This window comes from Schistocerca cancellata, unplaced genomic scaffold (assembly GCF_023864275.1).
Source record: "Schistocerca cancellata isolate TAMUIC-IGC-003103 unplaced genomic scaffold, iqSchCanc2.1 HiC_scaffold_1092, whole genome shotgun sequence".
In the NCBI taxonomy this organism is placed as follows: Eukaryota; Metazoa; Arthropoda; class Insecta; order Orthoptera; family Acrididae; genus Schistocerca; species Schistocerca cancellata.
In genome coordinates this window covers 385,582-457,670 of record NW_026047091.1, presented here as the reverse complement: position 1 = coordinate 457,670, position 72,089 = coordinate 385,582, and the positions used below count along the sequence as shown (strand labels likewise).

The following is a 72,089-nucleotide window of genomic DNA, read 5'->3' as shown; positions in this document are numbered from 1 at the left end:
CATCTTCAGTCTCCGGCAGCTCACTGAGAAACTAGGTGAAGATGGTAAAGATTTGCATATTTTATTCGTTGATTGTAAGAAGGCCTATGATTGCATACATCGCAAGAGTCTGCTCAACTGTTTAAGGGAGTTTGGCATAGCAGAGAAACTCATCAATCGGATAAAGATCTGTCTGAACGAAACACATGCAAAGGTGAAGATGGGAAATCGCTTAACTGAGAAATTTGAAATTGTGACAGGACTCAGGCAAGGAGATGGGTTGTCCCCTATCCTGTTCAACTTTGCCCTCGAGAAGATCGTACGCGAGACCTTCCAAGAGGACGAAGGGATTGAAATCGAAGGAAAGAGACTGGCGTACTTAACCTACGCAGACGACATCTGTTTACTCTCTAGGTCGGAAGAGGAGTTGGAGCAAATGACCAAAGCACTAAAGGAGGCTGCCAGAAAATTTGGGCTAAACATAAACGAAGCCAAGACAGAGTACCTCGTTATGACGCATGGTCATTGTCAGACTGCTGATCATCTACAATCACTGTAGGTTGGGGACCATTCCTACAAGAGAGTGCAAGAATTTAAATACCTAGGGGCACTTTTCACTGAGAACTCATCATGTGAAGCAGAGATCAACGCCAGAATACAAGCAGGAAACCGATCTTACCAGAGCCTAGCACAACTGCTTCGGTCCAGATATCTCTCCAGACAGTTCAAGATTCGACTGTACAAAACCCTGATCCAGCCTGTTGTTCTATATGGCTGTGAGACATGGAGTATCCGGAAACAGGACTTCCATAAGCTCCTTGTTTTTGAGAGAAAAGTGCTTCGGAAGATCTTCGGTCCGGTTCTGGATGCAGATACAGGGGAATGGAGAATCAGATACAAACAAGAGCTTGAGAAACTATACCAGCATCCCAACATAGCAGGAACTGTCAAAGCCAAACGAATGCAATGGGCCGGCCACGTGGCCCGGATGGAGGATCACAGATGGCCTCGGAAGCTCCTGGATTTCACACCTACGGGAAAGAGACCGCCAGGGAGAGCCAAGAAGCGTTGGAGGGATGGACTCCATGAAGATTTAAACCAAGTGTTAATAGATGTGGACGAATGGCGGATAGCAGCAATGGACAGAATACAGTACAGGAGGAAACTTGTAGATGCGTGCGGTCCACTGGGCCTGATCACGTAGTAGTAGTAAATTTAAATTATCAGTATTTTCAGTTAAGCATCAGATCATCATTTTCTCCACAGAAAACACATTGAACGATGACAGCATAACACATTATTGAATCATTACGTAATAGAATATTTGTTGTAAAGCTTACTGCATAACACTTACTTTTGTTCTTTTTCATTTATCAGAAAGCACATTGGTGCAAGGCTACTGGCCATGACATTCAAAGTTAAGAAGGAAATTGTATTGGTTTTATGAAAAAGAATTTAACGTATATTAGGTAATGGATATTATTGTTACTTTATTTAGAACGTGAAAGTGGTCAAGCTTTGATTATTTAAATATGTTAAAATGGAAAATAATGTAGAATAAACTGTAGCCAATCAGATGGTCGGCTTCAGGAAAGGGAAGTGCCCTACTCAGTTAAGTGAGAATATTCGGCGTGCGGGAAACGCGTCCGGGGACGGGCAGAGAGGGACAGTTCGGATGGACACGGGAAAGCGAAGAGTCGGTCTTTAGGCAGCTAGGAAGTGAAACAACTTAGAAAATTTCGCATTGTGTGACCTCTGAGCGGTAAGCAGCAGCGCACCTGGTGTGAACTCTAACGTTTCGTGTCAATATCGAGGTGGAGTACTGGACTTGTGTTTCGCGATGAGATTGTGAATGATCGAACTGTGTCAGATGGATATGCGCTCGAGTGTAATAGTAATTCTAAATACGACCACTTTCGGTATTAATTTTCTTTATGAATAAACGTTATTCTAACCAAATCGCAACTGTGTGGCCTACATCATTTATCGGTTGTTAATTTACTTCCCGATATTATTATTACTGTTATTATATGTTACATCAAATTTGCTTCATGCAATTTCGCAAACTTGACATCATCCAGACAATTTAACCAAAGGGTCACAAGTGTCTAATTTAGGGAGTGTAAAGCGACACGTGCGGTTCAACTCCTAGACGAGTTTGAGCCAAGACATTTCAACCAAGAGGAACCACATGTGAGCCCGAAGATCTTTGGGATGTATACCTGTCACAATCCGCGAGGTCTGGGGCATTGTGGGTGGGAGAAACGCCTTTTGCTAAATCTACCCTTGCACGTACGTCAAAATGCACGTGTCATTTTGAGAGGCGTCTTTCATGCGATATATCACTGTGCAAGTGGGAAGTCACTTGCATGATGCAAAGACTATTTTGTCTATACTTCGTCTGCCAGCACAGTGTAATCATTCGTTGTGCAGCGTATCCATAAGCAATATTTTGAATGCAGAGCGTTGTTTGCAAGTCAATTCGCTGCGCATTTAGATTCGAGTTATTTTGGCCCTTGCATAGGAGGACAAAGCACGCTTGCCACTTCCTCCTTCCTCATTACACACTGAGCTGGAGACACTATTTGAATTCCGCTGCACGCCAACGACATAGTAAGAATTCAGGTATATTGCGTTTTCAGTGATTTGGTTAAAATGGCTCTGAGCACTATGGGACTTAACTTCTGAGGTCATCAGTCGCCTAGAAGTACTTAAACCTAACTAACCTAAGGACATAACACACATCCATGCCCGAGGCAAGATTCGAACCTGCGACCGTAGCGGTCGCGCGTTTCCAGACTGTAGCGCCTAGAATAGCTCGGTCACCCCGGCCGACGCCTTTTCAGTGATTTGAGATGGCCATTACTCGGATATAGCTTCCAGGAATTTTGGTGATAATGCTTCATGCTCGCGCTGCGTTGGCATGATTACATATCGGCCTCAGCGGCGCTTGTAACGCCGGAAATGCATATGCTCCTATTTCCATCTGCTGCACTATAAATTTTTTCCCTTGTTTTGTTACCTGAAGATATGACATTTCTGTGTCTTTATATATTGTAATTGTTTTACTGTTTATATATATATATATGTTGTTGTGGTCTTCAATCCTGAGACTGGTTTGATGCAGCTCTCCATGCTACTCTATCCTGTGCAAGCTTCTTCATCTCCCAGTACCAACTGCAACCTACATCCTTCTGAATCTGTTTAGTGTATTCATCTCTTGGTCTCCCCCTACCATTTTTACCCTCCACGCTGCCCTCTAATACTAAATTGGTGATCCCTTGATGCCTCAGAATATGTCCTACCAACCGATCCCTTCTTCTGGTCAAGTTGTGCCACAAATTTCTCTTCTCCCCAATCCTATTCAATACTTCCTCATTAGTTATGTGATCTACCCATCTAATCTTCAGCATTCTTCTGTAGGACCACATTTCGAAAGCTTCTATTCTCTTCTTGTCCAAACTATTTACCGTCCATGTTTCACTTCCATACATGGCTACACTCCATACAAATACTTTCAGAAATGACTTCCTGACACTTAAATCTATACTCGATGTTAACAAATTTATCTTCTTCAGAAACGCTTTCCTTGCCATTGCCAGTCTACATTTTATATCCTCTCTACTTCGACCATCATCAGTTACTTTGCTCCCCAAATAGCAAAACTCCTTTACTACTTTAAGTGTCTCATTTCCTAATCTAATTCCCTCAGCATCACCCGACTTAATTCGACTACATTCCATTATCCTCGTTTTGCTTTTGTTGATGTTCATCTTATATCCTCCTTTCAAGACGATATCCATTCCATTCAACTGCTCTTCCAAGTCCTTTGCTGTCTCTGACAGAATTACAATGTCATCGGCAAACCTCAAGGTTTTTATTTCTTCTCCATGGATTTTAATACCTACTCCGAATTTTTCTTTTGTTTCCTTTACTGCTTGCTCAATATACAGATTGAATAACATCGGGGAGAGGCTACAACCCTGTCTTACTCCTTTCCCAACCACTGCTTCCCTTTCATGTCCTTCGACTCTGCCATCTGGTTTCTGTACAAATTGTAAATAGCCTTTCGCTCCCTGTATTTTACCCCTGCCACCTTTAGAATTTGAAAGAGAGTATTCCAGTCAACATTGTCAAAAGCTTTCTCTAAGTCTACAAATGCTAGAAATGTAGGTATGCCTTTCCTTAATCTTTCTTCTAAGATAAGTCGTAAGGTCAGTATTGCCTCACGTGTTCCAGTATTTCTACGGAATCCAAATTGATCTTCCCAGAGGTCGGCTTCTACTAGTTTTTCCATTCGTCTGTAAAGAATTCGTGTTAGTATTTTGCAGCTGTGGCTTATTAAACTGATTGTTCGGTAATTTTCACATCTGTCAACACCTGCTTTCTTTGGGATTGGAATTATTATATTCTTCTTGAAGTCTGAGGGTATTTCGCCTGTTTCATACATCTTGCTCACCAGGTGGTAGAGTTTTGTCAGGACTGGCTCTCCCAAGGCCGTCAGTAGTTCCAATGGAATGTTGTCTACTCCGGGGGCCTTGTTTCGACTCAGGTCTTTCAGTGCTCTGTCAAACTCTTCACGCAGTATCGTATCTCCCATTTCATCTTCTTCTACATCCTCTTCCATTTCCATAATATTGTCCTCAAGTACATCGCCCTTGTACAGACCCTCTATATACTCCTTCCACCTTTCTGCTTTCCCTTCTTTGCTCAGAACTGGGTTTCCATCTGAGCTCTTGATTTTCATACAACTGGTTCTCTTATCTCCAAAGGTCTCTTTAATTTTCCTGTAGGCAGTATCTATCTTACCCCTAGTAAGATACGCCGCTACATCCTTACATTTGTCCTCTAGCCATCCCTTCTTAGCCATTTTGCACTTCCTGTCGATATCATTTTTGAGACGTTTGTATTCCTTTTTGCCTGCTTCATTAACGGCATTTTTATATTTCCTCCTTTCATCAAGTAAATTCAATATTTCTTCTGTTACCCAAGGATTTCTAAGAGCAATGGTCTTTTTAGCTACTTGATCCTCTGCTGCCTTCACTACTTCATCCCTCAAAGCTACCCATTCTTTTTCTACTGTATTTCTTTCCCCCATTCCTGTCAATTGTTCCCTTATGCTCTCCCTAAAACTCTGTACAAACTCTGGTTCTTTCAGTTTATCCAGGTCCCATCTCCTTAAGTTCCCACCTTTTTGCAGTTTCTTCAGTTTTAATCTACAGGTCATAACCAATAGATTGTGTCAGAGTCCACATCTGCCCCTGGAAATGTCTTACAATTTAAAACCTGGTTCCTAAATCTCTGTCTTACCATTATATAATCTATCTGATACCTTTTAGTATCTCCAGGGTTCTTCCATGTATACAACCTTCTATCATGATTCTTAAACCAAGTGTTAGCTATAATTAAGTTGTGCTCTGTGCAAAATTCTACCAGGCGGCTTCCTCTTTCATTTCTTAGCCCCAATCCATATTCACCTACTACGTTTCCTTCTCTTCCTTTTCCTACACTCGAATTCCAGTCACCCATGACTATTAAATTTTCGTCTCCCTTCACTATCTGAATAATTTCTTTTATATCATCATACATTTCTTCAATTTCTTCGTCATCTGCAGAGCTAGTTGGCATATAAACTTGTACTACTGTAGTAGGCATGGGATTCGTGTCTATCTTGGCCACAAAAATGCGTTCACTATGCTGTTTGTAGTAGCTTACCCGCATTCCTATTTTCCTATTCATTATTAAACCTACTCCTGCATTACCCCTATTTGACTTTGTGTTTATAACCCTGTAGTCACCTGACCAAAAGTCTTGTTCCTCCTGCCACCGAACTTCACTAATTCCCACTATATCTAACTTTAACCTATCCATTTCCCTTTTTAAATTTTCTAACCTACCTGCCCGATTAATGGATCTGACATTCCACGCTCCGATCCGTAGGATGCCAGTTTTCTTTCTCCTGATAACGACATCCTCTTGAGTAGTCCCCACCCGGAGATCCGAATGGGAGACTATTTTACCTCCGGAATATTTTACCCAAGAGGACGCCATCATCATTTAATCATACAGTAAAGCTGCATGCCCTCGGGAAAAATTACGGCCGTAGTTTCCCCTTGCTTTCAGCCGTTCGCAGTACCAGCACAGCAATGCCGTTTTGGTTATTGTTACAAGGCCAGATCAGTCAATCATCCAGACTGTTGCCCTTGCAACTACTGAAAAGGCTGCTGCCCCTCTTCAGGAACCACACGTTTGTCTGGCCTCTCAACAGATACCCCTCCGTTGTGGTTGTACCTACGGTACGGCCATCTGTATCGCTGAGGCACGCAAGCCTCCCCACCAACGGCAAGGTCCATGGTTCATGGGGGATATATATATATATATATATATATATATATATATATATATATATATGGTAGTGTTAACTCTGTCTCGTGGAGCGCGAGCAGAGAGAGTCTGGCTGGGGTGGTGCAGTGGAGCAGGTGTGTTGTGTGACGTTCTCGCGAGTTGCCGCGCTTTCGGGGTTGGGCAGCATGTAATTGCGCTCGACTTGCTATGATAGTTTCTGACACGGTGTCGCGGACGGGAAGCATTAGCTGGCGCACCTCAAGAACCCGTTTCGCCTGGCGACCGTGTCGAGAAGAATGCGCGCCAACATCCAGCTTCTGCGACAGCGACGGCCGACAGTGAGTGACTGTCGCCACCTCCTCGATCGACGGCTTCAAACCTTCAATTAACCAACAAGGAAGACTGGAAGCACGTGAAGTTTTAGAACTGTATGGCAGACCTCAGCCTTTCAAACTGATCAATTTTCATAACTAAACCAACAGCAACGTAGCATGAACCTTTGTTGCTCATTGTCCCAATTGCATTACCAAGCAGTGTACTTTCCTTTTCCGGAATGAACCCGAGTGTCGTTTACATTCAAACGCCAGCATCATTCGATTTCACTGCTTTAATTTCAAAGTTCAGTTAAGGTATTCATAGCTGGCTACAATATTTGGATTACACAGTCACAGATTAAGAGTGCGAGTTTTGTTACCATATTTTAGCTTACCTGTGACTGCAGCTCAGCTTGGTACGTACTAAATTTTACTATTGTTAATTGTTCAGAATCATTTAATTCAAGATCAAAGTTAAATCTCTTACTTCTAAATTGCGTAGATTCAAGTAGCTTTTGAAATTGTTGAGGTAGTCCAAGACTAACCGTATCTTACTGAATTTCGATGTGCTTCAGAAAGAAAGCTCACTATTAACTTCAGTCACTAAATTAACTTTCGATTTTCCGGTTTTATTAATTCTTTTGCTAAATTAAGTCAGAGTGTAGCGAAATTTATTACTTCTGACAAACTTTCAGTTTTCACACTACACGTGTCAACCTTCAGTTGCCACTCTTCTAGTACTAATTATATGTGTAATAACCTTTCCTTTTCAGTTACTATAGTAATTGTCCATAGGACTGGCGACCGTAATTTCCCCCAAATCTCAAATATCTAATTACCGCTAGTTAATTGTTAACGTAACGGCCGCACATTTACTTTCTTTATTAACTTTACCCCTTTTCAAAATTAATTTCCACCAGTTTCACTGGCATTTTTCCTGTCATTTAGATGTAACCCTTTCCTCCCTCTTTAACGACAGATTAACTTCGGTGACGATTGCTTTTCCCAAATTTCCACTAGGTACACGCGGTTTAATTTTTCACTGTCATTAAGGTCGATAAGTGAGGGGGAGGTTACACGCTTCACACAGCAAGATGTCGACACATGCGGAAAAAGAGAGCAAAGCTCAGAAGGTCATATGAAGTGGAAGGTGGATCAAATGATGTCACACTGGCACCAAACTTCACCACAATTCTTCCCAGCGCCGGGCGTCACAAAATGGGAAGGTCGTCGCACCCCCACTTACCCACAATTTATCCCTTCTTTTGAAGCCTCCGCAATGAAGGTCAGAACCACGACGCCCGGCGCTGCTTACTAGTGGGTGGCCGAGGAAAACGTTTCAAACAGACCGCCGCTGAGAATCAACCCGGAAACGCATGTTGGGGTAGCATGAAAGCGCCAATGAAGCCCCTTTTGGCGATGATTCCCACACATCTCACGCTCGATGAGTACAGTTCGCAGAGCGATGAGCAGCAGGACGAGTTCTCGGCAACTTTTAACATTGCTGACGCCCCCTGGACGCTTCAAATCTCCTCTACAGACCTCATGGGGCAGCAAACTCAATGAACGAGATCGCACCGCTTCTAAAGTGCAGTGCGACCTCAGTTTGTGCTCTGGTGTACAGGGTGGGACCAGTAGGGAGCGTTCAACACCACTTGACGAAATTTTAACCTGAGCCGAAGGTAGCAGATGGAGCTTATGCTTTCTCACCCCTCTTGTTTCTCGAACTCCTGTGATGTGATCATGGGGTGGTGCGACTTGACAAAAGCGTGAACAGAACGGCGAAGACCAACCAGTTAGACTACACCCTCATTTGCTGAGCATATTAAAAATGTACCTGTATAGATACAATTCCTAGGCACGTGCAGACAACTCTATGCTGCTGCTCTAGCGCCTGTTAATAGGCATGCCGAAACGAAGGGATGGCACTTGCCTGTCTGCTAGCGTCCAAGACTCCGTCATAGGCCGTCTGCATACAGGTGCATTTTTAAAGCTCGCTACAGAGGCGGCAGGTTGGCACTGAGACTGTTGCTGAGAGGTCTTAGAGAGACCATCTGCCCGTCTGTTCACGCACGAGTCAATGCCACACCCCTCTGTGATCACGTCAGAGTAGGGTGCAAAAGAGGAGCATTGAAAAAGCATAAGCACCCTTTCCTGCTTCAGATGACCTTCAAATTTCGCCAGATGGTTTCGAACGGCCCTGGTGGTCTCGTCATGTACACCTGAGCAAAAATGGTGGTCGCACTGCGCTGCTTAGGGGTGCGATCGCGTTCAGTAATGCTGCTGGTCCACGATGTCTTTAGAGAAGCGTTGAATCGTCCGAGAAGTGGGATCAGTGTCAAATGTTAAGAACATCGCCTTGTTGCTCACCATACTGTCAACTAGCGTTCTCGATCGTGTAGTGAGTAGCAGTCAACTCGCCAAGGATAGACACGGTTTCACTGACGCTTCTTATGCCAGGTGCAAAGGCCTTTCCGTGTCGATTCTTAGTGGCGGTGTGTGTGAAATGTTTTCCTCGAACCCCCCTAAGAAATCCGAGGAGCTGCAACGCTGGACTTTGCGGTTCTGACCTCCATCGTGGAGGCGTCGGAAAAAGGGGATGAAATGTGGGTAAGTGGGGTTGAGACGACTTTCCCACCGTATGACAAGTCCACGGTGGCGTTGAGCGTAATTTTGGTGAAATTTTGTGCCAATTTCGCATCAGTAATCCATTTTCACCTCACAAGCGATCGCAGGTAATGAAAACATCGCAACTCCATTTTGTTCAATTTTGCGGGTGACGCAATAAAGATGATTTAAAGTGAGTCAGAAAGTTGCTACATGTGTAACGGTCTAGTAGAAGCGTAGGTATTGACAGCTTACAGAAACCCATGTACTTTCAAATCTCTCTTTGATTACGGAGTTACTGGTTACTGCGATTAAGTGTTTTCACAGACAGCTGGAGTTACGAGGTTTTGATTGCCTACCATCGAATATGATCTGAGCTCCGGCCTTTTTTCCGCACGTGTCGACACTTTGCCGCCTGGAGCGTCGCCGAACCCGAGGGTGACCTCGCAGAGCACCACGCTTTTGCTCCACTACGGGGAAGACCGTAGGCACTTTGAGCCGAATTTCAATCTTTCACATTGCAATGGGAGACAATTAAGGTGATTTGAAAAACTTAACCTTTAATCGTGTTACGAAGTGTACATTGTGTTATTTCCTCTGATGAATTCTTCTCGGCTTATCAGCCGAGTGGTGGCGTCGTCTTGTCGCAACGTTTCAATCAGTTTCGCACCCATCACCTTGTGGCGAAGTGTCGGGATGCTGTGTTCTGCATATCTGTATGGCTGCTTGGCCATCGCCCGCTACTGTAGGCCGGCCGATCACGTTCTTCCGGAAGGGGGCACCACGTCGGTAGTGGTGGTGGGCAGCCGTATGGGATTCGCGCACAGGATTGCCTCGGTGCGATGTCTATGGCTGGTCTTCGTGTTTTACGTCGCGGTTGGAGCAGATCTCCACCTTGGCTCCTCCGGAGACCCAAACTTATTTTAGATTTGACTAATTTTAAGAAAGCTGGCACAGCCGATTTTACGTTCCAATCTCTGTTTTTTAACATTTTAGATGTGCATCACGGTTTCACTGTCGTTTGTACTGATGGCTCCAAACAGGAGACTTTCCTTGGCTGTTCTCTGGTGTTCCCTGATCATGTTACCCGGATTCGCCTCCCTGCTGAATATACCGTTTTCGCAGCGGAGCTCCACGCGATCCTGAAGGCACTGGAGCAGATGCATCGTGTTCGGGGCGATCGATTTCTTCTCTGCTCCGATTCTCTTAGTGCCTTACAGACACTGCAGAACCTGTACCCGACTGAAGAGATGGTCCAGCTGATACATGACCAACTGTACTTGCTCCAACGGCGGGGTAAAGAGGTATCCCTCTGCTGGGTGCCTGGTCATGTCGGCATATGGGGCAATGAACAGGCTGATCGGGCTGCCAAGGAGGCCTGCAGAGAGCCCTATGTGGTCCAGTGTCCTATCCCCTTGCAGTCAGTCATCGCTGCACTGCACAGGAAGTGCATGGAGTTGTGGGAGGACGAATGGCTGGCGGTGACGGCCAATAAACTGCGGTCGGTAAAGTCGACCACTCGGCCGTGGCGTTCCTCCTGCCGGCTGCTCAGGTGGGAAGAGGTGGCGCTCACACGTCTTCGGATCGGGCACTGTCCTCTGAAACATAGCTATTTATTATGGCGGGAGGATCCTCCGTTTTGTGATGCTTGTGGTGTGCACATCTCTGTCCGGCACATTTTAACAGACTGCGTTTTATACCGTGATGCAAGGGCAGAAGCACAAGTTGATGGTGATCTGCCCTGTGTTTTAGCTAACGATGAGACGTGTGTGTCTAGGGTTTTTAAGTTTTGTGATGTGTCTGGACTCTGGCCTAAACTTTTAGACTGGCGGTTTTAGTGTATCGCAGAGTGGCTGACTCCTCCCTTTTTTCCTTGCGGTCAGCCAGCCACTTCCATCTGCTCCATTGTTTTAGCTCCCTCTACCTTATTCTTCCTGTGTTGTCCATGTTTTACTGCTGACGCCCTGCTTCATCCCACGCTTCGGTGTGGCTGAGCACATATTTTTCCATGATTGTTCCCTGTGTTTTATGTTCCGTTTGATGTAAATGTTCTGAGTTTTTTTTCTTGACACCCGTCTCACTGTGATACTGAACGGGTGCTGAAGACCTTGCTGTCGTGCGCCCACAAAACCCTTCTACCCCCTACCCTACCCTAGCGGTGGTGGGGGGGGAGGGGGGCACGACCCGGCGTCGAGACCCGGTGGCTGTCCAATCTGTCTGCGGACGCTGCTGCCTTCAGATCGGAGCATTCCCGGCGTATTTTGTCAACTGTGGCATTCCACGCTGCACTGAGCTGAAAACCGCTATTCCTCTTTACTAAATTGTAGTGCAGACGTATGTACACGGCCTCTTTGAAGATCGAGTCCCAGAAACGGTTGGCGCTGCACAGCTTCTTCGTTTTTTCTAATGCTGTGTTCTGCTACCACAGACTTGTCTTTCTGTCCTGGTCGTGCGTTCCTGATGTGTTCAGCACAGCGCTGGGAGACACATCGTTGTGTCTGTCCGACATATTCCATCCCACACTCGCACTCAAAACTGCAAGTGCCCGGCGTCTGCAACCCCAGCTGGTCTTTGGCTGAGCCAGGTATATCTTTGACTTTTTCGGTGCCCAAAAGTGGTCGTTATTTCGTGCTTCTTTAATATTCTTGTGATCTTGGCTGTTGGCGGTCCAGCAAACGGTAGAAACGCCACACGTTTTGCTTCGTCTTCCTCTGGTTTCTCCTCCCGCCTGTTGACGACGGCCAAGCAGCTATATAGATATGCAGAACACAGCATCCCGACACTTCGCCAGAACATGACGCCACCACTCGGCTGATAACCCGAGAAGAATTCATCTGGGGAATACGCCGGGTTATTTCCTGTTTTGTGAAATTTTGGTATTTGTACATGCACGTGGTCCGATTGTGGAATTTTCATGTTTATTTTCAATAATAACTGAAATTAACTTAACAACCTTTAATGCTTTATCTTCTCCTCAAGTCACTCTTTAACATTACGTGTTGTTGGAGTCAGCAGTCAGCAGCACATGTTTTCGTTTAACCTTAGCCCTGACTGGTAGCAGCTGCGAGCACAGCTTATTATGAATGATCTGCCTTCAGCACAATCCATGCCACTGTAAACTACTTTCAACAGGTGAAACATTTGCTACCTTTCCAGACTATTTTCAAACCAGTTAAGGTAACTCGCAAGTTGCAGAGAATTTCGAGGCACGTATTGCAAGCGTAGACATTTAGAGGCATTACATTTCAGTAATTTATTCTGCCGTTAATAGTCTTAGGCTGTACAGGAGACGTTTGCATGTCAATCACAAGCGTCTTTTCTATAAATTGTCCCATTAAGAATGATCAGTATTACGGATATATCAGAAAATATCAATCGGAACAAAATGTCATGTAAACTTGGGCTACAAGATGGCCACGTTAAGAGTTTTGGGCACTTCTTCGTCTTTGATACAGTGAATCAAATCTCTTCTACTGAAAATTCTTTGCTTTCCATATTTTGGGAGAAAGCAGTATAGACCAAAACAAGAAAAAGTAACTACTAAACAAGAGCTCTAAAGTGTATGCCTTAAGAGCCACGAACATTTCTTTTCAGTGGAAGAGATGAGTTTCAGAGCAGTGAAGATAAACAAGTGCTCATAGCTCTTAAGGCATGCACTTTAGAGCCCATGTTTACTGGATATTTTCTTCTTTTGTTGGTCCATACTACCATTTCTCAAAACACGGAGAGCTAGGAGCTTGCAGTAGAAGAATTTGCTTCACATTGTCAAAGAATGGACTCGTTCACAGATGTTAAGGTATTAATTTAAGAGCCCATGCTTACTAGACATTTTTGCTTCGAATAATCGTTCTTGTCATGTCCCCAAACACTGATCATTCCTCCTGGGACGTCCAATATTCGAAAAGACGCATTACTACTAGTAGGTTATATTAGAACTGTCTAAGAACTCCGACAGAAATCAGTCTTCCTTTAACACATGTTGAAGCCTCCTTTGCATACCGTTACGCTATGAAAGTTAGCTCACTATCACATATTTTGTTAGGAGTAGTCAGATCTCGTTGTCAGTTGGTTCATGAGCCAAATCTTATAAAAAGGGGAATATTTTCAGGTAATTAATAACGGAATCACAACTTCCATGTACTCTTAGGTGTATAAAATCCGATAGTAACGAAGGTTTTCAGTCTACGTGGGCTACTCAGAGAATAAAAATGAGTTCATAGTCACTTAAACAGATCATTAGCGCTTTTTTACCTAACTCAACTCGTATCACCGTATAAAGCTCATATTTAGAGTAGCGTTCCACCAATACTACGGTTCGGTAGATTTTGTATATGGTAGAATTACCGGTAGTACTGGTAGCACTGGCAGGGAAAATACATAAATGAATGTGTAAGAGAGAACAAACAATTACTCTCTTGTGCGCTTTTACGTAAACAAAGCAATTACTTTTGATACAAGTACAGTTTACATGCACAACCATAAAAGAAGCTATGTAATTATTGTTGCTATTTTGTAGTTAATAGAACGTTCTTCATCATGATCAAACAAGATTTTCCTGTTATTACTGAGGATTGCGAAAGTTGTTTATAACAGAAAAACTTACGTAAGCTCAATGAAGTATTGAAGCGATGTTTGGCATGTATTTCTTTTACAATGCTTTTTTTATTTTACCTTTCCTTGAGGAACTGCTTTATAGTGCTACATGATATATATACCATAACATCCCTCTGCTTCACATAACAAATCAACAAATTCCAAATAAAACCAGAATTAAATATCAACAATTTCCATTTTTCTATAAATACTTTTGTTCTTAAGTAAAAGACAGGATAACTATGTAGAACTAAAATGTTCTGTAACTTATATACCGTTTATATATCCTCACTGAGTTTCTAAATAGTTCACTGCTGCCAGTTTCTAGGTGGAGTTTCTAAATAGTTCACTGCTGCCAGTTTCTAGGTGCACCTAGTAAGAGACTGGTCCCATATGCAAACAAAGCGATCTAAATGAGATAATGCTGGAAAGGTATGCAACACACCTAACATACAGGTAACGCTGTTACGATCATAGCTGACCAAAGTGGCTAGGAAAACTACCATATTCTATACTTACTTACGATTAACTACTGTAGGCTACAGCAGCTTTACAACTCTTAGTCATGTCTGATTATGTATAGATGGTCTCTTATGATGACTTAATAAACTCGCGTATGTCTTATACATCGATTACCAGACTTTATGCCTGAAAATAAATCCACCTATGCTTCGAAATAGATTTCAATCAGTAAAACAAGAAGCACTAATAGCTGAGGATAGAAAATAATATTAATGCAAGGGAATAAAGAATTTTTAATCTTTGTAATAAGACTCTTATTGACGCCAATTATCTCAACTTAGAAGAGTTACGAGTATTTAAGATCGTTTACGACCTCTCTCTCTCGTGCCACATAACCAGCGCAATGAATGAAAATTGAGCTCGCACGCCGTGTACGTATTAAAGCTGATATCGCTGATCCTCGGAACTGGGCAGCAGTGAATTGTCGGTTAGCACAAAGCAGCGACGATAACGGAATGAACGGCGCGCGGCCGACAGACAAGGGGGACTGGCCAGAGGCCAGCGCTGCGAAATGGTCATAGTCGGGGCGGCGGCGGCGGCGGCGGGGTTGATGTAAAGGGCCGGTGCTTCCACAGCTGGGGCCGCGGCGCTGCGCGGGTTGCCTACCTCCGTCCGCCCGTCCAGCTGCGGCCCTCCGGACCCAGGGGTGGCTGCGCCGACGCTGCCTTCATAGGGGCCGCCGATCGTGCCGCACGCTTACGGGAGGAGGCACAGTCAGTGGTACCGTACGTGCGTGACCGCGCGGCGCTTTGCTGGGGCGCTTGTCAGCGATTAGCGGCCCGCGGCTCAGCAGTAAACACCCCGAACTGCTCGCACAACGGCCAAGTAACACGCCACGGTACACATTATCGCCGAAATTGGCTTGTGGGCTCCACTACTGTTCAACAAAGAAAAACTATCAGCGCGAAATTTGTTAAACTAAATTTTCCTCAACGTCGGTGGATTCTGCGACTACTGCCTGCTTACTCCCTCTTACACTACCGAACACGGACGTCCGCAGAAATTTATCTAACAGGGGGAAAGATTCAAAAATTCTCATTTACGATACAACTAATTATGTAATTTTGAGAACGAGTACCACAGAACTAAATTTGAAAGTAAGGACACTAAACACGCACTGAGGTGACAGAATTCATGGGTTAGGGATATGCACATTTGCAGATGGTTCATCACGTTCACAAGCAACAAAGGGCAGCACATTGGTGGAATTGTTTTTTTTTTTTTTCAGTCAGATTATTCATGTGAAAAGATTTCCGACGTGATTACAGCCGCACGAAGTGAGTTAACAAACTTTGAACGCTAAATGGTAGTTGGAGCTGGATGCATGGGACATTCTATTTCAGAAATCGTTTGTGAATTCAATAATCCGTGATGCACAGTGTCAAGAGTGTGCCGAGGACAACAAATTTCAGGCACTACCACTCACCACAGAAATGCAGTTGCCGAAGGTCTTCGCTTAACAACCGAGAGCAGAGGCATTCGTGTAGAGGTGTCAGTGCTGACAGACAAGCAAAACTGCGGGGAAAAAGTGTATAAATCAATGTGGGAGGTACGGCGAACGTATTCGTTATGACGGTGCTGCGAAATGAGGCATTAATGGGCTGTGGCTGCAGGCGACCGATGGGACAGCGTCTGCTAACAGCACGGCACCGCCTGCAGCGCCTCTTCTGGGATCTCAACTGTATCGGTTGGATCCTAGGCGTCTGGGAAATTATGGCCTGGTCAGAAGAGTCCCGATTTAAATTGGTAAGAGCGGATGGTATGGTTCGACACTGTGCAACCTGGTTGTGGCTCCATGATGGTGTGGGTTGTGTTTACGTGGAATAAACTGGGTCCTCTGAGCCAGCTCAACAGATCACAGACTGGTAACGGTTATGTTCATCTACCTCGAGACCATTTGCAGCCCTTCATGGATTCCATGTACCCAAACAATTACGTCCTGTCAGTGGGCCACAATCGTTTTGTAAATTTTCAAATTTGACATGATTGCAGAACTACACCTAAACTACTACCACGCACAGGAAAAGGTATATCTCACCATGACCACCCCAAGAATCAAACAAATCCCAGTTCTATAGTCATTACTGAAGCCACTTTATTTCCTGCCGAACTCGAAATAGTCCCTTGTATGGTGTAGTACAATCACAGACAACCATATTAGAAATGTGTGATAATTCTGTATCTCGGATTCCAGGAAGGTGAAAATGTTCCATCTTGCTCCCCTCTCATGTGGGTGTCTAAGACACCATTTTTCCCCAACGTTTCTTCCATAATAGATGAAGAAATGTCGTGATGGTGCCATTTTTCCCCTGGTTTAACTATCACGGCGACAAAAGCAGATTGACAGGACGAGGTGGACAAAGAGAGGGGCAAGACAAGATGGACAGACAGTGCGAGTGGAGGAGGTGGACAAAGAAACTCGATGGTGGAGGTGGGCAGAGAGGGAGAGTGGCCACTCTGTTTGTCCATCTTCTTCTTCCCCCTCTCTCTAACCACCTCGGTTAGAGAGAGGGGGAAGAAGAAAATGGACAAAGTGGAAAGAGGTGATGGATGAGGAAGGGGGAAGGGAGAGATAAATGGCTCTGACCACTATGGGACTTAACATCAATGGTCATCAGTCCCCTAGAACTTAGAACTACTTAAACCTAACTAACCTAAGGACAGCACACAACACCCAGCCATCACGAGGCAGAGAAAATCCCTGACCGCGCCGGGAATCGAACCCGGGAACCCGTGCGTGGGAAGCGAGAACGCTGCCGCACGACCACGAGATGCGGGCAGGGAGAGATGAATAGAGAGAGGAGGGAGGAGGAATTGACGAACAGAAGTTTGAAATAAATAAATAATTACCCAAGCGACACCAGATATCTCACCTAGTATGCCGATAAACGGACCAGGCGGACCAGAAGAAAGAGTGACAACGTGACACCATTTCGTTATATTTGGAAACGTTTTGCTGAAAACTGCCGACAAAGGCTGCGTCCATATGAAACTTCAGCTATAAATGAACAGTTTATCACCCTCAAAGTTCGTTGCAAGTGTATTCAGTATTTCCACTGAAAAGCAGGATTCAAATGGCTCTGAGCACTATGGGACTTAACATCTGAGGTCATCAGTCCCCTAGACTTAGAACTACTTACACCTAACTAACCTAAGGACATCACACACATCCATGCCCGAGGCAGGATTCGAACCTGCGACCGTAGCAGCCGCGCGGTTCCGGGCTGAAGCGCCTAGAACCGATCGGCCACCGCGGCTGGCGCAAAGCAGGGAAATACGGAATTTTCTTCCATTCTTTGGCCTCATATGCCAGATATGTTTCAGTTTTTACCTGTAAAAGTGCCTGAGCAGAGACAATAAACCATGTTTCAGTAAAAATACCAACAAAGACATTGAGAGCAGCCTCAACAAATGCCACAATGAATTATGTTTCATAAGTCATCTGTCTTTTGGAGAACTATTGCAGGTTAGGATGACAGCAGTGAAAACTTTGAGACAAAAAAATAAGGAAAATCCACCAGAAACTAAGGTGTTCAAGTTCAGATATGTTATATCACCATTTGGTTTCAAAAACAGTTCATCAATTTGGAGTTACGTGACCAAAAAGAACAAAACTGCCATATTTCTAAGTTTTTTTGCGCCAGAGATACAGAAGTCAGTTAATAATATATCTACTAAAGCAACAATAATGATCGCCGTTGTCACTATAAGCAGTCATTGCCCTTGTACATCCTTCTTCCCAACCAGATGTTTCTCATTTTCATTGTTCTTAGCTGGTGTAGTCTCCTTCACTTTTATTTCCCCAGAGCACATAATATCAGAAAACATCTATTTTGTACACCTATAAGTTCTTTTTTATCTTCCATTAATATTATTGTTATTATTGTCATTATTATTATTGTTATTATTATTATTATTGTTGTTAGTGGCAGCAGCAGCAGTAGCACAAGTGCTGCCATTATTAATTTTATTTGTTCATGGTCAGTATTATTTACTCACATTTCCGCTTGAGACACTCAGATCATTTTAATACGATTTGTTATATTAAAATTGTTATTTCAAACATTGGAATATCCACAATGGAATGTAACAATATTATGAAAGTTGCTGCTCACCATATAGCGGAGATGCTGAGTCGCAGATAGACACAACAAAAAAGACTGTCACAAATAAAGCTTTCGGCCAGTAAGGCCTTCGTCAACAGTATTCTTAAAATTATTATTTCTTAGGTAACTATGATGTAAGAAAAGTAATGTGTGTGTTAAATCCTCCTCCGGTGTAAGAGAAGTCGTGATGACCCTAAGTGTCAAGTTAAATAAATAACTGAAATTTCTCTTGTTGAGAAATGAGAAGGAGCGATGTCTTTTACTTGGTAAAAAACCTTCTATAGTCAAGATCGCATAAATATTTATTTTCGACAGTGGGTTTCGATACGCTTTGGTGCCACTTTCTGGTCGTTGTAACAAAATTTCTAAAGACCAGAAGATGGACAGCAAATCCTGTTGCAACTAGATGTAGAAAATAAATTAGTATTTATACGATCTTGGCTATAGGAAGCCTTATACAAATTAAATAAATAAATAGTTTCACAGGAAATGATGAAAGTAAAAATAGGCCATTCTATATTAATTCATTCATTCTACAATAATATTAAATTAAGAGCTGATTTTATTGACGAGAAGCCACATACATACAGGTACAACAGAGAGTCAAGATGAGAACATTTGGTCGTATGGACAAACGTAGTGAACCTAGCAGCGATGGACGCACTGTGCATATTTTCACAGCAGCAATACAATTAACAGGAAGGCACATCAGACTTAAAAAAAAGAAAATAAAACTTACAGGAATTTAAAAACCCATCCATCCAAAAGAACGTTCTGCAAGTAAAGGTGCGTTCTGAGTTTCGAGGGAGCAGACGAAAACTATGGAAAATAGAAGACAACGACAAAGTAGATGCTTCATATGTTTACATAGAGACAGAGAAAGTGGTGAAACTTGCTGAAAATCGAAAAAAAATTTGTAAAACGTAAAGTGTAATTATTTGTAAAGACTGTTATTTTTAATAGCAAAACTTCTGGTACTAACTTAAAAAAACTGAAAGATTCTTGTTTAATTTCAGGAAAAATGTAATAAAATTTACAATTTTTTTTCATATCATGACTAAATGGAAGCCACAAAATCTTAATAAATACTTCCTTATTTCTGCTATCACAAGCCAAAAATAATTTGATAATATTCATTTAATATCACTATTTTGTTTTTGTTTTAAGGTTGTGGTCTTCTAGGCTCCTTTCATGTCTTTTTGTGGATCCAGTCGCTCATACATCGAAGGGCTGAAAATGTTAATGTTTTATTGCTTCATAACCGACATATTCTTGTGACGTTTCTATTTCTTTCTGAATTATAAACCCACTACAGAAAATTCCGGTATGCTTGGAGTACCTATCGTAGAGTTTAGCTCAGTAAATTAACTGAACCTTGCAAGATGGCGAATAAAGTAACATTGTCTTCAACTCCAGGGTTGGTTTAAACATTACAGTGGTTGACTAAGTTGGCGTCGTCCTGTTGGAGGAATAATGTCGCAGCCGTCCACCGACCTTCGAAGTGATCCTCTCAAGATACACGGGGACTAAAAGCGTGGTGGCGTGGCAGTCAAACAGTTACGCAATTTAATCATTTTGCTTGTCCTAGAGCGTAGCTGAAGAAATCGCAATTTCAAAACGTGCTTGCAAACATGGATAGGGCTGAAGGGATGTTCATCAGATCATTGTTTTCACTTTCCTGAACGCTAGTACTGTAGATAACACAATCAAGTTCAAGAAAGAAGAAATGTTAGAGTAAAGCTATCAGTTAATGTACCATCCATATCGATGTCAGTAGTGTTAGAGACGAACCAAAAGCTTATATGAACAATTACGGGACAAAAAACTCATTACTGTCTTTCTAAGGAGATTGTGGCAAGCAAATAAGTTTTGAGAAGCCACGGGTAAACAATAGCGTGTGGACCAGACGGGGAACTGAACGCTTCTCTGCCCAGGTAGGAGTTTGATGTTTCTTGGAAAGATATTGCATGAAAGCAAAATATGGTGCTGCCGTTATAGTCGTATGTGTATAATTTACATGTATGTCTTTTTTGAGCATTTATGTCTTTTACGGACAACAGTGAAGAGATGCATTGTATCAAAGTCCTGAAGATCGCCGGTGGCCCAAATGCATCAGGAAATTTGTAAAATATTTCTGATCAAGACAAACATACCATCAGATTACAGTTGTTATCGTTTAGCTGTAAAGGTTGTCTTATACAGCACTGACTATGAGTGGTGTTGGTGACTTAGAGTGCCGAATCAGTGGTTTCGGTGTCGTCTGTTCCATCATCGCCAGCGATAACAGAGTGACAGCCGATGTTGTTGCCATGTCTTCTGTTTACGTAGAGGTTGCGGATAACGTATACATCGCTTTTCAGAAGATGGTTAATTTATCAAAGTGACTCCGAACCATGGTACAAATTGGCATTTTCCACATACCGAATTTTTTCCTAGAGATGAAAGAAATGATAAGCAGTAGGAAAAAAATCTGAGCACGGACTGGATATTTATCTCCGTATGTTCAGATTTGTAGTCTGCAAGTCATACTACAAGGCGAAGATGCACGGTATTTTTAGGACTGCGCTAGGGTTCACAGTGGGTTGCATTACGTGAATAAAGGAGGAAAATAATATTAACAATAACGATAACTGTGGTGATCCTGCAGCAGTTGTAAAATCCTAACTGTGTTCAGGTAAGTCAGTGTCACTAGGATATTGCGTTTTCGGTTAAATCTTATTAAGGTGCATGCAACGACCGCCTTGCCGAAGCATGGGATTTATTTTCACCTAAATCTATACACGTACTCCGCAAGCCGCCGTATGGTGCGTGGCTGAGAGTACCCTCTACCGATATTAGTAATTTCATTTCCTGCTCCATTCGCAGACAGATCGAGGAGAAAACGATTGTTTACATGCCTAGATTGCGTTTTATTGGTAGAATCCTGAAGCGATGCAGTCCTTCAAAAAGGAAATAGCTTAAAATACCTTAATTCGTCCAGTCTTGGAGTATTGTTCGTCTGTATGGGACCCTTAGCAGTTGGGTATGATTCAATAGATTGAGAAGGTCCAAAGAATAGCGGCAAGATTCCTGACTGGTACATTTAGGCATCACAAGAGCGTTACAAATCTCATGGAAAGTTTGAAGTGGGACACACTTGCAGATACACGGCGCGCTAAACAGAAGGGGCTGTTCACTAAATTCACAAATCCGACCTTCACCGAGCATGTAGAGCATATATTATTACCACCAACTTTCAAATCGCGCAACGATCACGATTCAAAGATAAGGGAAATACGAGCTCGTACTTACGCGTTCAGACAGTCTTTTTTCTCACTCGCGCGATCCGCGCTTGACACAGTGGGGGGGGGGGGGGGGGAAGAACAGGAATATGGCGCGAATTGTGCCCTCCGTCACACATCGATTGGTGGCTAGCGGAGTATATATGTATATGTAGATGTAGATGTAGATGCCTCCGTACGAATGCAGAGCGACTGTTTAAGCGCCTCCATACGAACCCTAATCTCTGTAATCTTATCTTGATGGTCCTTGAGCGAAATGTACGGTGGCGGCACTAGAATCGTTCTGCAGTCCGCCTCAAACGCCATTTCTCTAAATTTACCAGTGTTTCTCGAGAAGAACGTCGCCTTCCCTCCAGTGGTTAACATTTGAGTTTACCAAACATCTCCATAATACTTGTGTGTTGTTCGAGCCTAGGGCATGGATCCGTTTGATGTCCTTAAGTTAGTTAGGTTTAAGTAGTTCTAAGTCTAGGGGACTGATGACCTCAGATGTTAAGTCCCATAGTGCTCAGAGCCATTTGAACCATTTTGAACCACTACAAAATTTAATTCCTGACCGTGACTTAGATGTGTACAAAATTTGATTGAAACTGTACCACAATGAGCTTTTTAGTCATGGTTTCGCTCGAACACACACATTTCAAATATATTTCACACACATTAAACATGTTGTTGTTGTTGTTGTTGTTGTTGTTGTTGTCTTCAGTCCTGAGACTGGTTTGATGCAGCTCTCCATGCTACTCTATCTTGTGCAAGCTTCCTCATCTCCCAGTACTTACTGCAAACCACATCCTTCTGAATCTGCTTACTGTATTCATCTCTTGGTCTCCCTCTACGATTTTTACCATCCACGCTGCCCTCCAATGCTAAATTTGTGATCCCTTGATGCCTCAGAACATGTCCTACCAACCGGTCCCTTCTTCTTGTCAAGTTGTGCCACAAACTCCTCTTCCCCCCAGTTCTATTCAATACCTCCACATTAGTTATGTGATTTACCCATCTAATCTTCAGCATTCTTCTGCAGCACCACATTTCGAAAGCTTCTATTCTCTTCTTGTCCAAACTATTTGTCGTCCATGTTTCACTTCCATACATGGCTACACTCCATAAAAATACTTTCAGAAATGACTTCCTGACACTTACACCTATACTCGATGTTAACAAATTTCTCTTCTTCAGAAACGCTTTCCTTGCCATTGCCAGTCTACATTTTATATCCTCTCTACTTCGACCATCATCAGTTATTTTGCTCCCCAAAAAGCAAAACCCCTTTACTACTTTAAGTGTCTCATTTCCTAATCTAATTCCCGTAGCATCACCCGACTTCATTCGACTACATTCCATTACCCTCGTTTTGCTTTTGTTGATGTTAATCTTATATCCTGCTTTCAAGACACTGTCCATTCCGTTCAACTGCTCTTCAAGTCCTTTGCTGTCTCTGACAGAACTACAATGTCATCGGTGAACCTCAACGTTTTTATTTCTTCTCCATGGACTTTAATACCTATCCAAACTTTTCTTTTGTTTCCTTTACTGCTTGCTCAACATACAGATTGAATAACATCGGGGACAGGTTACAACCCTGTCTCACTCCTTTCCCAACCACTGCTTCCCTTTCATGCCCCTCGACTCTTATGCCATCTGGCTTCTGTACAAATTGTAAGTAGCTTTTCGCTCCCTGTATTTTACCCCTGCCACCTCCAGGATTTGAAAGAGAGTGCTCCAGTCAACATTGTCAAAAGCGTTCTCTAAGACTATACTAGAAATTTAGGTTTGCCTTTCCTTAATCTAGCTTCTAAGGTAAGTCGTAAGGTCAGTATTGCCTCACGTGTTCCAACACTTCTACGGAATCCAAACTGATCTTCCCCGAGGTCGGCTTCTACTAGTTTTTCCATTCGTCTGTAAAGAATTCGCGTTAGTATTTTGCAGCCGTGACTTATTAAACTGATAGTTCGGTAATTTTCACATCTGTCAACACCTGCTTTCTTTGTGATTGGAATTATTATATTCTTCTTGACGTCTGAGGGTATTTCACCTGTTTCACACATCTTACTCACCAGATGGTAGAGTTTCGTCAGGACTGGCTCTACCAAGGCTGTCAGTAGTTGTAATGGAATGTTGTCTACTCCCGGCGCCTTGTCTCGACTCAGGTCTTTCAGGACTCTGTCAAACTCTTCACGCAGGATCGTATCTCCCATTTCGTCTTCATCTACATTATCTTCCATTTCCATAATATTGTCCTCAAGTACATCGCCCTTGTATAGACCCTCTATATACTCCTTCCACGTTTTTGCTTTCCCTTCTTTGCTTAGAACTGGGTTTCCATCTGAGCTCTTGATATTCATACAAGTGGCTCTCTTTTCCCCAAAGGTCTCTTTAATTTTCCTTGTAGGCAGTATCTATCTTACCCCTAGTAAGATAAGCCTCTACATCCTTACATTTGTCCTATAGCCATCCCTGCTTAGCCATTTTGCACTTCCTGTCGGTCTCATTTTTGCGACGTTTGTATTCCCTTTTGCCTGCTTCATTTATTGTGTTCTTATATTTTCTCCTTTCATCAATTAACTTCAATATTTCTTCTGTTACCCAAGGATTTCTACTAGCCCTCGTCTTTTTACCTACTTGATCCTCTGCTGCCTTCACTACTTCATCCCTCAAAGCTACCCATTCTTCTTCTACTGTATTTCTTTCCCCCATTCCTGTCAATTGTTCCCTTATGCTCTCCCTGAAACTCTGTACAACCTTTGGTTTAGTCAATTTATCCAGGTCCCATCTCCTTAAATCCCCACATTAAACGTATGTCACGCTTATTAGTACACGTATTTCACCTATACATCTAGCGAATTTCTTCCTGCGTTTTCATTTTGACGCCGCTTAATGTTTATGATGTCGCACCTCCTGAGCTATGAGATATATAATGATATAATTTTGCAAGTACATCCAGTCCTATATGTGGCTACTGTGTGCTAAATCTGTTTTGATTATAGTTTGTAGTAAAGAGGTAATAAATCAAAATGTGGCGCATGATGTGACAGTATTTGACGTCAGGTCTGCAGAAGTATGTGTCGTACACTCAGCGGCAAATGTGGATACTGCCTCCGACTGGAGTTAGTGGCAAACAAAGTAATAAATTTAAACGACTTGCATAATGCGGCTATTTTTCACGCAGTCGTTGTTTATGAGGTCGTTTTCCTAAAGTAAGTGTCTCAGTAATTTTTGTAGTACATTTGGTAGTATATGCGAACACTGCCTGCAATACTGTTTGTAGCATGGAAGCTTCATGTGGCAGTTTTATTGCACGAACAGCGCAAACGTGGTAAGTGACCAACTTTTTGCCTTTCATAACCTTGCGGGAGTTATCAGAGAAGAAAATCTTCGTAAGAGTTTGAAATTAAGTGTAAAGTTCGTTGCAAGTCTCTAAATGCTCTAGTTCTCAAATACTGAATTCGTGAAGCATAGATACACTCACGTCGTGGGCTACAATGCTTTTTCGCCTCCATCCCCACCCTATTGATGGTTAGGTGGTTCGTAACACCACAGCGATACTTTCCAGACATTAAATGATAACTGTACCAAGGTTTCTAGAATGAAATTTTTTCACTCTACAGCGCAGTGTGCGCTGATATGATATGAACCTTGTACCAAGGTTGACTGAAATCGGTCTAGTGGTTTAGGAGGATGTGTGAATCATACTTACGTACCGACATATACACTGAAGCGCCAAAAGAAACTCATATAGGCGTGCTTATTCACATCCAGGGATATGTGAACAGGTAGAATACAGAACTGCGGTCGGCTACGCCTATATGAAACAACAAGTGTCTGGCGCAGTTGCTGGATCGGTTACTGCTGCTACGATGGCAGGTTATCAAGATTGAAGTGAGTTTGAACCTGGTGTTCTAGGCTGGGCACGAGCGATGGGACACTGCGTCTCCGAGGTAGCGATGAAGTGGGGATTTTACCCCACGACCATTGCAGGAGTGTGCCGTGAGTATCAGGAATCTGGTGAAATATCAAATCTTCGACATCGTTGCGGCCGGAAAAAGATCCTGCAAGAACGGGACCAACGACGATTGAAGAGAATCGTTCAACGTGACAGAAGTGCGACGCTTCGGCAAATTGCTGTAGGTTTCAATGCTGAGGCATCTACAAGTATCAGCGTGCGAAGCATTCAACAAAACATCATCGATAAAGGCTTTCGGAACCGAAGGCTCATTCGTGTTGTAACCTCCCGCTTACTAACCAGCCTATCCTGGTTGCGCTATAAAATATGACCGTGGTTCGCATGTATGCCTAATAATAGGCATAATAATTGGATAAGGCTATCTCCCCCGAAGAAGTAATACCGATAAGTAGGAGGAAACTGTACAACCAAACCTTCTGATGGAAAAGTCTACTAAATATATGGAAAGGACTTAAACCGAGCTACGGTCGCAGGTTCGAATCCTGCCTCGGGCATGGGTGTGTGTGATGTCCTTAGGTTAGTTAGGCTTAAGTAGTTCTAAGTTCTAGGGGACTTATGACCTAAGATGTTGAGTCCCGTAGTGCTCAGAGCCATTTGCACCATTTTTGAACTTAAACCGAACAGGGCTATAATTTGGGAAAATGAAAGTTATTTTGTGAATTCACTCACGAACAGTACTGAACAGGAAAGGGGTACCATGGTCATGAATCCAAAAGTTACACTAATGAAGGGAAACAACGAGCCCACTAGGGCAATTTAGATCTAAATTCCTATACAAGAAGATGGGAAAGAAAAGACATGTATTATTAAACACTGACGTGGCAACTGAAGGTTGTCACATTTTTTCCCGAATCTTAAGTGTGTATATAAGGATAAAGAAAACTGAGACATCACTCTTACGTTATGTCTGGCATTAAATTTTGAAAAAGGCAATCGAGTAATGATTTGAAAATATGCACTTAAACTGTATGTTAGTACTGAACTTCTTTACGGGAACAATGACTTTCAGTGACCTCAACATGAAATCGTCAAAGAAATTTAGAAGAAAAGGCAAACACTTTTTACTTTGCAGTTATTTATTTTGCAAATTGGATTTCATATTGTTGTCTGAACAACTGAGCCTTCCTTACTGGCTTCAACAGAATTAAATACTAGAGTACGTACCAAACCAAATAGCCATATGCTCTAAGCTATATGTAAAATAAATAAAACTTCCTCACTATTAATTTGTGCATTGCTATAGATTTGGATTTTTTCCAGTGATTGATTCTCAAACTTGAAAAATGAAATTGCTTTACTTTAGTCATATACTGAAGCCTCTGTTGTACAACATTTGATTGAAAGTAGACTGAGGCTAAAATTCTCAAAAGTGAAATTATTCACTAATAAACTGGCTGTAACTATTCAATTTGTTTCTTATGACACTCAGTTAGCATATAAGGAAAAAACGGAACAAAGACCCTGCTTGGTGACAATGTCTGGGGCAATGAGGACACATTCACCGTGAGTTCAACCGATTATTATTTAAATAAATCGTATCAATCACATCACATTCAGTTGTGCTGCTGGGTTAGCCGTTATTACTTTGCTGTGAATACGGTGAAACTCGGAGCCAACAAGGAAATTGTGTTGCTGGAACTGCTGCTGTTCAAAAAATGGTTCAAATGGCTCTGAGCACTATGGGACTTAACAGCTGAGGTCATCAGTCCCCTATAACTTAGAACTACTTAAACCTAACTAACCTAAGGACATCACACACATCCATGCCCGAGCCAGAATTCGAACCTGCGACCGTAGCAGTCGCGCAGTTCCGGACTGCGCGCCTAGAACCGCGAGACCACCGCGGCCGGCAACTGCTGCTGTTGTTGAAGACGGTAGCATGTTGTGGAGCCACGGCTAATTACAGGAACGGGCAATCGTAATCAATACAGCCTCTTCCGCCCGTCCACTGTCCGTACTCCTGCTACTAGATATCTAGCCGGCGTGCGTACATGATGCCGCCGAAAATGGTACACTCTACTGCGAGAGCGTTAACACCACACTTCCGTATACTACAAGCGCTGGAACTCGTCTCTCGCTCTCTCCGCGTGCTCCGCGCAACAGCTCCCTACCCAAAGATTTTACAATGCACAAGCACTGCTATTACGGTTGCTAGTCGATGCAAAAACAATTCCTTTGGCTTTTCCCAGAGCTTATAAGTTTCACAGTAAGACACTGACAAGGAAATGTCAACAGACTTCTACCTAAATTTACACATACAGCGATGCAATGTCCTTAGTTATTGAAAGAAAGCATTTAAATTACAAATATTTAGATATACTTCAGCAAAAAAATTATACATCGGTAGCAGGTGCCATGGATCCTACATTTTCGGTTTTACAGTGTACCCTTAATGACTGCAGGAGACAAAGCTTTACGCCTCGCCAGGGCCTCTCAACATCGACATTGGACTGTTGACGGGATGCATGATGTCTGGTCGAGCGAGTCTCCTTTCAAATTGTATCAAGCGGATGGATGTGTACGGGTATGGAGAGAACCTAATGAATCCATGGACTCTGCATGTCCGCAGGGGCTACTCAAGCTGATGGAAGTTCCGTTATGGTGTGGGCCATGTGGGAGCCCTCATATGTGTAGATACAACTCTGACAAGAGACACATACGTAAGCATCCTGTCTGATCACCTGCATTCATTCATGTCCATTGTGCACTCCGGCGGACTTGGGCAATTCCAGCATGACAGTGAGACACCCCATACGTCCAGCATTGCTGCAGAGTGTGTAACGCCGGAAATGCATATCCTCCTATTTCCATCTGTTGCACTGCAAATTTTTTTCCTTATTATGTTACCTGAAGATATAACATTTCTGTGTCTTTGTATATTGTAATTGTTTTACTATTTGTATATATATGCATTTATGTCGATGTATAATTGGTTTGTTTCGTAGATATTATTTGTATTTTTACGCTGGGTCTTGCCTAGGGAAAACTGCTATCGAACGATTACATCGATAGGTCGTGTGAAGAATCAAAGTGTGTAAGATCTTTGGTAGTGTTAACTCTGCCTCGTGGAGCGCCGGCAGAGCAGAGAGAGTCTGGCTGGGGTGGTGCAGTGGAGCAGGTGTGTTGTGTGAAGCTCCCGCGAGTTACCGCGCTTTCGGGGTTTGGCAGCATGTAATTGCGCTCGACTTGCGATGATAGTTTCTGACATGGTGTCGCGGACGGGAAGCATTAGCTGGCGCACATCAAGAGCCCGTTTCGTCAGGTGACCGTGTCGAAGAGAAGGCGCGCCAACATCCAGCTTCTGCAACAGCGACGGCCGACAATGAGTGACTGTCGCCACCTCCTCGATCGACGGCTTCAAACCTTCAATCAACCAACAAGGAAGACTGGAAGCACGTAAAGTTTTAGAACTGTATGGCAGACCTCAGCGTTTCAAACTTTTAAAATTGTTGCATCACAAAATTACAGCAACTTAGCATGAACGTTTGTTGCTCATTGTCCCAATTGCATTACCAAGCAGGGTCCCTTCCTTTTCCGGAATGAACCCGAGTGTCGTTGAAATTCAAACGCAAGCATCATTCGATTTCACTGCTTTAATTTCAAAGTTCAGTTAAGGTATTCATAGCTGGCTACAATATTCAGATTACACAAGCACAAATTAAGAGTGCGAGTTTTGTTAATGTATTTTAGCTTACCTGTGACTGCAGCTCAGCTTGGTACGTACTAAATTTTACTACTGTTAATTGTTCAGAATCATTTAATTCAAGTTCAAAGTTAAATCCCTTATTTCTAAATTGCGTAGATTCAAGTAGCTTTTGAAATGATTGTTGAGGTAGTCCAAGGCTAACCGTATTTTACTGAATTTCGATGTGCTTCAGAAAGAAAGCTCACTATTAACTTCAGTCACTAAATTAACTTTCGATTTTCCTGTTTTATTAATTCTTTTGCTAAATTAAGTCAGAGTGTAGCGAAATTTATTACTTCCGACAAACTTTCAGTTTTCACACTGCACGTGTGAACCTTCAGTTGCCACGCTTCTAGTGCTAATTATATGTGTAATAACCTTTCTTTTTCAGTTACTATAGTAATTGTCCTTAGGACTGGCGACCGTAATTTCCCCCAAATCTCAACTATCTAATTACCGCTAGTTAATTTTTAACGTAACGGCCGCACATTTACTTTCTTTATTAACTTTACCCCTTTTCAAAATTAATTTCCACCAGTTTCATTTGCATTTTTCTTTTCATTTAGATGTAACCCTTTCCTTCCTCTTTACCGACAGATTAACTTCGGTGACGATTGCTTTTCCCAAATTTCCATTAGGTACACGCGGTTTAATTTTTCACTGTCATTAAGGTCGATAAGTGAGGGGGATGTTACAAGTGGCTCCAAAAGCGAACAGTAATACTGTGCATTGACGGTCTGCCGTGGAGAAACGTAATGAGTTAGTGTCTTCACAGCAGTGTTTCCACTATTTAAGTCGCTACCTACGTATTACTGTTTGTTTTTGGAGAATCACCTGCGACCAACTTTGCGAAAGAAGCAGCTACACTTTCTGCGCAGCCCACCCATGATTTTGCACGACAATGCAAGTTCGCTTAAAGCGCAAGCTGTGGCTACTCTGTTCGTTCGATGGTACTGGGACGTACTGTACCATCCACCATACTCGTCGGACTTAAGTCTTTGTGTCTTTGATTTGATTCCGAAGATGAAGGAACCACTTCGTGGCATTCGCTTCAGAACTATTCCAGAGATTCGGCAGTCAGTAGAACGCTCCATTCGCACCATCAACAGAACAGGCTCTGCTAACGGTATACTACGCCTTCCACATCGCTGACAGCGGGTTCTACACAACGCTGGTGACTAAAATTTGAAGGACAGTAACATGTGCAAACATGTAACTCTTTTGTATCGGTTGTGAATAAATAGTTGCCACTGTTTAAGTTCCAACCGTCGTATGAATGCGTGGCGTGTGTTCTTCCGAGACACGTTCTAAAGAACAGGCATCATGCATTCATATAACGATTCGCGCCTATGGGACTGCGGATAGGTGGTGAGCTGTGGCGCGGCTGGTGCCAGTGTTCTCGCACTTAGAATGGCATCGCTGCCATCGATTATAGGGCCACCATCTTTGCCTTCCGAGATTCAGGCCGGTGGTCGGGTGGTTAAGGGGGAGAGAAAAGAGACATCGGACTGGATATTCGCAGGGTCGGAGGTGGCTTGTTGACGTTTGCCGTGAGGCCTGTGGTACGACGCCTGTACGTTATGGGCAGGGTCAGCGAGAGACCCTGGCAGTGACTTGTTGGGACCTCGGGTTTGGTATCGCGGTGGTGCACTGTTGTGTTTTGGGGCTTTCCTGCTGCTAGGGCATGTATACGTTCTTGTTACTGGCCATTGAAATTGAGATGTGTCTATGGCGTGACGGAGGAAATGTGTGATGCTCGCCGCTGTTGCATGTGAAAACGCTTCGTCTGCCTTGTGCCTGTGCAGGAAGTTATGTGAAGTAAATAGCTGATACTACGACGACGCCCTGCTCTCACGCGTTGTTGAATATATTTCGGAATTACTGAATGGTGAAGATATCCCACGTGTAAAGCAAATGAAGCCATTTGCGCCATACTAAGGAACCGTTTTATTCTGCTTCAATCTGCGTCAGTTATATGTGCATTTATATGCCCTTCTTTAGTTGCAGAAGTTACAGAAGTGTGTAAACAGAGAGCTATGTGGAAAGGTATGTTAAGTCGAAACCCTTCCGATAACTGAATACACTCGAACTCTGTACTACTAAAAGGTGCCTTTCGATAGCAGCACCTACCTTGGGTAATAAGTGTTATTCGGAGGTTGTGATGGTACTGTAAGTAATTATTATAGACAAAGTTGTTTATTCCGATTATACTAAATTGGAGGCGTAAGGTCGGTTGTGTGCCACTGTAAATTACTATTGTCTCCTCTGTGTGGCAGCTTAGCATTGTCAGTGACTTCAATCATTATCCCTGTCATATTTCGAGTTCCGTATTGGCGGGTTTTGCTTAAGCTGACATTGTTAAGTTGAGTTGTAAGACCTATAAAAAGGCAAGTCAAACTGAGCATTATTTGAGCTCAAGACGATATTCTATTACGTGGTACCTTAGTTTGTTATACGTTAGAAGTATTTTACGTATTATTAATATTCTGCTGTTTGCTTTGTCTAAAGAGGAGCTACGTCTACGTCTACATCTACATACATACTCCGCAATCGACCATACGGTGCGTGGCGAACGGTACCTCGTACCACAACTAGCATCTTCTCTCCCTGTTCCACTCCCAAACAGAACGAGGGAAAAACGATTGCCTATATGCCTCTGTACGAGCCCTAATCTCTCTTATCTTATCTCTGTGTTCTTTCCACGAAATGTTTTCCTATTCATCTGCATTAATTTAGATTTATCTATATTTAGAGTTAGCTGCCATTCTTTACACCAATCACAGATCCTGTCCAAGTCATCTTGTATCCTCCTACAGTCACTCATCGACGACACCTTCCCGTACACCACAGCATCATCAGCAAACAGCCGCACATTGCTATCCACCCTATCCAAAAGATCATTTATGTAGGTAGGAAACAACAGCGGACCTACCACACTCTCCTGCGGCACTCCAGATGATACCCTCACCTCCGATGAACACTCGCCATCGAGGACAACGTACTGGGTTCTATTACTTAAGAAGTAGTTCTGTGAAGTAGACGCTTATATTTTATTAGTGTGTTACGAGTTGTGCCTTTTCATGTTAATTGTTTTTAAGAAGCTACAAATCACTTTGTGTATGGTGCAGGTAGCTGATACGGACGTGTTCACGGGGGTTGCGTCCTGACGGGGTTGATGGTGGCCCTTTTTAATACGGCACATCCGGCCATCCTCCGTCAGTACATTTGTCTCGCTTATATCGTTACTACGTTTGTCGAGTGGAATTAGGGCTTACTGTAATCACCTTACATGTTGAAGTTAAGTATCTCGCTTGCCAGGGCTCAGGGCTTCGTGGATATAGTCGTATTCTCGTAAAGATTGATAGTGTTATTCATTTGTTCTCGTCACATGTATGATTATTTATCTTGTTATATTTAATGTCAGTAAAATGTGTTAGCGAGGTCCGAATTGGAACATTGTATTCTCCTCTTGTGGAAACAAATTCAAGTGATTTTATTCCTTTTTTTTGCAGCCTTTAGATGCGTACATTTTGCCTCCATGTTTGGTGTTTTGATGGCTTCCACGTTAATTAAAATTACAATAAAGGTAAATTTGGCAACGGACGGTTTCGTGTATTTATTAGTTGCTAAGTGTATCCTAAGTTAATTGCAGGAACCCTACCAGCTGGCACTAGTGCAAATGTGAGTCGGCTGGGGAAGTCCGAGGAATCTGCGACGAGCACTGTGTTCGGATGGCGCAGTGCGTAACGCAACTGCCTAGTAAGCAGGAGATGCTGGGTTCGAGTCCCAGTTCGGCACACACCTTCAGTCGTTGCTGCTGATTGCACTTAAAATTACCGATGCAGTGGACATGATTAGTTTCTTACCTTGCCTTTCCCTTCTGCCTCCCCCACCTTCAATTTACATAATAGTTTAATCTGTCAAACACTTCGTGAAGTATAATTATCTCATACAAGCGACTTTCTTGCATCTTCAATACTTTATCCCAAATGTTGATTTTATCAATGTATTTACGCGTACTCCGAAGCCATTCGTCGTCGATCCCTTTACTGTTACTGTCAACCCCTCACTGAACTGGCGTCGCTTCGCTCGCGTGTGCCCGCCTGCATCGCACACTGTGATAACGTGGACAGTCCGCAGGTGTGAAATACTCTTCTGGACAATTTCTTTTCTCTACTGCGCTTTCATAACCAAACAACGTTGGGGAGAAAATTTAGACATTCAATGAAGTATAAAGAAATCATATCATCTGTGCATTAATATATATTATGTCACATCTGATTTCTCCGAGGATATTGTCACCTTACGATTGTGGAGTGGAATGTTTACCGGCTGCACGTGAGAAAAGTCTGCCATGACTGTTTACCTGGGCCAGATTACGAGTTCTTGTTTACGGCGAGACAAGACTTAAGAAAAGCTGACGATTGCCTCTCCCCCCTCGAACTAAACAATGGCGCTCCGAATAGAAGCAGGCAACAGCGTCACGATGGGCGGCGCAGCTCACAGTCCTCACACAAATGGCGGTTCTTTGGACAATCAGGCTGACCGAGGCCTACGAGAAGGACATGCCGTGCTGTGTATGTCACAGCTCGTCTGTGAACGTTTGGGAACAACTAAACATACATTAGGTGAGATTCAACACAGAGTGAAAATTATCCACACAGCAGATAAAGGCCCTCAGTTAAGCATTTTGAAATAATTGGAAATTTTAGTAGAAGAGAAGAAAAACCTGGAAATTTATTAAACATGCAAAACGAATCTAATTTAAGTGGGTTCTTACAGTTATCTAATGTAGTGCTGTAGATAAGAAAGCAAAATATAATACACTGTTGAAGAAAGGTTGGAATAGTGTTATAAAATGTAGCCTACACTACTACAGGACTCACTGACCTAGGCACTTCATGCATTATCCAGGTAGAGTCCATACACAGGACGGTGTTAACTACTGGCACGCTTTGTGGTCGTTTCCCAGACATGTAAACATACCGCTGCCGCAGCGGCACACCGCTAACAGTCCAGTATCGACACCTTCATACAGTTTGTGTTCAGCACTGCTGAGTCAGGACAGTAGCTTTGCTTTCAGCAGGTAACACACACCAAGATGTTGCCGATCGGTTACATGTCACTCAAAACAGTGTGTCTAACGTGTGGAGAGAGCACTCAGAGACGGGAGACATGAACGGCAGACCTCGCAGTGGTCGACCTCGTATGACACCACCAATGCAGGACTGTTTCCTCCAACTGTCGGCTGGCAGGCAGCCAACATGAACTGCCAGAAATATTGGAAATGACTTCTCCCGGGCAACAGGGATTCGTATCTCAGACCAGACAGTGCGTTTGAGATTGCAGCTGGGTGTTCTTCATTCCACAAGACCAATAAGGAGATTTGCGCTGAACCAACGGAAGCGACGCTATCGAAGGACCCGAGCTCTTGCACATCGACAATGGACCATCGCAGAAAGGACCAATGTGATGTTTGCTGACGAGATCAGGATTGTTTTGCGACCGGACACTAGATGTGTTAGGGCTTGGAGAAGCGCTAGATGACACCAGGAACGCTGATATGTTCAGGAAGTCCATCCGTTTGCAAGTAGAAGCGTAATGTTCTGGGCGGCGATAATGGTGGGACGGCGGACGCCTCTAGTTCCCCTCTACGTCAACTTGACTGCTCCCCGATACCTCCAAGAGGACCTGAAAAGCGACTGTAAAGCCATACATACAGACGTGAAGTCGGTGACAACTTCATCCTAGTGGATGACAATGCAAGGGCGCACCGTATTCTAGCAGTATCTCGGCATCTTCAGAGATGCAGCACCAACTGAATGCTTTGCCCAGCACAGTCCCCAGGCATGAATGCAACTGAGCAAGTATGGGACCTGTTAAAGGTGGACACTGCGCAGCGTCCAAATACACTTGACAAAGTTCAGGACTCACTGAAGCTGCCATTGAGGAGCGGGACCTCGTACACCAAGACAAACTTGATGGCCTCATCCAGAGCATGCCTCGCAGAGTGGAAGAACTCATCCACATGCGAGGAGGACATACGCACTACTGAAGACCGATAATGATGACCATGACATTTTCAATGTTTTTGTTTTCAAGATGTACATTTAGGAAGGAGCCTGCTTTCTTTGGTAATGATTTTCTGAACCTAACCAAAAGCATTATTTTTTTCAGAAGGAATTGTTTATTTTGTTGATAAAACATTGTACAAACTTCAATGAGTGTACTTTAAGGAGTCACTGTAGTGAATTCCAGGATATTCCCGGTGTGTAACTACTATATTAATGCAACAGAAATATTTTTAAAAACAGTAAGTTTGAATGACCGTTTATAAAGAGATTTTTAAATATGTATTTTTTATACTGTCTTTTGAAAGATAGTATAATTCATGCAGTCGTATTTTGAAAGATAACCAGATATTTACAGACATGAGATGTTTCTGCATAGACTCATGAAATAGGCGATTAAAATGTAAGTTTCGTTTGCTGTAGTTGTATAATATCTTTGGATACACTGTGCCACGGACATTACAGTTAGTGTCACATAGTCAGTTTATATTTGGTGCTCTCAGTGTCATCATTTACTACTGCGCTTTAAACTATGTTTGATTATAATACAGTCAGTTTAATCATTAGTGATGTCAGCCAACTTTAAACGTAAGACACCATACCATATGCACTTTATGTAACGTGAATATATGTTTTCCACATTACCTCGATATGTGTCTTTGACACCGTATATTCTGATGATGCTCTTGTTCATGCGAAGAGCGAAACCGGGAAATAAAAAATATTAAGTGCGTTTCTGGCTCTTGTCAAATCTTTTTTCAGACCACTTCAATAATTCTTGACTACCTGTTTAAATGCACGCAGAACTCGTGGCTTTCACTAAATCTGCTTGGTGCCATTTAGTGCATCTGTCAAACACATTGCCACACGACACGCTGCGATCGGAATTCCCAGGATTGTCTACTAAGTGTTTCTTGCCACCACAAATACCCTACAAAGGTCGTACTCCCATCGACTCGCAACTCAGGTGTACTTTTTCCACCCTGACACTGTCATTCTCCAGAGACGGATACTCGCAGTGTCCAAGTGGACAGTCTAGGACTTCAGAGCTAAGACATCCGCCAAGTCTTCTGTCGACTAACAGCTAATGGGAAATTTCTGGACAGACTTCTTACATGAGCGGTGACATTCCTTCCGCACGAACTAATTTTTTGGACCCGATCGTGCGCGGTGACTATACAGTATATCGTATGTTACAGAATCTCCTATATGTCAGCTCACTTCACTCCTATGTTTCCTACCACACATGTCACGGGACCACAGACGTGTTATAGTTTATCTCCTGTTTCCAAGTTACTAGTACCGCTCAAGCCTTCGTTACACAAAGAATCCAACATTTATGTGGGTAAGGATGTCTTTTTTATTGTATTTGTTTGGTCCCTACCTCCCCAGCTATCTAGCGAATTATCTTATCTAGTGTACTTACAATTACATACTCATGTGACACACCTCACTCTTTCTTAATTACATACTTTCACTCCAAATAACAGACATACAAACTTCCTTATTTGTACGCTGATGTTAATAATTGGCAATCGGTTTCACTCGTTCTTGGGGGTTATGGCGTTCATCATTTGAATAAATGACTAACAGAGAAAGAGATAAACATCGTGCACAAATCACCCATTACAAAAATCTGTGAAGACGGTTTATTCTTCTGGTCTCTGTTGCTGTCATGTACTAGTTTCATCGTGTAATGTAGTTACTGCTCCTCAGTGTCTTGACGTCTTGGAATTTAAGGTGATTGTTCGTTCTCGAAAACATCTCGCAATGTGGACGTAGATTTTTTGGTGTAGGTCAAGGTTCGTGACATCTGTGGGGAGGACACTTCTCAGTTTGACAATTGCCTTTCAAAGTTTGTCTCGCTGACGCATTACGGGAACAGCCGAGCAGTAGGTGATTTCGCTCTACCCGTTATGAAAGGTGATCTTCGCCCAATCAAGAGGCTACAACTCTGATCTCATCGTGAAACATTTTATTCTGAATGTCTTTTGCGTCTCTGCGTAGTTTTCTTACCTCGCCATCTGAAACTTTCCCAGAATCGATATCCTTCATCAAATGCACCTTTCTTTACAGTTGTTGCGAAGTCTGTATCACACAGACGTACAAAGAACTGTAGTCCTTCCACGATACTACTATTTGCTTTCAGGTTAACTATGTTGTTGTCCATGATTCCGGAACTCACTTTGACCAAGAGAGGTAACACTCTTTTGTTTTCTTCGATACACAGACAGATCAGTTCCTGTACATTGAAGAGTAACAATTAATTTTCAAGTTCTCTGCAGAGTTTTCTCGTCTTCTCAGAGGTTTCCAGAATCGGAACCGTTTATAAAACGCACTTTTCTTTACAGTGGTTATCACGTATGTAGAAAATAGAGGTACGAAGAATGTTATTCCTTCTGTGTAGTACTGTACGGGTCGTCTACATCTACATCTACGTGATTTCTCTGCTATTCACAATAAAGTGACTGGCAGAGGGTTCAATGAACCAGCTTCAAGCTGTCTCTCTGCCGTTCCACACTCGAAAGGCGCGCGGGAAAAAGAGCACTTTAATTTTTCTGCGCGAGCCCTGATTTCTCTTATTTTATCGTGATGATCATTTCTCCCTATGTAGGTGGGTACCAACAGAATGTTTTCGCAATCGGAATAGAAAACTGGTGATTGAAATTTCATAACAAGATCCTGTCGCAACGAACAACGCCTTTGTTTTAATGATTGCCACTCCAGTTCACGTATCATGTCTGTGACACTGTGTCCCCTATTTCGCAATAGTCCAAAATGATCCACCGTTCATTGAACTTTTTCGATGTCAACCGTCAGTCCCACCTGATGCGGATCCCACACCGCACAGCAATACTCCAGAATAGGGCGGACAAGCGTGGTGTAAGCAGTCTCTTTGGTAGACCTGTTGCACCTTCTAAGTGTCTGCCAATGAATCGCAGTCTTTGGTTTGCTCTACCCACAATATTATCTATGTGATCGTTCCAATTTAGATTGTTTGTAATTGTGATCTCTTAGGTGAATTTACAGCCTTACGATTTGTGTGACTTATCGCGTAATCGAAATTTAGCGGATATCTTTTAGTACTCATGTGAATAACTTCACACTTTTCTTTATTCAGGGTCAATTGTCACTTTTCGCACCATACAGATATCTTATTTAAAACATTTTGCAATTCGTTTTGATCATCTGATGACTTTACAAGGCGCTAAATGACAGCATCATCAGAAAACGATCTAGGAGGCCTACTCAGATTGTTTCCTGCGTCCTTAATATATATCAGGAACAATAGAGGGCCTATAGCACTTCCTTGGGGAACGCCGGATATTACTCCTGTTTTACTCGATGACTTTCCGTCTATTACTACGAACTGTGACCTTTCTGACAGGAAATCACGAATCGAGTCACACAACTGGGGCGATGTTCCATAGGATCACAGTTTGGTTAGAGGACGCTTCTGAGGAACGGTGTCGAAAGCCTTCTGGAAATCTAAAAATGTGGAATCAGTTTGACATCCCCTGTCGACAGCATTTATTACTATATGAGAATAAAGAGCTAGTTGTGTTTCCAAGAACGATGTCTTCTGAATCCGTGCTGACCATGTCTCAATAAATCGTTTTCTTCGAGGTAATACATAATGTGCGAACACAGTATATGTTCCAAAACCCTATTGCAGATCGACGTTAGTGATATTGGCCTGTAATTCAGCGGATTACTCCTATTTTCCTTTCTAGGTATTGCTTTGACTTGAGCAATTTTCCAGTCTTTAGGTAGGAACTTCCTGTGAGCCAGCGGTTGTGTATAATTGCTAAATATGGAGCTATTTTATCAGCATACTCTGAGAGGAACCTGACTGGTATACAATCTGGATCGGAGGCATTGCCTTTATTAAGTGATTTAAGTTGCTTTGCTACACCGCGGGTATCTACTTCTATGCTTCTCATCATAGCAGTTGTTCTTCATCGGAATTCAGGGATATGTACTTCGTCTTCTTTGGTGAAGGAGTTTCGCAAAACCGTGTTTAATAACTCTACGTTAGTGGCACTGTCATCAGTGACTTCACTGTTGTTGTTGCGCAGTGAAGGTATTGATTGCGTCTTGCCACTGGTGTGCTTTATGTATGACCAGAATCTCTTTGGGTTTTCTGCCAGATTCCGAGCCAGACTTTCGTTGTGGAAATTATTAAAAGCATCTCGCATTGCAGTACGCGCTATATTTCGAACTTCAGCAAAACTTTGCCAATCTTGGAGATCTTGCGTTCTTTCAAATTTGGCATGCTTTCTTCGTTACTTCTGCAACAGCCATCCGACCCGTTTTGTGAACCATGGGGGATCAGTACCATCATTTATTAATTTATGTGGTATATATCTGTCAATTGGCGTCGATCCTATCTCTTTGAAATCATTCCGCATTTTTCTACGCTTACATGATCAGATCGGGACGAATGAAGTCTGTCTCTTAAAAGAGCGTTAAGAGCATTTTTATCAGTTTTTTTAAAAAATAGATGTACTTTGTATTTCTTCTTGATGATTATAGGTGTTCGGTATTCAGCCCAGCAGCAACTGCCTTGTGGTTGCTAATCCCTGTATTCGTCATGTTACTCCCTATTTGTCCATAATTATTTGTTGAAAAAGGTCAAGTATGCTTTCGCAACCATTTACGCTTCGAGTGGGCTCATAAGCTAATAATGCAAAATAATTTTCTGAGAAACCGTTCAGTACAATTGCGGATGACGTATTACGCCTGCCGCCGGCTTTAAAAGTATAATTTTTCCAACATATCGAGGGCAGGTTGAAGACACCACCGAGTATAATTGTATGAGTGGGGTCCGTTTTGAAATGATACTCGAGTTTTCTTTGAACTATTCAGCAGCTATATCTTCTGAGTCGAGAGGGGTCGGTAAAACGATCTAGTTAATAATTTAGTCCGACTGTCAAGTATAATCTCTATCCATGCTATTTCGCAGGAACTATCTGCTTCAATTTCAGTACTTCTGATAGCAATAAATACTCCACCACCAACTGTATTTAATCTATCCTTTCTGAATACTGTTGGTGAAACGCCCTGCTTAACCCGCAGGACAGGACAGGTAGGATAAATTGTGGAAAGGGGCCAAAATAAGGTGCTGTCGCCGGCCGGTGTGGCCGTGCGGTTCTAAGCGCTTCACTTTGGAACCGCGTGACCACTACGGTCGCAGGTTCGAATCCTGCCTCGGGCATGGATGTGTGTGATGTCCTTAGGTTAGTTAGGTTTAAGTAGTTCTAAGTTCTAGGGGACTGATGACCTCAGAAGTTGAGTCCCATAGCGCTCCGAGCCGTTTGAACCATTTAAGGGGCTGTCAGTTACACTCGAACATACAACTATAGTATTTGATCAAACATTACAAGAGCCCAAAAAACTTTAAACACACAGCTGTAATCTTTGGGATTTAATTACCGGCTGAAAGCCACTTTAATTTAAAAACAGCCGAAGGCCAAGAACTTAAAACGTAAGCATAATCAGAAATTTAAAAGGCAAGCCTTATCTTAAAACAGTTCTTTAGTTAGGCCGAAGTAAACAAGTTAAATTCAAATTGGCTGAAGGCAGAACGCTTATAACTCCAAAACATTAATATTTTTTAAATACCAAAGTCCTTGCGTGAAACAGTTTTTTAATGTAGGCTGAAGGCCGTAAGAACAAACAACTGAAACTCAAACCGGCTGAATGCTGAAGACTTAAAAATTCAATAGGTTGAAGAAAACAAGTTAAATTCAAATCGGCTGAACACGGAAGACTTAAAAATGCAAAATTTTTGGACAACTTTTTTTCTTTTTAAATACTAAAGTGCTTACGTGAAACAGTACTGTAAACTAGGCTGAAGGCCTTAAGAGTAAAACAACTCTAATTTAAAACGCAAAACCGGCTAGAAGCCGTACAAGTACCAACAACAAGAACAAATTAAAAGAAATTAAGGCAGTCCATACAAGGTCGGCCGAGCGGTCTGGGGCGCTGCAGTCATGGGCTGTGCGGCTGGTCCCGGCGGAGGTTCGAGTCCTCCCTCGGGCAGGGGTGTGTGTGTTTGTCCTTAGGATAATTTAGGTTAAGTAGTGTGTAAGCTTAGGGATTGATGACCTTAGCAGGTAAGTCCCATAAGATTTCACACACATTTGAACATTTTTTTGAACACAAGGGCGCCCAGATGTTCGACGGTCGGCCTGTAAACCAAACACTAACGCTCGCCTACGTGAGACAGGCAGTCGGGCCAACCATTCACGATATGACGACAACCCAACCGACCGACAGTCAGCGGATCCACTGATAGGATAACTTCCACTTCACCCGACCAGGGCACAACAGGGAGTTGAACGGAACAACGTAGAAGACATTGGCGCCCACAACTAATCATACACGGAGCTGTCAAACTACACACCGTGCTGGACAGCAACAACACGATGAAGAAACCACACTACCTGAAATTTACGTCAACGCCCAGGGCAGGTAACCGGAACGTTAACGGCCAGAGGGCGGAGGATTCCGCTGGTGTACTTCAGTTCAAATAACAAAATACAGTGAAACTAGAATTTGCAACTTGTGTGTGTGGTTTGAGGTTTTCGGGCGCTAAACAGCGTGGTCATCAGCGCCCAAAATTTTCCAACTTGAAAACCACGTTGTTGCTCGCGGGAATATACCAACAGCTGATAACGAACTCCAAAGGACACAATGTGAACAGTCTTGACTTGCTGGTAGGTGAAACCAAAGCTCAACTTTCGTGTCCAGGGACGGTGAGCCACGGACCTCGTAGAGACCGCCACCGGGCCCCGGACAAACTACGCCCCCCCCCCCCCCCCCCCGACAATTCCTCGCTGCACCAACTGACCGACTGCTTAGAGCCAGTACGCCGACAGCATTTAAAGTAACTTGTCAGTCAAAATCACACCAACTACACACAGTTTCACGAACCCTTGCACGAAGAACTACACAATGCTAACGGCAGTGACTGTACAATAACAGGGACGAATCACGCCCCGGCACACACAGCCAACCCATAAGCGATCGCCGGCCAATTACACGTCGTCCGGCAAGACGACCGGCCGACGACCAACCGAAGTCGTCCCCACTCCAACCATGTGTGTCAGCAACGGTCGGGCGAGTCATGGCGGTCCAGGCGTCACTGCTGCCGCGCCGCGACTGAACTTGTGGCGCGTGCCAACTCAAACACTGCGAGGTCCGAACAAACTGCTGGCTCGTTACAACTGACTTGTCGACACACGACGACCGGGAAGTAATGGCAGTCCAGCAAAGATAATACGGCAGGGCTAATATCGATAAGCGCTGCTGCTGCCGCTCACGGGCAGGCAAAGCAGCAACTCGGTGACACAAGTAATTGAAGCTAACATAACGAGGCGGCAGTACGGGAAAAACAGGATGTTAAATAAGAGATGACACGAACACGACTCAGTTAGATCGTTTGAAAAAATTTCGGCTAACCTTATTTCGGGTTTCAGCCAGCTTTCCGTACCTATAACTATTTGAGCTTCAGTGATTTCTATTAGGGCTTCGAGCTCAGGTTCTTTCCCCACACAGCTACGACAATTTACAACTACAATACCGATCGTTTCTACAACTAACGTACTGTGTTTTACCTGCCCACTTTTAGACGAACGCCCTTTCTCAGACTCCCTGAGGCCCTTTAACCTAAAAATCCTCCCAGTACCTTCCACACAGCCCCCGCTACCAGTATAGTCACTTACTGTGTGTAGTGGGCTCCTGACCTATTAAGCGGAACCCGGAAACCCACCATCAGATGGCGCAAGTCAAGGAATCTACACGATCACAGAACCGCCTGAGCCTCTGATTCAGACCCTCCACTCGGCTCTGCACCAAAGGACCACAGTCGGTTCTATCGACGATGCAGCATATGATGAGCTCCGTCTTAATCTCGGAAGAAAGACTGGCAGTCTTTACCATTTCCACTAGCCGCCCGAAACCAGACAGAATATGCTCTGATCCAAAGCGACACACGTCGTTGATTCCGACATGAGCCACCACCTGCAGTTGGCTGCACCCTGTACTCTTCGTGGCACCCGGAAGCACCCTTTCCACATCCGGAATGACTTCCCCCAGGATGCACACGGAGTGCACACTGGCTTCCTTCCCCTCCTTGGCAGCCATGTTCCTATGGAGCCCCTTCACGCGCCTAACGTTGCAGCTCCTAACTACCAGAAAACCCACCCTTTTGCGGGCCAAGAAGCTTCCTCTGGAATAGGGTGGAATACTGAATCCGCCTCAGAGACTTCGTCAGCTACAGATAACGCCCGAAACCTGTTCAACAAACAAACGGGGGAGGCCCTATGATCGGCCCCTCAGAAAGTCTTTCGCTGCCTGCCAGACGTTGGAATGATCTCCCACTCGACCACAGGTGAGAGGTCAACCTCAGTGCAGGCAGTACCTAGGGAGGTCACAGCAGTGGACCGATCGGGGAACACGTGGGACGTGCTCGACGCCCCTCACATACTGGCGTCCAAACCCTCACAGTGATGCACCTTGGCAGCAGCCTCAAGCTGTATGATGAAAGCCAACACAGCCTGGAGCTGTGAGCGAAGAGTCGCCAACTCAGCTCGCATCTGTACACAACAATCAGAGTTCCTGTCCATTACTGAAGTCGCTCCTGTTTGAAACTCGTAAAAATATACAATAAACGAAAGGTGTACTGGCAGGAACTCACGATGCACTCTCACTGATGGTCTAACCGATTTGTTGACTGTAATTGCAGAATACCTTATGGTCAACAGAAGTTGCAGTCTTTTGTATTCTTCTATACACTTATAGATTGATCGCTGTACATCGAAGTCGTAATACATGCTTGGAAAAACAAATCGCAACATCAAGGAGGAGTTGTATGACATAAACGAAAGTTGATAGGCGTGTTTATATGTTTGAAAGATGATTGTTCAATCTTCGTGCCAGTCGCATAAGACTGGCGCCAGTAGCGCCACTATGAGGATTCAAATTAGGTTTTCTTTAAATACACACTGTGACCATCGTGAGAGTTAGTTATCTTTGGACATGGTTACATTAGGCAAGAATGCCTTTAAAGCTGGAAGGACCACAGTCGGTTCTATCGACAATGCTGCAGATGGTGAGCTCCATCTTAATCTCGGAATAAAAACTGGAATCTTTACCATTTCCGCTAACCGCCAGAAACCAGACAGAATCTGCTCCGATCCAAAGCGACACACATCATTGGTACCGACATGAGCCAGCACCAAAGCTATCAACTGTCTTGTACACTGGCATACGTGAATGACGATATACTCTTCTCCTCCTAGAAGGCATTGCTGTGTGCTGCGTGCAGCTGCCTCGACGGGAATGAGCATGCTGTTGCCTCACGAGCGTGATATACAGTCCCCTGACGTCATAGCGATAAGCTTATCAGGGCATGGCAGCTGAAGTAGCGCAGCGCCAGAGCGCAATGGCGGCACCGGAAATGGGTCTTTCCAGCGGATCGCGCTTAGTTAAAACTAAAGCGCGATCCTCCGCGGCCTAGCGGCACCCGGGCGAAGCTAGTTCAAGGTCACCCGCCAAGATGGCGGCGCACACAGCAATGAATAACAGTTCACTGAGTTTGAACGAAGTCGTGCAGTAGGGCTAGGAGATACAGGATGCTGTTTCTCCGATACTGAAGGAAGACTCGACAGGAATGTAGGCACTGTACACAATTTCTGGCATCAATGGTCACGAGAATGTACGGTCACAAGAAGACCCGTCTCCGGCACTATCGAGAAGAAAGATAGTCGTGTTCGGCGTGTGGCTCTGGCCGATCACACTACAGCTGCAGCAGCAGTTTGGCCAGTAGTTGGCACACAGTGACACAATGAACCGTGGCAGATCGGTTACTTCAAGGGCAAGCCAGAATCCGTGCATTCTACGTAGCCCAAACAACCACCATTTGCGACTTCATTGGTGTTAAGCGAGAGCTCATTGGAGGGTAGGGTTGAGGTCTGTTGTGTTTTCTGATGAATGTTGGTTCTGCTTCGGTGCCAGTGAAGGCCGTGTGTTGCTCAGGAGAAGGCCAATTGGGGGCATGCATCCTACCTTTCTGTGTGCACGACATATAACAACACTTGAAGTTATAATCTGGGAGGACGGAATTTCGTATGACAACAGGGACACTCTCTTGATTATCTCACGTACCCTGATTGCAAAACTGTACGCCAGTCTGGTGATTCCACGTGTTGTGCAGCCATTCCATTCCAGGGGGTGTTTTACAACACGATAACGCTCAACCACACACCACTGTTCTAATCCGACATGCTCTACAGACTGTCGATATGTTGCCACGGCCTGCTCCACCATCAGATCTGTCTCCAGTCGAGCACATATGGGACATCATGGGCCAGTTCCAGCGTCACCCACAGACAGCATTAAACGTCCCTGCATTGCACGACCAAGACATGGAACTCCATCCCACAAACTGACATCCGTACAACACAATGCATGCTTGTTTGCATGCTTTTATTGAACATTCTGGTGATTACAACTGTTATTAATGTACCAGCATTTCATGTTTGCAATGGCTCATCTCGGGCAACAGCCTTGCCGCAGTGGATACACCGATTCCCATGGGATCACCGAAGTTAAGCGCTGTTGGGCATGGGTGGCACTTGGACGGGTGACCATCCAGCCGCCATGCGCTGTTGCCATTTTTCTGGCTGCGCTCAGCGTCGTGATGCCAATTGAGGAACTACTCGACCGAATACTAGCGGCTTCGGTCAAGAAAACCATCATAACGAGCGGGAGAGCGGTGTGCTGACCCCACGCCCCTCCTTTCCGCATCCTCCACTGAGGATGACACGGCGGTCGGATGGTCCCGGTAGGCAACTCGTGGTCTGACGACGGAGTGCTAAATGGCTTATCCCGCATTTATATTAACGTATAGTCTTGGAATGTTAATCACTTAAATAAGTTACTCAGACAGAGACATACCCAAATTTCATTACTCTGCATTAATAACCTTTTGGCGTTGGGTTTTTTTTCGGTCAGTGTAGTTAGATTTCTAGTTCCATAAATTAAATTCTACTTTTTTCAGAGCACTGCGCAAACCTGTTATCATGATATTGTTGATATTACTCACTGTGTATCTGAGAGCCTCTCTTATTGCTCGTAACAATTATCCTTTACACGTGAGGCAATACTGACCCTACGACTTATCTTAGAAGCTACATTAAGGAAAGGCAAACCTACGTTTCTAGCATTTGTAGACTTAGAGAAAGCTTTTGACAATGTTGACTGGAATACTCTCTTTCAAATTCTGAAGGTGGCAGGGGTAAAACATAGGGAGCGAAAGGCTATTTACAATTTGTATAGAAACCAAATGGCAGTTATAAGAGTTGAGGGGCATGAAAGGGAAGCAGTGGTTGGGAAGGGAGCGAGACAGGGTTGTAGCCTCTCTCCGATGTTATTCAGTCTGTATACTGAGCAAGCAGTGAAGGAAACAAAAGAAAAATTCGGAGTAGGTATTAAAATCCATGGAGAGGAAATAAAAACTTTGGGGTTCGCCGATGACATTGTAATTCTGTCAGAGACAGCAAAGGACTTGGAAGACCAATTGAACGGAATGGATAGTGTCTTGAAAGGAGGATATAAGATGAACATCAACAAAAGCAGAACGAGGATAATGGAATGTAGTCGGGTGATGTTGAGGGTATTAGATTAGGAAATGAGACACTTAAAGTAGGAGTTTTGCTATTTGGGGAGCAAAATAACTGATTATGTTAGAAGTAGAGAGGATATAAAATGTAGACTGGCAATGGCAAGGAACGCGTTTCTGAAAAAGATAAATTTGTTAACATCGAGTATAGATTTAAGTGTCAGGAAGTCGTTTTTGAAAGTATTTGTATGGAGTGTAGCCATGTATGGAAGTGAAACATGGACGATAAATAGTTTAGACAAGAAGAGAATAGAAGCTTTCGAAATGTGGTGCTACAGAAGAATGCTGAAGATTAGATGAGTAGATCACATAACTAATGAGGAGGTGTTGAATAGGACTGGGGAGAAGAGACGTTTGTGGCACAACTTGACTAGGAGAAGGGATCGTTTGGTAGGACATGTGTTGAGGCATCAAGGGATCACCAATTTAGTATTGGAGGGCAGCATGGAGGGTAAAAATCGTAGAGGGAGACCAAGAGATGAATATGCCGAGCAGATTCAGAAGGACGTAGGTTGCAGTAGGTACTGGGAGATGAAGAAGCTTGCACAGGATAGAGTAGCATGGAGAGCTGCATCAAACCAGTCTCAGGACTGAAGACCGCAACAACAACACAACGTATCCTTTTCCCATGGTGGTACAGAAGTGTGCAAACCCTAATCCTCTGATAGGTTTAGATCAGCATATCAGCATCTTCGTCGGGCACATGCCCAAAGTGTGCTGAATGACATTTAGCTCCTCTGTGGCAGAAGAGGGGACGGGCCCTGCCTCGGTGCAGACGCTGTGTAACCAGTGCGACCTCGGGTGGGCGACTCGGCGCCCGGTCGCTGCACCGCCCGCCGGCGCCTCCCCCACCCACACCCACGCCCGTGGTGCCCTTGCACCGGCTTTTACCATGCGAGCCGCGTGCCGTGGTCCGAGGTGAATGCGCAATGCCGGCCGCTGTTCGCCGCCGTGTTGTCCTCCGCCGGGTTGCCGGAAGAGGACCGCTCGGCCTCGCGTTGCGTCTGAGTCCCACGTTAATAATGTAGCTCGTGTCACCCACCCGGCGGCGCCTATCTCGGCCGACGCTCTTTATTATTCCCGGCCGCAACGCGTGACTCGACAGCTACTCTAGTACCGGTGCACCGCTGACAATGTGTAGGAACTCGTGCTATCCTTTCTCCAGGGCCATCAACTGCAGCAGTACAAGCACACGCACAAACGGTTAGTGACCGTACTCCCTTATGCCAGCGTTCCCTGATTCTGTGCTCCGACTAAATTCTACAAATCCCTTGACACCCTGGAAACACATTCATCCGCCTCGCCTTCCGCATCAGCCAACCTTCACCAATTCGCATCTTTTACTGACTTTTTCACTCCCCTCAAGTTCTTCTATTCCTAGAGGACCTTTGGATCCAGTACATAAGCGCGGACAGATAATTTTAAAATAGGGGCAACCACATCTGAAGTCATTGTACACAACTGATTGACCAATTCATTCACTGTTAAGGATGTTTATATACAGATGTTAAAACTACTAAAATATAAAACTGAATGAAAACTCCACAGTGCGCAGTAGTTGATTAGAGACTCACACAACCGGTTTAAAAGTTTTAAGTTCCATCTTCAAGTGTACATCCACACAGAAAATTTTAAAAAATTAATTCTTTCATAATAGGGAAATAAAATTATCTGAGATATCTTAAAATACTAGGTGGACAAACTTAAATAATGAAGAAAACTTATGCATCTAGTAATGAAACTGGTGTGGACCACATACGCTCCAACAAAGAATCGGCCTATTCGTATATAATGATTGAAATTTATAATTTCACACAAAAATATGATTCGTTACCGTGCGATGGCAGATCATATAGGGAGCTGTTACAGAATGCCGTAGAATAAGAGTTGGCGTGGCTAGGCAAAGTTCTCAGACTTCTTCATTTGGTAAAACCATCGTCAGTGATGAATGTCCAGTCTATAAAATCGAAGGAATGGAATTAGGAATCAAAAACTGATTCCTCACTAAAAAACAGTGAAGCAGCGACTAAAGTGAAAAAGAAATGTGGACAGTCCCTATTGAACATGGAACAACTACCAGAAATGGAGCTAACCTGTGTTAAAATCGAGAACTTGTAGTGTTGTGCGGTTGGCAGGAAAGAACTAACGATTAAGAGCTAACGATTTTAACTAAAACGACCTTCTTGACATGCACTAATTTCCAAACTCAAGAACAATAAGAAACACAATAATCTTTGTGGTGGCAAAAGCCAAATAAAAGTTACAAGACAATGAAAAGGAACAATAACAAGCAAAATTACTACGCTAGGCAATTCCAAAGTGGCGTTACGTCCAAGAAAATACAAATTCCTACAGAAAGACTACTGGGCTAGAGCCAGCTTAGGTATTGGCCGGAGCTGTCCTAGCTGTAGGTACAGACTGCCAGTCTGACTCCGCTGGCGTGCTTATAACACCGATTCTGTGGAATGCTACACTTAGTCACATTACTCCCAATTGGTGGATCTCTTGTCACTTGGCTTTTCGTGAAGTGGTGCCGCGTTTATGCGGAAAGTCTGTTGATGTTCACATCCACTAGCGATGTTTTGATCTGAGCTCTTGAACGGAGGTCGGCAGCCAAACTTGCTTGTCTATTGTGTCGACCCTCTAACTGATAAGAGGTCGCTACGACATTTCTCCCCCTGGGAAAGGAATACACATCACCACAAGTGGGGGGTGTCCTGGTCGACATCCATAGTTTGTTGGCCATCAGGGCCTGGAGGCGACGATGCAGCAGGGGCAGCTGGTGGTGGAGGCAGTGGCTGAGGTGAAGGTTCCGTCACAGAGCGGCCATCGACAGACACTGGCAGCTCCCCTGGGGCATCATGGTCCACCATACGGGGGCCGAGCTTGTTGAGGTGCCGACAGGTGGCGGAACCATCGGCCCACCGGAGAAATGCAAGCGCCCAGCTGCAGAACTCGGTGATGATGGCAGGCGCCCTGCGAGCCTGTGGATGAGAGAAGATCCGTGACCAGACCCCCTGCCCGACATGGAAGGAGTGCACCAGAATGAAGGCAGGAGGGTGAGAAGCCTCGGGAACAAGGACAGATAAGGGACAGCGGAATGGTCGAACACGAAGTATCTCCGCTGGTCTTTTACAGCCAAGAGGGGCGGCGCCGTATGTAGCCAAAAAAAGAAGCACGGCCTCCTCCAGGGGGTGATGGCTCAGCAGCTTATCGAGTTGGGTCTTGAACGTCTGCACAACACGTTCTGCCCAGCGGTTTGATGCAGGCTGACATGGGGCACTGTGGATGAGGGAAATCCCATTATGAGCAGAGAATTGCTTAAACTCGGCCAAAGTAAAGTAAGGACCTTTATCTGTAACGATCGTTTCGGGGAGGACCTCGACAGCAAAAAGATGCAAAAGAATTTTGATAGTCCCGGCAGAAGTGGTGTTCATCGAGGGGGATACATAAGTGTATCCCGACCTGATCAGGATGAGGCGCTGGGATGCATGAAACAGTCCTGCAAAATCCAAGTGGAGACGATCCTGCAGAGCAGCTACATCTGGTCATAAAAACTCCTGGTGCGGGAGTGCTGCCTCACATGTTTGGCACATGGTGCAGGCCGTCGCAAGGGAGGCAACGTCTTTATCCAGTCCGCATCAATAAAGGTGTCGGCGGGCCAGTTGTTTTGTGAGGACGATTCCCCAACGGCCAGCATGGAGGAGGTCGAGGACATCATGGTGCAATGCATGCGGTATGACCGCCTGTGGGACATCTGAATCACAATGCAAAAGGGTGACGCCACTGCAGAAAAAGAGACTGTGCCAATGATCCCAAAAATGCTGGACTTGCGCATCGCAGACGCTACAACGGCTGTTCGTCAGCCTCGCAAAGATTTCGTGGCGGCGAGTTTGCAGTGTTCTAGCGGTGGCCCACATGGCCTCATTTGCATCCGACGGAAGTGCGTCCACGTTCGGTTGCACATAGGGAGGCATCAAACACATGGTCCGCTTCGGCAGGCAGCCGGGAAAGGAAATCGGCGTTTGCGTGCCTTTCAGAGGTGCAGTAGACTATCAAAGTCGAACGTCGCCAGAAAGAGCGCTGGAGGCGGCGCGCTGTCTGGCTAGACACTGTGGCACCCAGGTGAAACAAAGAAACCAATATTTGTGGTCAGTCTGCAGAGTGAAATAACGACCATACATGAAATCGTGGAATAGGGCGAAAACCGGCGCAGAAGCTACCTTTCCAATATGACTATATTTGGTTTGAGTGTCAGTCAATTTTTTTAGATGTGAAGGCCACCAGCCTCTCAATGCCATTTACCGCTTGCGAGAGGACCGCACAAAGCATCGGCGGCGATGATGGGGGGCAGGGAGGGTCGTAAGTGGCCAGACAAGCAGGTCGGGAGAGAGCCAACTTGAGACCTGTGAAGGCCTGCTCACAGGCCACATCCCAAACTCAACGCACACCCTTGCGCAACAGCCCGATCAGGGGCGCCGAAATCTCAGTGGCGCAGGGTATAAAACGCCGATGATAGTTAATTTGACCGAGATCATATTGCAGTTGCTTCACTGTGGTGGGAGGAGGCAGTTTTAGAACCACCTGAACATACTCCTTAGAGCCGTGTTGGCCGCGGGCATCGATCGTGAACCTGAGATAACTGACCTTGCGCTCAAAAAATTCACACTTTTCTTTCTGGCAACGCAACTTAGCCTCTGAAAAAACCTAAAAGAGCCTATCCAGCTTGTCTACGAGGTCCACCGTGGATGAGTCACTGACGATGACATCGCCAAGATAACTTGCGCCACCAGGTACTGTAACCTCCCCCTCACTTATCGACCTTAATGAGAGTGAAAAATTAAACCGCGTGCACCTAATGGAAATTTGGGAAAAGCAATCGACACCGAAGCTAATTTGTCGGTAAAGAGGGAGGAAAGGGTTACATCTAAATGAAAGGAAAAATGCAAATGAAGGTGGTGGAAATTAATTTTGAAAAGGGTAAAGTTAATAAAGAAAGTAAATGTGCGGCCGTTACGTGAACAATTAACTGGCGGTAATTAGATATTTGAGATTTGGGGGAAATTACGGTCGGCAGTCCTAAGGACAATTACTATAGTAACCGAAAAAGAAAGGTTATTACACATAAAATTAGCACTAAAAGCGTGGCAACTGAAGTTTGCCACATGTTGTGTGAAAACTGAATGTTTGTCAGAAGTAATAAATTTCGCTACACTCTGACTTAATTTAACAAAAGAATTAATAAAACCAGAAAATCGAAAGTTAATTTAGTGACTGAAGTTAATAGTGAGCTTTCTTTCTGAAGCACATCGAAATTCAGTAAAATACGGTTAGTCTTGGACTACCTCAACAATCATTTCAAAAGCTACTTGAATCTACGCAATTTAGAAATAAGAGATTTAACTTTGAACTTGAATTAAATGATTCTGAACAATGAACAATAGTAAAATTTAGTATGTACCAAGCTGAGCTGCAGTCACAGGTAAGCTAAAATACGGTAACAAAACTCGCTCTCTTAATTTGTGCTTGTGTAATCTAAATATTGTAGCCAGTTATCAATACCTTAACTGAACTTTGAAATTAAAACAGTGAAATCGAATGATGCTGGCGTCTGAATTTCAACAACACTCGGGTTCATTCCGGAAAAGGAAGGGACCCTGCTTGGTAATGCAATTGGGACAATGAGCAACAAACGTTCATGCTAAGTTGCTGTAATTTTGATGCAACAATTTTAAAAGTTTGAAAACCTGAGGTCTGCCATACAGTTCTAAAGCTTTACGTGCTTCCAGTCTTCCTTGTTGGTTGATTGAAGGTTTGAAGCCGTTGATCGAGGAGGAGGCGACAGTCACTCATTGCCGGCCGTCGCTATTGCAAAAGCTGGATGTTGGCGCGCCTTCTTCTCAACTCGGTCACCAGGCGAGACGGGCTCTTCATGTGCGCCAGCTAATGCTTCCCATCCGTGACACCGTGTCAGAAACTATCATAGCAAGTCGAGCGCAATTACATGCTGCCCAACCCCGAAAGCGCGGCAACTCGCGGGAGCTTCACACAACACACCTGCTCCACTGCACCACCCCAGCCAGACTCCCTCTCTCTGCCCGCACTCCACGCGACAGAGTTCACACTACCAAAGATCCTAAACACTTTGATTCTCCACACGACCTATCAATGTATTCGTTCGATAGCATAGTTTTCCCTAGGCCAGAACCAGCGTATAAATACAAATAATATTCACAAAACAAACCAACATAAATGCATATATATATATATATATATGTATATATATATATATATATACAAACAGTAAAAAACAATTACAATATATAAAGAGACAGAAATGTCATATCTTCAGGTGACAAAATAAGGAAAAATCTATAGTACAATAGATGGAAATAGAAGGATATGCATTTCCGGCATTACACTTGCCCCACATTGTCTGAGGATGTTCGTGTAACGTAAACAGACTCAGAAAATGTCCCAAAAAGGAAAAAAAAACAGCGGAAATGCATATGCTCAAAACATCAAGAAAATTTAGCATTAGGCTAATTAACTATAAACCAATTTTAGACCATAATAATTGAGTGGAGACACTCCTAATCTTATTCCACTCTGTCATCTTACACAAAAGAAAAACAGTTTGACAACATATTAAAATTCATAGAAAACATAGAAAATGGTTTAGCTATTCCAAAATCATTAAAATTCGTAACACTATAAGAAATGGAATACTATTTACAAAATTAATTAGAGTGCATGGGCATAAAAACAGGTAGATCAAAATACGCAAATAAATAATTACATAGAATAAAAATTGTATATAACCGTTTCATAATTAATATTCTCGCCATGAGAGTCCACTTAACGCTAAACAAGCAAATAATATACAGCAGATCGACAAAAACATAAATATTGACAACAGAATTCTTTCACATAGGCTGTCTGGGAAGAAAAACAACTCCTTCTTCCGTACCCGCAAGTACAAAGAATGCTGACAGCGGCACAAGAGCCGACAGCGGCTCCGCCTCGCCAGTATTGTTGCGCCCGCCTGTGCGGCACGCTTGATCTCACTCACCTGTGTAACGGCATTTCCAGAACGTCCGTTTCACTGAATTCTTTCGGAAAAACTCACTCCCGAGTAATCTGAAAGAGTCCATTAACATTATCACAGTGGATAACTCAACACTGTCCATCATCACACGCATGTACTAGCCTGAAACTTAAAACAGCGTCTAAGTACATCAGCAATGACTAGTAAAACACATATTCATGAAATCTTACAGCTAGTTACAAAATCATATTTACATTGCTTAATCTACTGTGACTCAGCTGAAAACTTAAACTAGCAGCTTGGATTTTTCAATTGATAAATAATCACTCTCTCTTAAATCATTTAGTAAAAATTAATTACTTATTAATTACAACTTCTTTAATGTCCTCTTGGTCAGGCAAAAGCATGGCAATCTAGCAAATCGTTTAAATCTTACACTCTATATTTATATACTCTACAAATTACCCATTCTGTGGTATTAATCAATCCTAGGTTGGTACAATTTCAAATCTACAATGTTCTGTATACCTAATAGTTTTCCAGAGCTTGGATACTCTAAGCAATAAGCATTTATGTGAGGTATAGCAATGACTTTTTATGGTCCATTATAAACAAACTTAAGTTTAGAGATTTCATTGTCTATCTCGCTCGATTCCTCATGAGCTTTTACAAGTACTAAGTCTCCGATTGGAAACGTAGCAAAACGCACTTTAGCGTCATGACAACGTATGCGAGCATCGGCTTTTAGCTTCATTACTTCTCGCAAACGATCTTTTTGCACACCAATACTAATGTCAATCCGTGGAGGGAATTTGATTATCTCTTTCACTAAACTTTTACTTATATCATCCAACAGGATTTCCTCTGGAGAAAATCCCGTAGATTCATGTCTGAAGGTGTTCATAATTCTCTCAAATACTGCTATATATTTGCCCCATGCCCTATGGTTGTGAATGGAATAGGTACGGCAAAATCGGCCTAGCTCGCGCACATACCTCTCAGCGGGATTTCCAGCCGGACAATAAGCTGAAATATGGATCACCTCGACCCCATTACTTTCCATACCTTCATTCCACAACTTAGAAGTAAATTGTGCCCCATTGTCTGATGGAATCGCCTTGGGCTTGCCAATATTAACAAAATAATCGTTCACAAGCTTGCTATAGACCGCTTTGGCTGTAGCTTTCCTAATCGGGTATAGTTTGATGAACTTGGAAAAAGCTTCTAGCAATACTAAAATGTAGGCAAAGTTTCCTGATGACTTGGGCAAAGGTCCGTACAAGTAGGCCTTATACTTTGCATAGGACCACGACTCGTACAGTTGGTAACCTTCACCTTCTGACATAAATTGCAAGTTTTCACTCTGTCAGTAACGCGTTTTAACATGTTGTTAAAATGCACTACTTCACTCAGCTTTTCCATGCATTTCTTTGGTCCACAGTGACCATACGCCTACCTATTGCTGTATTCGTTCGATAGCATAGTTTTCCCTAGGCCAGACCCAGCGTATAAATACAAATAATATTCACAAAACAAACCAACATAAATGCATAAATATATATATACAAACAGTAAAACAATTACAATATATAAAGAGACAGAAATGTCATATCTTCAGGTGACGAAATATGGAAAAATCTGTAGTACAATAGATGGAAATTGAAGGATATGCATTTCCGGCGTTACAGTACCTGGCTTGTGAGGTGTTCCAAATAATGTTGAAAAATGGAGGGGTCGCTAGTAATGCTAAACGGGAGGCGATTGAACCGGAAAAGGCAACACGGGGTATTGATGACTACGATCTGCTGCGATCTCTCGTCCAACGGCAGGTGCAGGTAAGCATCGTGCAAATCAATTTTGACGGTTGAACCCGCAAGACGTGTGGGGTATGTCATCCACCTACGAGACAGGATATGCATCAATGACGGACTGACAATTTATCGTGACCTCAAAATCGCCACAGATGCGCTAAGCACTATTCGGCTTCCCCCATAACATGATAATCGTCGCACAGCGACTGTGCACGACTGGAGAAAGGATGCCTTCATCTTGTATGCGGTGATTATCCATCTGGAGCCTGTCTTGGAGAGCAAAGGGGGCTGGGCGGGGTTTAAGAAAAACGAGGAACAGCAGACGGAAGAAGCTGAACATGCTCAGTGAAACCCTTCATCCCCGGTGTGGAGGATAAGAAGACTGTTTCGTATTTGCTGAGTGAGGAGGGCATCCAAGGAGGGGATCAAAACCTACTGTACTTCGTCCTGCAGTGGAAAACCCAGATTAACAAAAATGTCCAAACACAGGAGGTTGGCAGCGCCGGGTGCCAACCACCAAGAACTGAGCGGTGAAGGAACGACCATTGTGGGAGATTTGTGTGGAAAAAACGCTGTCAACTGATATATGGTGATTACTGAAACTACGCAAGTCGCGAGTGTACAAAGCTGGCGAACCCAAGCATTGCTATGTGGCACCATGCGCCATAGAAATGGAAGATGCAGTGTCAATTGGAAGACCCCAGGAACGTGTATGACCTCCAAGGTAAGGAGGAAACTGGCTCAAGACTGCGGAATGATGGAGAATGCTCGTCCATCAATGGAATGTGAGGCTTCCTGGTCCTCTGGTGACGATTCGTCATGAGCCTGTGCATCTGCAGGAAGCGTGGCATCTACGCGATATTTCTACAAAGCCTGACACTGGCCCATTCGGCTGCAAGCCGTGTACCTTCCTCACCAGTGGGGGCACTCTGATCGTTGGTGAGTCCGGAAACGGTCCGGACGTGACTGAAAACGTACGAAAGACTTTCTGTCATGGGTTATACCAACGGACCGACGAGACTCCTGCTCGGCGCGAGACAACTGGCGAGCAGTGAAAACTGTTCAAACGCACGAATGATCGCAGAAAGGTGTCGAGGGACGGGTCCTGTAAATTCAAAATATCTGCCCGAAGACACTCGTCCGGTGCGTGAAACACCACCATACCGCGAATCAACGAAGGGGCACAAGACTGCTTGCAGGCAACGTTGGCGCACCGGAATCTGCAATCGCAGGAGGGACCCTGGAGCGTCGTAATACATTCCTGATATATCTGACCTGAAAACTTCACATAAAAAAATAAAGTCTGACGGGTGGAGGTGACGTGTAATTGTGCGCCAAAGTTCTCAAAAAGGCAGCCCTTAATATGTGTAAACGAGAGATCTCGAAGTGACTGCTCATGGTTAAATTGTTGAACTAAACGATACGCTTGTGGTGGCAAAGGCCAAATAAAAGTTACAAGACAACGAAAAGAAATAATAACAACCAAAATTACTATGCGTAAAATACTGGGAGATGAAGAACCTTGCACAGGATAGAGTAGCATGCAGAGCGGCATCAAACCAGTCTCTGGACAAGACCACAACAACAAAAAGTGGCGTTACATCAGACAAAATACAAATACCTACAGAAAGATTATGGTGAGTGTCTACTGGGCTAGAGCCAGCGTAAGTATTGGCCGGAGCTGTCCTAGCTGTAGGTACCCACTGGCGGTCTCACTCTGCAGAAGTGCTTGTAACACCGATTCTGTGGAGTACTGCACTTAGTCACATTAGTTCCAATTGGTGGGTCACTGTCACATGGGTTTTCACGAAATAGTGCCGTGTTTATGCAGCAAGTCTGTTGATGTTTACATCCAATGGCGATGTTTTTATCTCAGCTCTTGAATGGAGGTCGGCAGCCCATCGTGCTTGCTCGTTGTGTAGGTCCTCTTGTAAGTAGGCTGTTTAGGTTTTTATGTTGGTAACGCCATGTAGCGCTCTGTATGAAATTGACTGACTGTGCTGTGTGAAGGCTGTGGTTGGTTTCCATTGTTGGAGTAATATTCGCCGTTGTACTGTTGGGCAGTTGGCTGTTAACAGCGCGTAGCGTTGCGCAGTTGGAGGTGAGCCGCCAGCAGTGGTGGATGTGGGGAGAGAAATGGCGGAGTTTTGAGAGCAGATGATCTGGACGTGTGTCCATCAGAAACAGTACATTTGTAAGACTGGATGTCATGAAATGCTATATATATTATGACTTTTGAACACTATTAAGGTAAATACATTGTTTGTTCTCCATCAAAATCTTTCATTTGCCAACTATGCCTATCAGTAGTTAGTGCCTTCTGTAGTTTGAATCTTTTATTTAGCTGGCAGCAGTGGTGCTCGCTGTATTGCAGTAGTTCGAGTAACGAAGATTTTTGTGAGGTAAGTGATTTGTGAAACGTATAGGTTAATGTTAGTCAGGGCCATTCTTTTGTAGGGATTTTTGAAAGTCAGATTGCGTTGCGCTAAAAATATTGCGTGTCAGTTTAAGCACAGTCATGTACAATTTTTCTAAGGGGACGTTCAGCTACTACAGAACTGTCGTCGCTTTACCGAGTAAAATATGTTCCTGTGAACCTATGTCCAGGAACGGACGATGCCTCTACGCTTCGTGAAATAAATATCTCTTAGACTTTATGAACTGGTAAATCAGTTAGGTATCATTTGAGAAACTGAATCCTGCCCACTAGTACCTAAGGCAAGTACTCTGCTGGCCTGTACACACCTTCCATGCACGTTCAACTCCCGTCGGAATTTCAACTATTTCCCACTCCCAACGTCCAAATCCGTCCCAAGATATAACCCTCATTCCGACACCAGTCAAACGACAGAAACTCACACCATCGTTTCATCACACCTATCACAAAGGACGAACTGCATGACCCTTATGATATGTGGGGTTGCTTGAAATCAGGCGAAATCACTGGGCAGGCCCCTATACTTGGCTGAAGACGCTGTTTTCTAGGTATCCTTATGCACTCACTGAGCGCTCACAGCTGAAATGAGCGATGTGACCCCGTCTACTGGCATACGAGAGACACTTCCCAACATACCTGCGCAAAGGTTCATCAGATTTTCACTGTGGTTCCCATTTAGCGAGAGATAGTACCTTACTTTCCGAATAGCCCTCGTATTTAACTGTAATCTAAAATCATCAAAAAGTTTTAAAAATCATAAATATTCTCCAAACAATTTTTTTTTAAATGACATATTATGTATGGTAGTCTGTTTTATGTAAAAATCATAAATACTGTTCACTAAAATTTAAGAAACATAGTTTATTGTCATCTCTTTTTATGTATTTAGAAACGTACTTTCAGTTGGTGTAGACTCAAATAGGTTTTATGCGCTGCCAGCCCACCCTCTCGTGGGGAACCGAAACACATTAAAGAAAAGAATAGTGACAAGAGACAGCATGCTTATAACAGTGGAGGGGTTTCTGTTGACAGGTCAGACGGTCAGACAAACGTGTCGTTCCTGACAGGCAGCAGCCTTTTCAGTAGTTTCAAGGGCAATAGTCTGGATGATTGACTGATGTGATCTTGTAATATCAACAATAATGCACTTTCTTTCCCATTACTGTGGACAGTTGAACTCAAGGGAAAAATACAGCGATAATTTTTCATGAGGGCAGGCAGCTCTTGTATATGATCAAAGATGAAGGCATGCTTTCGTGTGAAATATTCTGGAGGTAAAACTGTCCCCCATTTGGATTTCCGGGCAAAGACTGATCAAGAGAATCTCATTATCAGGAAAAGGAAAAATAGCGTTCTACGAATTGGAGTGTGGAATGTCAGATACCTTAATGGAGCAAGTATGTTATAAAATTTAAAAAGGGAAATGTATTCGTTAAATTTGGATACAGTTGGATTTACTGAAGTTTGGAACAGGACGAAAAGGACTTCTGATCAGGTGAATACTGGGTTACTAATAAAAAATGAAAAAGGGTAATGCAGGAGTAGGTTTAATAATGAATAAGAAAATAGGAATGCGAATAATCTACTATGAGCAGTAGCCAAGATAGACACTACGGTTCCAGCCATAACAGTAGTACAAGTTTCTATGCCAACTATTTCCGCAGATTAAGAAGAGATTGAGGAAATATAAGATGAGATAAAAGAAATCATTCAGCCAGCAAAGGGAGATGCGATGGGGGACTAGAATTCGATAGTAGAAAAAGAAAGAGAAGGAAACATAGTAGGCGAGTATGGACGGAGGGAAAGGAATAAAAGAAGGAGCTGCATGGTAAAATTTTGCACAGAGCATAATTTAATCATCGCTTACACTGGGCTTAAGAAACATGAAATAAGGCTGATACGTGGAAGAGAGATGGAGACATCTAAAGATTTCTGATATGGTAAGACAGAGATTTCGGTACCAGATTTTAAATTGTAAGACTAAAACCACAATTTATTGGTTATGAACTGTAGATTAAAACTGAAGAATTTGCAAAAAGGTAGGGATTGAAGGAGATGGGACTTGGATAAGCTGAAATAACAAGAAGTTGTTGAGAGTTTCAGAGGGAGTAATGGGCAATGAGTGACTGGAACAGGAGAAGTGAAAGCAGCAGAAGACAAATGGGAAGCCTTGAGAGATGAAATAGTGAAGGCAGCAGAGAATCAAATAGGTAAAAAGACAAGGCCTAGTAGAAATCCATGTATATCAGGGGAGACACTGATTTTAACTCATGAAAGGAGAAAACATATGAATGAAGCAAATGAAGCAGGCGAGAGGGAATACAAAAGCCCAAAAATTGAAACTGACAGCAGTGAATGACTAGTGTACAAAAGTAAGGATTTAAAAGCTTGTATGGGAGGGGTTAAATACCATCAGACCTCAAGGAGAATACTATAATTCCGTTTCCAAAGAAATCAGCTGCTGACAGGTGTAAATACTACCGAACTACCAGATTAATAAGTAATGCTTGGAAAATACTGACACGAATTTGTTACAGCAGAATGGAAAAACTGGTAGAAGGCGAAGTCGGAGACGATCAGTTTGAATTCTGGAGAAATGTAGGAACACGTGAGGCCATACTGACCCTACGACTTCTCTTAAAAGATAGGTTAAAGAAAGTCGAACCTAAGTTTATAGCAATTGTAGACATAGGGAAAGCTATTGTCAATGTTGGCTGGAATATTCTCTTTCAGATTCTGAAGCTAGCGGGGGTAAAATACAGGGAGCAAAAGGTTACTTACAAGATGTACAGAGACCAGACGGCAGTTATAGGAGGCGAGGGACATGAAAGGAAGACAGTGGTTCAGAAGGGAGTGAGACAGAGTTGTAGGCTCTCCCCGAAGTTGTTCGATCTGTACACTCAGCATGCAGTAAAGAAAAACAAAGAAAAATTTGGGGAATGAATTTAAGCTCAGGAGGAGAAATAAAAAAATCTGAGATTTGTGGATGATATTGTAATTCTGTAAGGAACGGCAAAGGACTTGGGAGTGCAGTTGAACGGGATCGAGAGCGTCTTGAAACGAGGATATAAAATGAACGTCAGCAAAAGCAAAACAGAGGGTAACGGAACGTAGTCGAATTAAATCAGGTGATACTAGGGGAATTACAGTAGCAAACGGGACACTAAAAGTGGTACTTGGGTTTTGTTACTTAGATAAGAAAATAACTGAGGATGGTCGAAGTAGAGAGGGTGTAAGACGTGGACTGGCAATGGCAAGAAAGGCGTTCCTGAAGAATAGAAGTTTAACATCGAATATGAACATACGTGTTAGGAAGTCTTTTCTGAAGATATTGTATGGAAGGGAAACACAGATGATAAACTGTTTGCATGAGAAGAGGACAAGGGCTTCTGAGCTGTGGTGCTACATGAGGATGATGAAGATTAGATGGGGAAGATAAGATGGGTAGATCCCGTAACTAATAAGGAGGTAGTAGAACTGGGGAGACACAAAATTTTGGGCACGACTTGACTAAAAGGAGGAATCGGTTGATAGGACGCATTCTGGACATCAAATTTAGCACTGGAAGGAAGTGGTGGTGGTGGTGGTGGGTGGGGGGGGGGGGGGAGGTAGAAGTCGTAGAGGGAAACCAAGAGGTGAATACAGTAAGGAGGATTCAGGCTGCAGCAGTTATTCACCGACAAAGAGGTTTGCAGAGAATAAAGTAGAATGGCGGCTGCATCAAACCTGTCTTCAGACTGAGCAAAACAACAGCAACAACAACAACTTGAATTAATGATTGCGAGCCAAGGTACAATCAAGACGCCGATACTGCTTCCGGCCTGAACCGTACCCTGCAAATGAAGCGGATTAAACGCCATCAATGGGTCGTTGATGTACTCGACGGTCAAATATTTTGAAAAACACAAGGCACGACACGTCGACCAGTGTCCAGTCTCTGTTTGCTTTAACCCATGGCAGGTATCCACCAGTGTGCGTCATTGCGAGAAATGTCCTTCTGCGTCGTTCTTGACCATGAATGTCCATTCCATGCAATTCCCTACGCAATAATCACTAGGAAATTGCTTGAAGTGGACCCGCATTTCCTTACAGCTGCAATCACTGTCAAATTTGAAAACGATATTCATAGACAAGGAGTGGCACAAGTCTCCTCTCTTTGCCGGTGATCATCTGTTACTATCACTGACCTTACGCCGTGTTTTGTTAGTGGTAGGCAGTTTGCTGCAAAACACTTTCGATACTCCTCGTTGATGCACCAACAAATTGGGTAACTGCATTTACGGTTTAGTCATGGGCACGTCCAAACATGATATCTCCTATCGTCAATTCTGTCACTTCTCCCTCTCGCTTCGACTTGCGTTAGTCCCATACAACCGACTGGCGCGCACAAACAGAACTTCAATGCCTCGCTTTACGTCATTGGTGCATAGTCACATCACCGCCTGGTACCAGTTATACGCAACCTATACCGTTCTCAATGCAGCGTTTACTGTTTTAATGTGTTGACTAATATTTTGCCCTGTAAGCTCGGTTCTCTTCGTGTTTCACAGGTACCTACACTGGAAAGAAGAACAAGAGTGTTCACATTACTAAGGAGCTATTATTATTATTAAAGAAACCATTATCAAGTAGTTATTGCACAAGACGGGGAGGATGGAAATTGTATTTTATTTTTTTATTTTATTTACGCGTGTAGTTCCGTAGTAATAAATTGAGGAGCGAATCTCCAAGGTCATTTAACGTGTGAGTACATGAAATTACAACATAAAAGTAATAACAGGTAAAATAAAACGTTTATGAACTCAAGAAAAAGTCAAGCCATAAGTTTAAGTAAACGCAATCAACAGTATAACATAGGAATCAGCTTCATTTTTCAAGGAAATCCTCAACAGAATAGAAGGAGTGACCCATGAGGAAACTCTTCCGTTTCGATTTGAATTCTTGTGGCAGCTTATTGAAAATGGATGCAGCAAAAAAAATGGTTCAAATGGCTCTGAGCACTATGGGACTTAACTTCTAAGGTCATCAGTCCCCTATAACCTAGAACTACTTAAACCTAACTAACCTAAGGACATCACACACATCCATGCCCGAGGCAGGATTCGAACCTGCGACCGTAGCGGTCACGCGGTTCCAGACTGAAGCGCCTAGAACCGCACGGCCACATCGGCCGGCTGGATGCAGCAGTATACTGCACACCTTTCTGCACAAGAGTCAAGGAAGAGAGAGAAGTAATAATTTCCGGGTATGTGTCATGTTGCAGAAAAACATTTTTACAGAGGAATATCTCAACAAATAATAAAATAATTATAACAATAATTATTATTATTATTATTCATTATTATTACTAAAAAATTCGTATGATACTGTTGACTTGGAGACCCCAAACGGTAAGTTTTGCTGCCTCGTCGTGTAATTTCTTCCTCCACCCACAATGCCCCACTTTCTTCGCAGTGTGTGAGAATTGTGATTTAAGTTTATGAGTTGAACGAACTGGCTATAGTGGATGTCTGTATAACACACATACCGTGGTCTCCGGCTTGCTTACATAACGCTGAGAAGATGGTGTGGGTGATAGCCGGTGCCGACAGACAATGGTACCAAGCGATCTACAGAGCTTAGCGTCCCCATCCGACGGACTTGTCACCATCAAGAGTGTCATTTGGCCTCGCTCCATTAGACACTGTGGAGGGGTTTGGAATTTACCCTAGGATATTGGCCCAAAGTCTGGTGTGCTGGAATTTTTTCCTCCCCTTGCCGCCTATAAAAATAGTTTCCACTACTTGTATTCGAGCCAGTTACATCTGTCTCGACGGTCCCCACTCAAGCGTGCACTAGCACCCTCGGCTACAGTTGCGAGTGGCGTATTAGTGCGGACTATTTCCTTAGACAGTAATAGACTTCACAAAAATCGATCGATGCAGTGGTATCGAACGAGTAGTATTGAACAGAAAGTGTTCTTATAATCTGAATGAAGGCAAAACGACAACTTCATTGAAACCGGCATGTATGAATTATGTAATAGACTGGAGCACATAAAATAGGAGACAACTGAAAAATGACGTGAAGGCGGATGCCAGAGTGATTGGTTTAAGAAACATGAAATAAGGTTGTATACGTGGAATAGAGCTGGAGACATATAAAGTTTTCTAATTGGTTATATAACGATGAGAGTGGTTTCGATACCAGATTTTAAATTGTAAGACATTTATAGTGGCAGGCGTGCACTTCAACCACAGTTTATTAGTTAAGAACTGTAGATTAAACCTGAAGCAATTCCAAAAAGGTAGAAAAATAAGGAGATCGGACTTGGATAAGCTGAAATAACGAGAAGTTGTTGAGAGTTTCAGAGAGAGTAGCGGGCAATGATTGACTAGAACAGAGCCAAAGTTGCCGGGAGCTAGAAGAGATACAATAGCCCTTTGTGGAAGGATAGATGGAGTGCGACATGTCAGATGTCGCCGATGTTACGTTGCGAAACGTAACCATTGACCGCAAACGGGGTAGCAGTCAATGGTCCAAACTGCCTTGAGCACCTAAAAGTTACTGCAGCCTGCCGAAACAAGGGGTCAACGTATCACAGACTGGCATTCAAATTGCGTATGTGCTGTTTACTATAAAAACTATTTCCTCAATTCAAGACATGCAGAGAAAATGACTGTCTCATCAAGTAATCTAAAAAAATTAATTTATTTTAAAAAGTCACAGTTACTATAAAATGACGTTAATAGTTAAAGTAGCGTCGGAGAAGGTTTCAGCAACTGATTGGCAGGCACAAACGTTCGTTGTGCGAGTCACTCTGGAGACGGTACTGCTGGGAAAGGACACTTTGTCCACTTTGTCGTGGTCACTCTTGAGAGGCGGACGCATTATACTCCTGCCCCGAACGTCGTGAAATCTGCAAGCACAGTACAAAATTTGAACCGTCGCAACTACACACACCCCAGGACATAGCTGGAAGCAGACACAGTCGAGTAGTAATATGCCATGGCAAATGTTCCGTTAGAACAGCAGTCTGTGCCTTTCTCTTTTGTTGAGATACCATTTATCCATCACAGACCAACCGAACGTACATACTTCTTCTGTAAGGATAAAATGACATTATGTAACCTGTTTGCGCACAATGTTGGATACATGCCTCGCTACAGCTTTCAGGTATACATATTGAAACGTCCCCTTAGAAAAATTTATACATGACTGTGCTTAAACTGACACACAATATTTTTAGCGCAACGCAATCTGACTTTCAATAATCCCTACAAAACAATGGCCCTGACTAACATTAACCTATACGTTTCACAAATCACTTACCTCACAAAAATCTTCGTTACTCGAACTACTGCAATACAGCGAGCGCCACTACTGCCAGCTAAATAAAAGATTCAAACTACGGAAGGCACTAACTACTGATAGGCATAGTTAGCAAATGAAAGACTTTAATGGAGAACAAACAATGTATTTACCTCAATAGTCTTCAAAAGTCATAATGTATATAGCAGTTCATGATATCCAGTATTGCAAATTTCAAAACTCCGCCATCTCTCTCCCCACATCCACCACTGCTGGCGGCTCATCTCCAACTGCCCAACACTACAATGGCAGACAACAATGCAAAACTAGCCACAGACTGCACACAGCACAGCTAGTGATTTTCATACAGAGAGCGCTACGTGGCGGCGGCGTTACCAATATAAGAACCTAAACAGCCTACATACAAAATGCCTAAAAACCAAGAGTTCATCATTACGGAACAAAATCGACAGATGTGAAAATAATTTCTGTAGTACCACAAAAGAGCTGTTAGAGCTGTTACTGTTTAGATTCGATGAGGCTGCAGGCGGACAACGCAGTTTTCTGAAGGAAGACGGCAACGCCAGGAGACTAGTGGATTGCAAGGAAGTCTGTACAAATCGACGATTAGTTCAAGATGTGACAGCTGACGCTTAACATAAATACGTGTAATGTGCTCCGCGTTAATGAGTGATTAGTATTCGATTACACTCTTCTTTTTTTCCTTTCCTGTTGCCTTTTTCCGTTTCCATGGAGGATCGGCGTTGTTATACATCGGTTTTGACAGCGTTCGAGGCATCTGGTGGCCGGACACTTCCTACCTGACGCCACTCCTAAGATGCTGATGGCACACGTTCCAAAAAGAGCTGGGCACCCTAGCGCTTCCTCACACATACAGTTCACGAAATAATCACCACGAGAATACCCCGACAGCTTTGTTTCCACGCGCCATTCTGTAGTGGTGGGGAACGGTCAGGCACCTGTGATGTTCTGGGCCGAAATTAAATGATTCATTCTGACAAAGTTTTTATTACATTCAGTTTCAAAATATAATATATAACTTAGAAAAACTAAAAAACATTGTAGGTTTAAACATTTGCACAAAACGATAAAAGACTATTCTAAATCATTGACCTGAACATTCAAATTATTTTTAAAAAAATAGTTCAAATGGCTCTGAGCACTATGGGACTTAACATCTGAAGTCATCAGTCCCCTAGAACTTAGAACTACTTAAACCTAACTAACCTAAGGACATCACACACATCCATGCCCGAGGCAGGATTCGATCCTGCCACCGTAGTGGTCCCGCGGTTCCAGACTGAAGCGTTTAGAACCGCTCGGCCACACTGGCCGGCTCAAGTTATTTTCTTTACAAAGTAAAATTTTGACCCTATACTCTGAAAAATACAACGAAAAACCAGTACAGCGAATACAGTAACTGTTATCTGTATGCGCTTTAACTGTTCATTGCACATTTTAGACATGGTTTTCACATCTTCGGAAATGCCATTTTCGATTATGTTACGATGAGTTGAAAGTGGGTCTCGTCTCGAAAGTAGTCATCGAGTGAACAAAAAAGTTAAATGTGCGACTCTGGACTGGTTTTTCGTTGCACTGATTAACAGGACTTTCTGGCCCACAGCTACTAAATCCTGCTGGGAGTATGTACTCTACTCTGAAGTGAGGTTTTAAGAAAGTAAATTAAAAGGAAAACTTTATGTGGCCAATCACAGGGTTGAAATTAAGGCCACAGCATGGAAAACTAATGAACTATCAATAGAATGTGAAATTCACTGCCGACGCTGTGGCCGAGCAGTTCTAGGCGCTTAAGTCCGGAACCGTGCTGCTGCTACGGTCGTAGGTTCGAATGCTGCCTCGGGCATGGATGTGTGTGATGTCCTTAGGTTAGTTAGGTTTAAGTAGTTCTAAGTCTAGTCTGATGACCTCAGATGTTAAGTCCCATACATCTTAGAGTCATTTGAACCATTTTGAAATTCATTTGAAGCTTAAAAAACACATCAAAAAAGTTTTGCGTCACCTCGGTTCCGAGAATTCCGGAACCTGTACAGAAAATTAGAATAGAGATGAACACGAACATCATTTCCGCCCTTGTTATTGCTCATGATACCCAGACATTGCATGTTTTACCAGCATACAGCGAGATCTTCAGAGGTGGCGACACAGTTTGCTGTACACACCGGTATCTCTAATACCCAGTAGATCGTCCTCTTACATTGATGCATGCCTGTATTCCTCGTGGCATACTATACACAAGTTCATCAAGGCATTGTTGATCCCGATTGTCCCACTCGTTAAGGGCGATTCGGTGTATATCTCTCACAGTGATTGGTCAGTCACGTCGTCTATAAACAGGCCTTTTCAATATATTCCAGACATGTTCGATAGGGTTCAGACCCTTAAGAATATTCTGGCCACTCTAGTAGAGCGATATCGTTATCCAGAAGGAAGTCATTCACAAGATGTGGACGATGGGTGCCCGAACTGTCGTCCATGAAGACGAATGCCTCGCCAATATGCTGTACATATGGTTGCACTATCCGTCGGATGATGGCATTCACGTATCGCACAGCCGTTACGGCGCCTTCCCTGACCACCAGCGTTGTACGTCGGCCCCACGTAGTGAAACCCCAAAACAGCAGGGAACCTCCACCTTGCTGCACTCGCTGGACAGTGTGTCTAAGGCGTTCAGCCTGACCGGGTTGCCTCCAAATACGTCTCCGACGATTGTGTGGTTGAAGGCATATGCGACACTCATCGTTGAAGAGAACGTGATGCCAATCCTGAGCGGTCAATTCGGCATGTTTCTGGGCCCATCTGCACCTCGCTGCATGGTGTCGTGGTTGCAGAGATGGACGTCGCCATGAACGTCTGGAGTGAAGTTGAGCATCATGCAGCCCATTGCGCACAGTTTGAGTCGTAACACGACGTCCTGTGTCTGCACGGAAAGCATTATTCAACATGGTAGTGTTGCTGTCAGGGTTCCTCCGAGCCACAATTCGTAGCTAGAGGTCATCCACTGCAGTAGTAGCCCTTGGGCCGCCTGAGCAAGGTATGTCATCGACAGTTCCTGTCCCTCTGTATCTCCTCAATGTCCGAACAACATCACTTTGGTTCATTCCGAGACGCCTGGACACTACTCTTGTTGAGGGCCCTTCCTCGCACAAAGTAACAGTGCGGACGCGATCGAACCGCGGTGTTGACCGTCTAGGCATGGTTGATCTACAGACAACACGAGCCGTGTATCTCCTTCCTGGTGGAATGACGGGAACTGATCGGCTGTCGGACCCTCTCTCTTTAATTGGCACTGCTCATGCATGGTTGTTTACATCTGTGGCGGGTTTAGTGACATCTCTGAACAGTCAAAGGGACTGTGTCTGTGATACAATATCCACAGTCAATGTCTCTCTTCAGGAGATCTGGGAACCGGGTGATACAAAACTATTTTGATGTGTGTATATTTCTATAAGGCCAATCTTAGTTAACTGTAACTGCAATTACATAAAAGTCTGTATTCTACTGTTTTTGACAAAACCGTGAACCAGTAATAATACAAGAATTTTCTGTTCAAATGTACCGAATTTGAATTTCCACACTTGGCTTACAACTCAGTTACATATTCTGAGAGCGGTTATACAGCCAGTAACAAATGTCTCCTTATCGAAGCCTGATCTTAATACTGAAAGATAATATTAAGAGTCATACTTGCAAACAAAAAACAGTTAATGATCGGAATTACGTAATTACAAGTCAAGCAACTCGCAAGAGAGTATATTATGTTAACAACAAATTACTCAATTTACGCAGATGGTGTCGTTTTGGGCCATTAACAGTATCACAGTCATCCTCTGTCGAACTGGTCGTCGTCATTCGAGTCTCCCACTTACTATAGCTCAGACTGAATTTGCAAAATTTTGAACAGAGCGAAACGAGGAAAAGCTAAAGACCACAGTCGATCAAACCAAAGAGGCAGCAAGGCGCGGAAAGATCGACAAGGACGACTGGATGCAAAGTTTGCAGGCGCCTTGCTCACACTCATGAATGGAATGGGGAGGTGAGGGATATGATAGTGGTGCCAGAAGTACCCTCCGACACACATCGTAAGGTGGCCTGCGGAGTGTAGATGTTGATTTTGACGCATTCTTGTTGTCTTTATATGTTTTATAATGAGCCCTACCAAACTTCCGTTCTGTGGTCTGTTCTTACATCATGGAATCGACCAAAGAACTTCCATAGTCCGCCGAACATTCGAGCACCTGGGCAGATGTTCTGCCTACATTAATTTTATTTTTACTGCAGTGCATTTACATCTGCAACCCATTCCCTGATCATTTTATTGGTTTTTCTGTCTCTCCCAGACGTTTGCAACAAGAATCTCCCCTTCATGTTTGCTCGCTAAGTGATCTTCAGTATTTGAATGGCCCTTGCTGTTACCAAATAGAAAACCTCCTTAACTGATTCCACGAATTAATTGGGAAGTTGTACAGTTTCCATTAATCGTGTTGATTATACTTTATTTTGGCCTATTTCCATATTTGCTCTTTGCAGTTCTTTCATCAGTTGAAGTTTACGTGCCCTAGAAGCAGAAAGTACTTTGCCTTTAGTAAACTAAAGACCGTTGAGGTAAATACGAATGATATATATATCTCTGTTTTCAGTGTAGCTCTTCACTAATTCGCAAGTTTTATCACCCTTTTATCTTATATTAACGTTAATAGTAGTTTGCAATACTCTTTTCAATTCTGTAGGTGTTCAAGAATCGAAAAACATAAAGTCAATATTAAACATACGAAGGGCATTCAATAAGTAGTGCAACACATTTATTCTCGACCAGTTTCAGTTTGAAAAAATGGGCAATTTGTTGTGCAATATCGTGGAATATTCCCGCTTCAGCCGCTATAGATTCATGAAATCCTGATACGTGGCGGTGCAATAAGTAGCCTTCAAAATTGTGTCTAAGATGTAGGTGCGTTTCGGACAGACAGCTGTCTTTTAATTTCTTTTGGCGGAAAACCATACCATCTCAGATATTCACAGGCGCTTGCAGGATGTCTACGGGGATGTGGCAGTGAATAAAACACTGTGATCGTTGGGCGAGGCATCCGTTATCATCCCAAAATGGTTGCGTGCCGGCCTAGCGCACACAGAAGTGACTCCTCCAATGCTGGAACGTGTGGACACTCTCATTCCAAGTCACTGGTAATCCAGGACAGTGGGACGGCCAGCAGGACGTGAAGCACTTAGATGATAATAATAACTGAAAACAATAGCTATATTGTAATCTAGCGTCGTTTATTCAAAACAGGGTACCAGCTTCGACGCCGAAAAGCGTCATCTTCAGGCCCCAAGCGTAACCTCCCATAGGCGTACGAACCACAGTGACAAAGACCAACGGAGTCTTCAAATAGAAACAGTACAACTTACTGAGCATGTGCGTCCAACAAAGCCGAATGCAGCGGTGCCAAAATCCACTGGACTTTGTAACTTCCAGTAAAAAGCTCACCAATGGTCAGACGACATTTTTTTTTTCGAACCAGAAACGAACGGCAATCCATGGAATGGCACCACACGACCTCTCCTGCAAAGAAAAATTTTAAGTCCCACCCTCAGGTGGTATAATCATTGCGACGGTCTTCTGGGACCCTAAAGGAGTTACTCTGCTTGATGTCCTCCCTCATGGTGCAACGATAAATTCTGAAGTTTATTCTGGTAGCCTCAGGAAATTGGAAAAAGTACTTCAGCGTGTTCGTCGCTAAAAAAAAATGGAAATGACTCTCTCCTTCTCCATGACAACGAATGCCTCACACAAGTTTGCACACCCGAGAGGAACTCACAGAACTTCACTGGATTGTTCTTCCTCATTCACCCCACAGTCCGGATCTCGCACCATTCGACTCCCATCTGTTTGGCCCAGTGAGGGACGCAGAAAGACGCTGGCTATAAGATCGATCTGTAGAGTGGTACCGTGAGTACACACAGACCTTCCCAGTAAGGTGGCGAAGGCCGTCTTATTGAACGGAAATTACGTTGAAAAATAGGGTTTCCTAGCCAGAAGAGTTTGAAATAATGTGGCGTAGTGGAATCCTGAATAAAACCAATCTGCTTTCAGAAAAAAGCGTTTCTCGTTACTTATTGAACACCCCTCGTCTATTGTAGCGACTGTAGTGGACAAAGTGTACCTTATTTGGTGTATCTCTGCTTAACACGTTTATCGAGTAAAGGTAAAGCTCAGAAGACTGAGATACTGTCACGCTGTGATTAATGACCATAATGAAATGAAATGGAGTGTGGGATACTAAAGTAAAACAATCACCAGCCTGCATGGA

At 43.5% G+C, this 72,089-nt stretch overlaps 1 protein-coding gene across 1 annotated transcript; it reads right to left on the bottom strand.

Annotated features, from left to right (window-relative positions):
• Window positions 1-49,852: 49,852 nt before the first annotated feature.
• On the bottom strand, window positions 49,853-50,593 carry LOC126154492 (uncharacterized). Its single transcript, XM_049916145.1, has one exon. The coding sequence runs from the start codon at window positions 50,591-50,593 to the stop codon at window positions 49,853-49,855; it is 741 nt and encodes a 246-aa protein (XP_049772102.1).
• Window positions 50,594-72,089: the final 21,496 nt, after the last annotated feature.

What these genes read in the sequence shown, in the direction of transcription:
- LOC126154492 (XM_049916145.1), bottom strand. Translation starts at nt 50,593, where the DNA reads ATGAACACCACTTCTGCCGGGACTATCAAAATTCTTTTGCATCTTTTT.